Source organism: Neopsephotus bourkii, unplaced genomic scaffold (assembly GCF_033783945.1).
Source record: "Neopsephotus bourkii isolate Nb327-2 ecotype Australia unplaced genomic scaffold, CSIRO-AGI_Nbou_v1 NB_923, whole genome shotgun sequence".
In the NCBI taxonomy this organism is placed as follows: Eukaryota; Metazoa; Chordata; class Aves; order Psittaciformes; family Psittacidae; genus Neopsephotus; species Neopsephotus bourkii.
This window is the reverse complement of record NW_026901417.1, coordinates 827,493-899,581: the sequence shown is the minus strand read 5'-3', so window position 1 is coordinate 899,581 and position 72,089 is coordinate 827,493. Positions and strand designations below refer to the sequence as shown.

At 39.7% G+C, this 72,089-nt stretch overlaps 1 long non-coding RNA gene across 2 annotated transcripts; it reads left to right on the top strand.

Moving 5' to 3' along the window:
* The first annotated feature begins 35,328 nt into the window (after window positions 1-35,328).
* On the top strand, window positions 35,329-71,787 carry LOC133214720 (uncharacterized). Of its 2 annotated transcripts, none has more exons than XR_009726208.1 (3): window positions 35,329-35,426; window positions 71,152-71,264; window positions 71,531-71,787. It is a non-coding gene; the product is annotated as an uncharacterized LOC133214720 (long non-coding RNA). The 2 variants fall into 2 exon arrangements; XR_009726207.1 differs by lacking the exon at window positions 35,329-35,426 and adding an exon at window positions 49,706-49,789.
* The last annotated feature ends 302 nt before the right edge of the window (window positions 71,788-72,089 follow it).

The window sequence follows — 72,089 nt, the reverse complement described above, 5'->3', positions numbered from 1 at the left end:
CCAAGAAACCTTTGTTCCAAATAATCCAACTGTTTCAGGAGCACTCGAACAAGAAGAAAAACACAACAGTCAATTAAAAACCAATCTTTCTTGCTTTGGTATCATTAATCAAATGCACAAGCAGTCCCAGCACTGACAACTGGCAAGGTTAATGTTTAAGACCTGTGGCAACTCTAGCTCCCCCGAAAACCACTTGGCCAGCAAGTCACATAAAAGCCTGTGATTATGAAGGAAATGGGAATTAGCAGGAAAAAAAAGTTAGGGAAACCAGTTGAAATACATTGGTAGCAAGGAAGGCAGAGAAAAATCTGACTGATTGGAGCTCCCCTGGGGAGAAGAAACAGGGTCTAGGGGTCACTCCTTCACTGAATTAGTGGTGTCTGTCATATGAAACCAAAATAAAGCAGGAACAGAAGTAAAAGATTTTCTGCAGAGAAATTGGACTCTGTTCCCTTGCACCTATGTCTCAGGGAGGCCAAGTGCAATTAGTGGGCTGATTTTGTACTGATCCTAATTCAGCAGTAATTCTTTTATCTCAAATATGTATTTCTCGGTAAAGAATAGGGTGCCCAGAGGTTTGACACACTGGTATTTTTAGCAATGAACAGTTCACAGATTACACACAGTCATTGTTTCCATTAGCTCCTTGTGTAGTACGCCCTCTGTTTTGTGTCTTTACACTACCTAAAACTTACTCAGCTGAAGTAAAGACAGCTTCAAAGAAAACTAAGACTCTTGTGGTTAGAGCAGACTGTAGCGCATGTGCTTTCCAAAGCTGGAAAACATTGGCTGGATGCTTTTTGTGCCAGATGCATCGGTACCTGCAGAAAACCTGCAGGTAAATGGTAGTTTAAACAGAGAACAATGACTATTTGAAGTGACTTTTTTACTATCATAAAATCAACCAGGTTGAGATCAGTTGCTAAAAAAGCATTAGTTTGGAGCTACTGAAAAATCTCTCCATACCAGGCATGGTGCCATAATCTTAGTTTTATGAGTTTAAGTTAGTGTTAGGAAATAAAGGGAGATAGTGAGTGGCCTTGCTTCCTGCTTGGCCTACGAACTGTTTCACCTGAAGTTACTTTTGTGCTGCAGCAACTTGTTCACTTGATCCATGAAATGGATGATGTGCCACATGCTCTGTTGCACTTTGGCTATCTCACAGAGCTGGAAAATATTTAAAAAATATTTTAAAGTATTTAAAAATATTTAAAAAATTGGTCTGCCTGTACATTCCACCAATATTTATGACTTACTTATAAAAGTTAATGGTTGTTTTTTTTCTTAAGTCTTCTACAAATCAATCTTTGTAGAGTACAACAGGGCAATAATAATAATGCTTGTTAACATTCTCTAACACCATCCATCAATGTTCTCGCAGCTTAACAGCATGCTAGATGTGTTCGAACACAGCTGCTAATCATCATTTAGTAATTCTTCTAAATTGTTAGTTAAACTACCTGCAAATATTGGTAATCTTACTTCTTATTACCATGTCTCCAAAATAAGCCGAAACATGCTCAGTCTGAAATCTTCATCACTGACAATGAATCTTTTGGTTCCAGGTTTTGTCAATACCTGTGTTGGTTGAAATGAAATGTTCTAAGTGTGCCAGTTGCTGCAAATGATCAGAATTTTGAGGTGGAAGCAAACAGTTTAATAATAAGGCAGCTATTTCATATCAGCATTTTCCAGTACATACTTTAAACTTCAATACCCTTGAAAGAAAGTGATTATGCAAGAAATGCTTTGCCTCAACTACATGTAATACACAACAAAAATGAGGGTGAAAAGAAAAAATGGTCACACAGTCTAAGTGAAAAAACATTCAAGATTTTCTGTTTCTCAAATGAAAATAATAATTATTATTTGTAGAAACTAAAATAGAATCTACTTTGTTTCACTGCAAAATTAGTTTTCATAAAGCTCAGAATCCCTGAGACGAGAGAGGAGGGAGCATGCGTACAGGTAGAATATTCATGTAGGGAAGAGGAGGTGACCGTGATGGCCAGTCCTGTTTTTCTGGTCTCTCCCTGCTCTGCACAATGAGGAAAAGGGAGAGTCTTTATGACATTACCGTGAGGTCCCAATTCTACAACACTCTCAGTTCATGCTCAGCATTGTTTTTTGAGGTCAGTGGGATTGCTGGCTTGATCAAGGTAATCTTATTCTTTATAACCATATAAAGTTACTTTTCAGTGATCAAGGAGAAAAGTGCTAGAATTTCAAGTAACGGAATGGAAGAGGTGGTAAGAAGCATCTTCTCTGTGGCTTTAAAAATGCCTGTGAATAGATACTGCTTTCAAAACAAGTAATAAAGGGAAAAGGCAATGAGGAAGAAGGTCTGTCTGTATATACGTGACAGGCTTTGTTGAGTCCTGAGTGAAGAAGGACAGCCTGACCTCAAAAGGAAAGAGTCTCTCCCCTCAGGGTGAGGAACTGGACGAGGAACAGACCCTGCAGCAACTGTGGCAATCAAGGGAGGAAGAAGTCAAGAAGTTACTGAGAAATGTGTCTGGGAAGCAGTGGCGGTGTAAGGGGATTTTCTGGCTTCTCAGAGTGGTTAATAGATTTAAAAGAGTGCCCTGGTAATGCAATTGGTACTAAAATCCTCATCTTCCAACTGTAGAATTATATGGATGTTTATATACTAAGAAAATACATTGTATAATGCATTATGAAAAATATGGATCAATGTAAAAAGGCATTTAAATTAACCCCAAACTGGCTATTTTCTTATATATTTAAAACATCTGGTGTATAACAATGTCATATTCTGTATTTTCTGTCTCTTGAAATGTAGTCTGGTTTTCATATTTCAGCTGAATATCTTTCCAGTAAGTAGAGTTTGTTCTGGAAAGGGGGCTGTTTGGGGTTTCTTTTCCCCATTTATGCTATTGCTAAAATGACATATGTAGACTTAGATAATTGGTAACAATATTGACAAAACATAAAAAAGTAAAGTAGTTTAATCAAGATCTTTCTCAGTCTTCTTTTTTTCGGTACTGTGTCAATTGATCACTTTGTTAGATATAATAGGTATAGCTAACTGATAATGACAATGAAATAAATATAACAAATCCTTTCTATTAACTGAATTGAGAGCTCCATGATTCAGAATTAAAGTATTGCTTCCAGTATTTTATTTCCATGATATTTCTGCTGGAATCTTGTTTGCTCTTCAAATGCATTGTTGAGCTTTATGTTGATATCTATTCCAGATGTTTTCGAGTTCTGCTAATTTGTTTTCCATATGATACCTACTTACAGAACCATTTCACTTGTAGTTTTTGCAATTGTATCTGCTAGCTACATTCCCTTTTGGATGTAACATTTTTCTTCCAGCTGGATAGGTTTTCCCACCGCTTCTGCTATTTATTTCTCTATTTCCATAGTAGCGTCCAGGTGCATTTAAAGTCTGGTTCATGTGCCTGAAAGAGTTCACAGGTTGAGATTTGGAACTTGCAAGGAGGCGTGTGCATTAGTCCATACAAACAGTCTGTTAATTTTAGAAAACTAAATCAAAATTAGATCTGCGTTTGAGAAATAGAATAACACAGGATTCGGTTGTAGTAATCATGCCTAATCTCAGCCGTAATGCAACAAATGATTTTAATATCTTTGTAAAATCCTGCAACTGTGCGGGATTTAAAAATGCTCTTACACACACGTTTTGCTGTATTCTACTCACGGTATTTTATGCTGTTGTACAAAATATCTGATCCTTTTCTGTTGCATTATAAAATAGAAAATAGGAAAACAGAATTACGTGTCCAGATCCAAGCACTTCTGTATTCTGCAGTTTTTTAACATCCAAATGTGGGTCCGAGTTCCAGTTTTGCACTATTGGAACATTAGTGTCTGCTCATGCATTATTCTTGCTTTCTGGGTTGACCCCATCTAATGGGGCTAATTGCCACATCTTCAGTTTCTTCTTTTGGTCTCTTTTTGCTCTCAGCTTTGCTTTTCTTGTTTTGCATGCTGCTGTATTATTAGAGCTTCAGTTGCCAGAAAAAAATAATTAAAGCACTCAGTTGAGCCTGATCTTTCTTGGCTGTTCATCAGCTTAATTGACGATCTCTACCTGAAAATCTTGGAATAGGTTTTGCATGTGATAAATCATGGATTCTGCAGTCCTAGGGCTTGGTGCTCAGCTCCTTGCAGAGCTGCTTCTGGTTTTACAGGACACTTAACCCAGGCCAGAGTAACTGGAGTAACCAGTTTAAGAGCAAGCCTAGTGACAACAATGAACAATACAGACGCTTTGTAAGATCAGGAGCTCCCAGAATTCCTAAGGGTCTACTGATAAAGTGGATGTGACTTATTCTATTAATTCTTAACTTGCAAACTTCTTTTAATTGCTATTGGTTTTTTATTTGATAGCAACTGTTTTTTGAGAACATGATGTAAGATTCAGAGTAATACCTCGAAATGTGACACCTTTGATGTTCCTGTTAATGACCAGAGCTTTCAACAGCAATAAATGGTCCATTGTGAAAATTCAGGAAGGAGGCACTTGTAATCCAGTCCCTTCCTTTCAGTGATTTCTTGAATTCTAATCATGTGACAAGATAGAAAAATGTGTTTCTGATTTTTGGATGCAGTAGTGCAGTAACAAAGAGATCAAGTTAAAAAAATGTGAGAAATCATGTAAAATCTGAGCAGCGAAGGCTCTAGTGAGGGGAAGGAAAGGAGAGGAATTAATTTGGTCGCCATGGATGTGTGGATTGTGACATTTTACATCATTCATTATGTTAGAATATAGCAAAATTACCACATGTGAATCATGAACATAAAATGGTGTGTCTGATTCAGTCTTCTATGTCGAAGTTGGAGTTAGTAGTGAAATGCTTGGTCCAGTTGAATTCTCAGTCCTTGACAGCTCTGAGGAACCAGACCAATTTATGATGTTATGAAAATACTCGTGTGTCTGGGTTTTTTTAGCTGATGTACTCTCATTTTCCCCACCCATTTTAAAAGGGGTTTTACTTTACTTTTTTAATGCGTAGATGAACTGAATATGTGGGGAGGGTTTTGAAGCTTCCTTTAGGGTGGCCTACAGTGACTTATGTTGTGCAAAGTATCACCCTTTGATTTTATATCAAGTTTTCCTGGGATTTTTTGTATCATATATGGAAATAATGTAGGCCGTCTCTGACTCTAAAATGCACAGTAAATAAATAGGTAGTCAATGGGGTTGGAATTGTTCAGCTGTTGTTAACAGAGAGAATGAAACTACATTTTCTAACAAATTGGGATACTACCTTCAGCATTTATGGAGAAATTTAAAATATACTTTAAAATTGGTCATGTCCCACTCAGTGCCAGTATCATACTCCAAACATCAAACCTGCCGTGAATCTGCAATAATCTGCTCAACCTCCAGTACACAGAGTCATAGAATCATAGAATAGTTAGAGTTAGAAAGGACCTTAAGATCACCCAGTTCCAACCCCCCTGCCATGGGCAGGGACACCTCACACTAAACCATGCCACCCAAGGCTCTGTCCAACCTGGCCTTGAACACCCCCAGGGATGGAGCATTCACAGCTTCCTTGGGCAACCCATTCCAGTGCCTCACCAAACTTACAGTAAAGAACTTCTTCCTTATATCCAATCTAAACTTCCCCTGTTTAAGTTTTAACCCATTACCCCTTGTCCTACCACTACAGTCCCCAATGAAGAGTCCCTCCCCAGCATCCTTATAAGCCCCCTTCAGATACTGAAAGGCTGCTCTGAGGTCTCCAAGCAGCTTTTTTTTTCTCCAGGCTGAACAGCCCTAACTTTCTCAGCCTAGAAATTGTATTCAGTTGGCTTTCAGGCTTTGTGAGGAAGGACCTATGAGTCAGTAATGCTGGACTAAGCAAGTCAGAAATGACAAAACTTCTGCTTTTACCTCCCTTGTGCATGTCCTTGTCTGTTAGGGCATGTATCAGGATGGTAACACAGGAAATGTATCAGAAAACAAACAAGTTGCTAATGTGAAAATTGTTCTTAAAGATAAAATTGTGTCAGTGAAACACATTTAGTAATTAACTGGAGCAGTGAGCAGTTTTCTTGGCACAACTCAGTGTGGTTTCCTCTTGCTGTGGTCTCTGCTAAAGAAAACTACTCTGTAATTACAGGTTAAACCAGTATGCAATGTAAATAACACAAATAGATAGAGCTTTTTTTATAGTCCCGAACTCTGTTAGGTCCTGTTATCTGGTCTGCAAACTAATCCTAAATCTATTGACATTCTTCTTCAGGACGTGAGTATAGTTAGGGAATATAAAACTAGAGGTTAAGGGAATATTGGTTTTCTAACAGAACAGTATTAATATTTAGTTGTGGATACATCTTTAAATTACATTTTGTGTGGCTTTCTAAAACAGAGATTGCGAATAGAAATAACAGTAATGAAGTCCCTCCTAGATATATGAAATTTAATGAACTCCCTCTCTATGGTAACTCCTTTAAGGAAGGTTTCCTAAAGAAAATAGTTTGTTTCTTATTTTTTGAACACTGTTCTTCATGTCACTGTTTCATATGAATGGCATCTCCAGGTTAAAAACGTTGATTTGGAAAAAAAATATTTTCAAAGGGCTGTGCTATAGCTGGGTTTTGTCCCTCCAACTCCTTCAATGGCCTTTAACCTGCCAGAGGGGAGGCTGAGATGAGCTCTTAGGCAGAAGCTCTTCCCTGAGGGTGCTGAGGAGCTGGCACAGGGTGCCCAGAGAAGCTGTGGCTGCCCCATCCCTGGCAGTGCTCAAGGCCAGGTTGGACACAGGGTCTTGGAGCAACCTGCTCCAGTGGAAGGTGTCCCTGCCCGTGGCAGGGGTTGGAACTGGATGGGCTTTAAGGGCCCTACCAACCTAAACCTGTCTGGGATTCTGTGATCCTATGAAACCAGTGTTTGTAATTGTCTGATAATTGTATTAGTGATCGTCCTTGGTATTTGTGCACTTCTATGTTTGAATAATCCAATAATAATGAAATTATCAAACTGCACTTGTAGCTCTGCCACAGGTAAGTGATTGTCGTAATCGACTGGCTTTGTATTCAGGTTCAGGAACTGAGGAGAAAGTCTATTGAAGAACCTCAAGGTTAGTTTGGAAGGCTTTGTGGCTTTGGTCCAGTTTGGGAGAAAAAAATGTTTTAACCAAACATATTGATGTTAACCACTTTTAATAAAACTAATTGATTATCCAGCAAAGATACACACAGATCATTACTTTTAAGATTTTAACAGGCTCCAAGTTAGGTTTTTTTAGTAAATGCTTTCTTCATCCATCCAATTCTTCATAAAGCACTAACAAAATGAAGTACTATAAATATTTTCAAGTATTAAGAATAAGAGCAAAATCTTATTTCATGTATAATTTTTTCAGTTATATACTAATATTTTTTCTATATGTAAATAATTGTACAGTATTTATAGAAAAAACAAGGTTCTGAGAACTGATCAGGTTTTGTAACTACTAAAGCAAACATTTCATTTCAGGGATTGCAAAACATCCATAAATGGGCTGGACATAGTCACAAATTGCTTTTCAGTTGTGATCAGCCTTCCCTAATGAATTTGGACTTCCTAAAACTCCTCAAATTGAATTTGTATGCATAATGTTTCTATGAACTTCTCAAATGCTCACAAATAATTGCACTTGGCAATGGATCCTTTGAAAAAGGATTGTATTACCTTTTAGAAAAACTTGGCTTGAACTATGCAAACTTCTTGGTGAAATAAGTAACAGTTCTACAGAATATCCTTTTTCATGGGAATCTTGGCCTTTTCCTCTTAAAAATTGTGATGTAGGTTTTTACTTTGGGTACCTATTTAGCCTTTGTGAATTAATGGTGTATTTTTTATTTTAAGAAGTTTATAAATCAGAAAAAGTTCTATCACTGCCTGTCACATTCTTTATTCTATACTACTCTTTGGTGAGCTGTACTATATGGAACTACAAAAAAAAACCAAACTCTTTATCAGCCTTTTCTATTTATATAGAAAATATATTCTTGTTTCATATTTACCCTACTATTCTCAAAATAATATTTTCATCTACTGTGATGTTTCAGATTACTCCACTCTGGTTTTCTCCTTTTTGTAACTCATTTTGTGAATAAAACTAAAAGCAGCAAAATAACAGAATGGAATAAATACGCCCTCTGTTACTGTGCCATCTTTTAGGAGAGGACAGTCTGGTCATGGAGGGTTTGAGAAGACTGTCTTTCTTACTGACCACCAGTCAGGCTGAAAACTATCTATGAGGCATATTCCTCTAATAGATTGGCTTAAAATATACTAGATTAAGTGTTAAATAGGTTGGTATTAAATCTTTCAGTATATTTGCCATATTGAAGACTGTATCCTCATCTCTGGGGATTAACAAATTCAGTGGCTTAAGCTAAAGATGTTTTGTGAATACACCCCATAAATTACACATGGGCTTTTGAGAATAATCCAGACTGCACTGTGGGATCCACAGCCAGTCAGGGATGGCCAGCATGTGGCTTTTCCATTGCCTGTGGATCTTGGGAATGCTCTCAGGTATGTGTCTGAGGCCAGGGCTCCAGTGGGCCATATGCTGGCCTGGGGGCCATCCTAAGTTCTTGTTCTTCTGATTTTTCAGTCTTTACAGCTTTCTTTTCACCACCATACTATTGCAAAGGTTCAATATCCCTTTCTTACCATGAATCTCGAGTGTGCATTTCTTCGTATGGACCGCCTTGATTCTCTTCTGCCAATAGCTTGATCTGCCTTGTCCACGCTGAGTTGCACCATCAAGCACTGGTCCCCTACAAAGTGCATTCAGGAATTGAGAAACAATTTTTAATATTAAATTGGGAAAGCTTGTATTAATAAAGCAGCAGGTCGTTTTTTCCCCTCTCCTATCTAATTTAACTAAATTCAAATTAATGCTCTCAACTTACTATATGTTGGCATAACTTACATCATGGATAAATCTCCTATTTCATTCAGTGTTGTGATCTGATACACATTGCCACATGCATGTGCTACACATTATGAATAAAGCTTTAAAAAGCCTCCTTTTATAGCTGTTTATGTTATGTGATTGAGTTCTTGCAGAGAGAAAATTTGCCAGGACTAAAGGCTATTACTGGCTGTTCTGCAAATAATATTGCCTAGAACTAAAGCAATTAGGCTTGACAAAATATGAGCTGCTTAAAAAAATGTGCTTTTGAAAGCTGGGCTTGTAATGGAACTTGATTTAATACATGCTACTGACATGGAGATTTTAATTAAAGGAAAGAGAAAAATAGCTGCTCTGCTAAGATGGGAAGCAAAGAGAGATTGTTCTGAAGGTGACCAGAATGGAGGTTGCTTGGTAGTGAAACTCAAGATAAAACCCGAGGGGATGGATGGTAGAGGATGGATGCATTCTGAACTGAACAGTAATGATTAACATAAAATTATGAGGAATAACCTGGTTTGTCATTGTATTGTTTCTCCTAGGATACCAGAAATGTGTTTCTTTTTTCAGTGGATTACCTTTACTATGTATAGCAAACCCTAGAGGGTTTGGTCATGAAGCTTGCCATGCATCAAGAAGCACTAATTTCTATGCTTTATTACATGGTTGTCAAAAAGAAGTTAAAAAAAAATGCTGTAGGATCCTCACTCATCATTCTATGAGTGAGCCTTAACTCAGACTTTCTATTTTACTCCAGGTGTATCTAAAATAGAGATGCATGAATACTTCATTTGTTTAATTTCTCTGGCCAAGCCCAAACATTTTGGCCTGAGTTGGATCATCATGAATTCCTCTAAAATGGAACCTATTTGGTTTTCTCAGCAAAATGAAAATCAAAACCCAAAAAACCTGAAACAAATTAATCCAGAATGCTTGGTTAAAGAAATAAATACACTTAATCTGAGTCTTTTAAAATATTTTATTTTTAATCTCAAATGAAATAAGATTCATCTTGAGATGTTGTATTGAAATAAAAATACTATTCGAGTAAGAATGATTGCCCGCCCCCCCCCCCCCCCCCGGAATTCTGGAGGTCTCTAATTTCATTTTTGGCACAAACTCTTACTTGAAATTGGTAATCCTTGTATCTGCCTTAAGTTTGGAAAGGTTTTGCCACCTCCACTGACAAAACCGGGAGAACATTTCCCCATTAAGGTGTTCCACATTGGTGTTAAAATTAGATTTTACCAGTGCTGTTAATTCATGTGATTCTCCCCGTCCTCTGGGGTTTAGTTTTCAATCATGAGTCACTAATAAACTGGGGAAGACGCAGTATTCTAATTCACTTGGGGTTTTTTTCTATACTATGCACAACCAAATGTTGTCTTAGAAACAAATATTAGGCTTAGTGCTTTGGGTTCTACATTATCCATGAGGTGGTAATTTAGCACAGCCAGATTAAATACAATTGCCAAAGAGTTGTATTATGTAGAAGTCTATTAATTAACCGATGAAAGGTTTTGTGTGGAATGGGATTTTTATATGTCCAGTGAGAAACAAAACTCTGAGCATTCACATCCCAGAAAAAAAACTCAGATATTGAATATTTGTAATTAGTCCGTAAAGAAATATACGGTTGGGTTGATCTTTTTCCATGCATCTTTGAGTTTCTATTGGAAAAAAAAAGTCATTCAGCTTAATGATATAAGGCTAGCCTAATGGTTAAAAAAAGTTAATACAGCTATACATGCATACAGTAATATACATTAATAAACACTGACCTGGGGGTGATAGCAATGGACCAAAAGCAACTAAAAATACATGTGGAAGTGATTAAAATGTACAAGAGTGGCAAAAGCCACAAGGGTCATGTAGCCAAGAGAAACTGTAAGATATCAGTGAGTCTTGTAGATGCTTCTCAAAATTTTCTTCTGTGATGCATTTTATTTTTAATTCCGGCCTTTCAGTCACATACCGCTATTTCACAAGACCACCAAAGATATTTCTACATATGCTGTTAAATAATATTACCATGAGATGTTGCTAATAAAACCTTTATTTACAATCCCTGTCACAATTGTCCATGGAGGTTGCCCATATTATGAGGAGAAAAAATCTAGTTTACTGAAACTGTTTTAAAGTGTTTGACAGACACTTCCAACAAGTTGGAGGACAGAAAAGAATGTGAATTACTTCACAGGAGGAAGGGCCATGGAAAGCTTCAGGTTTTTTTTTTTGATTTAGAATTCTAGTGAAGCATAAAGAGTAGGATTATTTTGATCTTGCTGCGTTTTCTAAACTGCATAATACAGTCATTCTTCCAGATCTTAAAGTTGTCATTTTACAGGTCAGGACTGCAGTGGTAACATATTTTCCAAAGGTCAGTTTTCCAATTATAATCCAAAATTTGACATTAATATTTTTTTTATATACCCATGTTGTAACCGCATTCTGTTAATTTCATAAAGATACCATTTAGCTGAGGTAGGTGGTATTCTGGGCATAGGAACAGTCACCTAATGTCAACAGTAAGCAGTAACCGTAACTACTGACTTCCCAACAGTTACAAAAAAATATTTTCTCCCAAATTACAGCATGTGGAACGAGGCAGCATCCAAGTCTCTCCCTGGGAAATGACAGAGATCTTCTTAAAGCTTTATATACTCGATTACTTTTATGTCTCAGCAGATTTTGCAGGCAACCTTACATGCTCTTCAGTTAATATCTGAGAGAAACTTGTTAGCCAAGTCCTAAAAACTGAAGCTAGCAGCAATGGTTTAGTATTTTAATCTATTTACCTGACATCTTCCTCAACTAAAACATACCTTCAGAGAGAGTCCAAATAGCTCATAAAAACATTAGAATTGGAATCAAATCTAGGATTTCACTTCTTCACTTAGGGCTGTTTTTCAGGTTCTTTGAATTATTTGCAATAAACTCATTACTTATACACTTTGGCATATTTAAATGTAAGTTTCCATGCTAAATGCTCGACACCACCAAGATGCAACCTCATAGCAAATTCCATAATTGGCTTTGGGATAAGGAAAGATACCAAAAGCTTTCTTATTCTCCTTGGTTTATATTTGGTTTTAAAGTACAAGCTGTAAGATCCTGCTCTTTTACCTTCCCATAAAGCCAGTGCCCATAAAATGAAGAAACATAGGCACAGGTTTTTTGAGTGATAGAGCAGGCAAATGTTGCTGACATCTCTGTGGTCCAGGTAAGGTGAGAGTTAGCTTTACTTTAATAAAACAAGCATCATGTTTCTCTCACTATAAATAAACAGTAGTTTCTGATGGAGTTCCTTAACCACATTCCATCTGAAAGACTCACTTTCTTGCAACTTTTTGGGGAGTTAAATTCAGATGTCAAAATATTTGCAGAAGCAAATATTTAAAAGGGAAGGAGGCAGGTGAGAGTAGCCAACCATCTCCTACAGAAGTGGAAAGCATCCTGCTGTATAGGCACTCCTCATATCGGTTGTACTAGTCATTAAAAAGTATCACCAAAGAACCTTTAACTGCTTGGCTTGTTTTTCCATTTTTGAATCACTCTGATACTGGGGAGCAAGAATGAAGAATGGTGAAGGGGGGAGAAAGCCTGAAGAATTCTGTCTCTTTGGTCACTTATGCATACCTTAAACGTACCACAGGAGGCTGTATTTGTTCTTCAGGGAAGACAAATGCCTCCCTTGCCCCTCTGTGCTCTGTGTCTGAGAGCAGAGGTTTCAAGAATGAAATATTTAAGACAAACCTTGGTGTTGCTCTGTTGTTTGACATTTCCATAATTTCTTTTGATAATATCAAGAAATCACTGAATTCCAGGAGGAGGAATTACTTTCTGGTAATTTCATTTGATATCATCTGCTGGTTCAGATGTAACTAGTGTGTGACAAAGAAAAGAAATGTTTACTCTTGTGCAGTTATCCAGTACTGAAGTTGGGTATTGGGACTTTGAGAGAAATGTATTTTCAATAAGAGCATAACTTCATATTTTTACAATAATGCTTTTTTTTTTTTTAATACACTCTGCATCTGTTCCTTGAAAAAAATTTTGATGAAAAATGACTGGTTTCCTCTTCCTTTGTTATATTTTACATCAATCAGGAGTGATAAAGACTCTGCACAGAAAATGTGGCAGAATAAAATTACTCCAATGAAATTCTGAGCTCACTAAAATAAATGAAAAAGCTAAAATAAAACCTCTCCAGTCAGAACCTCACCTTCTGATTTTACATTTTTAAAATCCCTTTTCAAAGACATCCTGAAAAACCCTCACATTTCAGCTGCCCAAACATTTCCAAAATCCTCTCAAAGTCAGTGGAATACTACAAAAAGCAAGGAAACCTCTTCTGTACATTACCTGCAAAAAGGGGATTTGTTGTCTTGCTGATGAGTGGGGTAGAGAATCACGGTGCAGGGGGTGAGATGCCTGGTACCTCTGTGAGGTTTACTGGTGAAGCACTGATGTTTTCCCACGTCGTCCCATGGGCACATGGCACTGTTGACTTGCAGCATTCCATCCAGCTCCGCTCCACTCTCCAGAGCAAAAACAGTCAATGGAGCAGACGGGTGCCAAGTTACTCCGTGGTTTTGTAGCATACGGACAAATGTGTTTTGCTTCGAGACCACCAAACTCATTTTCACTTGTGACTTGAACTGAATCTGAACCCAGACCTCCTGAAGGAAAGAAGGAACGCATTAACCCCCTCAGCCCCTGCTATATTTAATGCTAATAGCAGTATGTCATCACAAACACAAAAATATTGTACATCTGCCACAAGCAATAATGTATCCAGATAATATTTTTTGTGAATATCCATGTAAAACTGTGATAAATATTAATGACAGGTCAGTTTAATGTTCATTTTATTTCTCATATAGTTTTCTGTCTCATTTTAAACCTGCAGGTAGGTACAGTTTCTTTTAAAGTAATATTTAGAGGAATAGTTGGACACTGAAGTGTTAAATTCTTGCTCTTGATGTGCACTAAAAAATCTTCTTCTTATGTGTTAACAACATCTGCATTGTATTTGGTGAACAAATATCTGGTTCAGCAGCTCAAACTCCATACTCCGTGTTTTCCTTTATCCTATAGCAAAATTAATGTAAAAAAGTAGCTAGCCTGAAATAATAATTACTGGAACCAAGTACGTCTGGTACGGAAAAGAGATGCGGGATTCTTTCATCTCTGCAGTGCATGGTAAATCATGCACATAAATGCAGAAATCAGATAGATAAATGACTCTTTTAAGAAAAGAAGATTCAAATATAGTGAGATATTGAATATTATGCTTAAAAGCATTTCAGAAAATTAAGTTTGAATCAACAAGTGACAGAGAGATTTTAAAGTCCTATAGCCTATTTTTTATCAGTTGGTCCTTCCTAACTTTACTCTCTTTTAATTTCTGCAGGATTCCAACTGTGGTTTCAAAAAACTGTTAAGAAGATTGTTTTACAAAATAAGCCCCTGACTACTTTCTGCACCATTGACTGTCAGTCCTCCATGACTGTTCAATGCAGTCTGGGCAAATAAAGGTGAGTAAAAGAGAGGTTTCTTAAGGACCTAACTTCACACTCATGATCCTGGAAGTTTTTCTGTGGGTCACAGTTGAAAAGTTGGCACCTGTATTTTAATTTCAGTTACTCTGTTCCTATGATGTTATCTCAGCTGCTATTGGCTGTTGTCAGGCAGCTGATGGCATTATAGGGGCATTCTGGAGTTAGGATTCCTAAATGCTTGCTATTGCAAGAAGTTGTGTCTAACATAGGTTTATTTGTTTATTACAAGCAGCAATGACCTTTTTATCCATTAGGACATGCCCATTGCTTGAAACAATGCGAGCAGAAGTAGTGTCTGTTGTCTTCACACAGTGAGCGTAATGGCTCAGTGCTAAAATGAGATGTACATCTTTCCTAGTATGACAAAAAAATTACCCTGGAAGATGTTTTTGTTCAATAGTTCTTTGGTTGGTTGGTTGTTGTTTCTTTTCCTTTTAGATTATAGCTACGTAACTGTGCACCTGATACCACTGCAGGTTGTTCTGTGCCCTCATTTCATACCTAGCTGGAATGAAGCACACAACTGAAGATGTCTGTAGTGGCAGTAGAGAGCCCTCCTTCACTATCAAATCAAACCTGGCAGACAATAGCAGGTCCCAACAGAAAAGCTATCTCTTTTCAACCCTCATCAATTATGCTTTGGGGTTCTTTTATTACGCATGAGTCAAATCTGTGTTTAGCTCTCTGCCTTGGCCATTAACTCTTCAGCCTTCTGATGCCCCTCAGTCTTGTGTCTGGGCACCAGCCAGCCAGAAACAGCACCTGGTGGCTCAACCTTGAGTATCCTGATGTAATGGAAGGTGTCCCTGCCCATGGCAGGGGGGTTGTAACTAGATGACCTTAGGTCCTTTCCAACTCAAACCATTCTATGAGTCTATGCTTCTCCCTGGCAGTGCCCATCTCTTGCTCAGCAACCTTGCTATCCATCTCTGCCATCTTCAAGAGCGATGAGCAGCTCCCCATGATATTGATCCTAGAAAAGTATTGTGGTATCACTGAAAGATTTGTTCTGGTGGTGCATTTTGAATTCCTGGCCTAGTGCTTTGTGGTGTCCAGCTGCAAAGCAGTTGTGGTGAAGATTGTCTGAGCATAACTAAACAAAGCAAGCTAAATATATGGATGAAAGTATCTTTTTTTTCTCCCCAAAGTTGTGGGTTTTAAAGACTTGCTCTTAGCTCAAAAAAGACCCACTGAGGTCTGCGATATTCAGTCGCTGCTGAGTGGCAGTGAACATACACAGCCTAGAAATTTCCACTGAAAAATGGTTTCTCTCTCCAGCTTCCTGAAGATGAAGAATAAGAGACATTCCTGAGGGCAACTTGGTTAGTACTGGCAAAGATAAATGTTGTCAGGAAGCTGTATTAAGCCTAAAGCCTTCAAGAGCATTTTTAGGTCTAACTGGATTTTGAACAACAGCACATAATAATACATGTAACTTGCAAAAAAAAAAAAAAAAAAAAAAAAAAAGAACAGAACCATGAGATGTGCATGCAGATGGGTTTTGTGAGAGCAAGTAATCCACCACCATCAGTAATACTTTCTAAAAAGCAAGGCTATTAATTTCTCTTCAGGTTTTACAGCAGACAAACAAAAGCAAACCCTTTCACCTTCAGGCCATATCCACGTGAAACCTCTAAAACCTCTAGCATTCCCACTGACCAGCTCAGCAGTCAGCAGTGTTGTAAAAGACAACTCAACTTTAGCTTGCACCTACTAGTTGCTAATTAATGGAGCACACAGATATCACCAATCATAGAATGATAGAATAGTTTGGGAGGGAAGGGACTTTCAAAGACCATCTAGTCCAACCCCCAACATCAAGTTGGTTTGCAACTACTCCCTGTCAAACAGGTTTGTATACATAACACATATATTGAATGATAATAAGCAGAATAATTAAGGTAGACATGTAGAAACTAAAGCAAAATTACTTGGCAAAATTGGTGGCTTTTGTGTTGTTTATTAATGCTGCCTTATTATTCATCATGTTACAAGTTATACAAGGAGACCTGTGTGTGTACCTTGGGTTTATGCCAGTACACTGGTCCCAGATAAAACAGCCGTTATACAGTTGTTAGTTCTTTAGCATTAATTTTTTTACAGACTTGGCTGTCTACTCCCCACATGTGGCAGGTAATTAGATAACCTGATAATTGCTGTCAAATAATTATGAAATCTGATATATAAAGAATATTATACCAAACAATAAAATAAATTACATATAAATATAATAACAAATAGGAATATACATTAGGTAGAGATACTTTCCATATATTTAATTATGAGAGGTAAAACAAAAAGAATCTGGGAGTCTCAAAATCTGAACTGCTAGTTTTACACTTGCACATGTTGAAAAGTAACTGTGGGTTTAGCAACTAATCTAATAAAACCAATTAAAGAAATTGGACACCTAAACTCATCCTCAGGATTTTCACTGGATTCTGTTGTAGAAAAGTAACTGCTGTCCTCCAAAGGGAAAGAAAAAACAGAACTTCTGAGCAGGCTCCATATAAGGGTAAAAGCTTGTGATGTTGTAAATGCAGGGGAAGAAATGCCAATGCAATGTTGTAAGATGGCTGAAAAGTTGACGTCTTGTTTGCAGGGTGACTTTGGCAGAGATAATGCAGCCCAAGCAGCAGATCTTTGCTTTGCTTTGTTGCTCTGACAGAGGTCCTGTTAATTGCTTTTGGACAGAGAGTAACACCCACCACAGGCTGATGGCGTCTGTCACAGGTCTGCTAAGAAACAGGAATTCGTGAGCAAACACAGGTGTAAATCTCAGATTTCTTTGGCTTATTTCTTTCATAATGGGCATTATTCTTATGAAAGCCAAATTATGTACATTCCTTTGGCATTATTTGCTAATAAATAGAATTTGGCTATTCCAAGGCAAATTATGTGTAGTTTGAGGCAAGGCTGATGATCTTTTTCTAGAAACAGCTCAAGAGAGCAGGTGTTTCTGCACATTTCAATAGATTTAAATCTTAACCTCTGATTAACAATCCTACATTTCTTCCAAGTTTTATTAAAAGTAAGCATTGCACCACATTCATCCCAAAGCATGAAAAGACATTGAACAATTTCATTTATAACCTGCACTAAATTGAGAATGCTCCATTTCCTGTGAACAGTGAAGATCCTGCTTGAAAAGCAGCATGCATAAACATGCCTGGAAAAGCACGTTTGTATTTCATTTTTAATACTAAATTGCAATGTGTTTAATGCAGTTAAATTAATTCTGAATATATAAATACATTGCAATTATTACTAATATATTAACTTAATTAGTCACATTTATGAATACAAGAAATAAATTTAATGGCCACAAGTTCTAATTGAATTTGTTCATTAGATTAAATATTTCCTGTACATTGATAGTATATGTCAGAACACGAGCACAATTTTTTGCTCTGCAGAGCATTTTTGGCTCTTTTTGTGCAAAATTGGCACCTTTGCAGCTGAATGTTCTCCAAGTGTTTCAGTGTAGTGCTAGGAACAGCAATGTAGAGGAAAGCAGCTGGGTTCTTATGCTTTTATAGATTTTGTCCACTAACATATGGCTGCAGCGATACAGATGGCATAGAAGCATCTGACATTTTCATTTCAACGCCAAAGCGCATATAAACAAATAACTGGCATTACCAAATTCAGCTGAGAGCTGCAAACATAGCCCTTGAGTGGACAAATGACAAATTTTGTGTGTTCTCTCCTCTGAATTACCTGTATTTTAGTAAATACAGAATTATAAGAAACACTAGGTAATATTGCACAACAGCTTCCCCCATATTCTGCATCAACATACATTGTTCTTATGTTTTTTTATCATCGTCATCTTGCACATTTTATCCCTTGAGTTTTCCTGTACCTGACAGGTTTCTAGATGACCAAAACTTCGTACAGTTTTTCCTTGCAGCATTTTCGGAGTCATCTGGATTTGACTGCCCAGCAATTTTCTGGCAAAGAATAGCCAAGCAAATCCCTGACACAGCTTGCTTTGTAGGACAACAGCGTGCAAAGCCACTTTCAGAGTTTTGCTAAAACATATTCTTCATCCATTGCCTTGATGCTAATAGACAGGAGAAGGTCTGTAACTAATAATTCCCTCACTTGGAAATTCATAAGATTCCACAGACATAAATCTGTGCCCATTGTGAAAGAGTAATTCATTTGGATTTCCTTCATGGCTGAAAATGAGTCTTTGATTACTGTTCTGGAAGTAACCTGGGAAGTAAAGGCTGTTCTAGCCATTACTGGAGTCATCAGCTGCAGTAATAGCATAATTGTAGCCTGCTGGTAGCATTTCAGAGGGCTTTACTCAAGCTATGTCCATCGCCATCTGTTTTCCCTGCCAGCTGAATTCCCATGAATACCATTAAGATACAAAACAGTAACCCAAACCCTGTCATTGCAGATAGCATTAATTTTATATGTCTAACAATTCCTTCACAAGATAAAATAATAATGGACCTGAGTGACTGAAATGAATGTGCATTGTTAAATATCCACCCATGCATTCAAGATGTCCAGTTCATAAAATCATAAATCATAAAATATTTTGGGTTGAAAGGGACCTTCAAAGATCATCTAGTCAAACAATGGTTTTCAGTCATTTCAGCAATGATTTTTGAAAGTCATTTCAAAAGAGTGATTTTTAGGTTTCATTGGTGTCTTGCATACTCACAGATGCCTTTAATGAAGGCAGTTGTCCATGCAGTAACAGGTTCACTAGGCCGTTTCATAGTTTGTAAAATGTCATTTCTACGTTCTCTGGGAGATCATGGAGGGGGGAACAGTGGAGTCCGTGTGGACATGTGAAATCAAGCCTGCCATATCCATCATCATGGTTTGTCAAGCCCATTTGAAGCAAGCTCAACAAACTCTGCAGAGATGCAACAACAGTAAAATATTTCATATTGGACCCTAATAATAGCATCCCACGAGAATGATGTTCTCATACTACTGGCTGCTGATTGATTTGAACTTGTGACTTAAAGATGAAAAACTCTGTATGTTATTATTACTTGGTTAAATCATTGAAACTCTAGGGTTTTGTTTGTTTGTTTTAATTGGGAGAATTATAGAGATGTTTAATTCTAGTAGCATTTAAAAAACGTTTAACACATTAAATCCAGTTTAGATCTCAATTGATTTAGTTGTAGTCCATTCCATTTATCCATAAGACTGTTGAATAGCAATGGGAATACCATGCAACACTGACTACTGTTGCAGATAAGCTCCATGGAACTCGACAGCCTGGGAGGGCTGCAACCAGCCCAAAAAGTGTAGCTGGAGCCCAGAAGGAGTTTCTATGATTCTGTGTTAGGTTCTGGGACCTAATTGCAGGTCCAGGATCAAGAAACATCATTTCCACACTCAGAGGGAAAAAGAAACAGATATACCTATATAGAAGGTTTTTGAGACAGAGGCAGGAGAGAGAAGTTGTCCCTATATTTGTTGTCAATTTTTTTTAACATACTTCCAAAATGATAGCCCAGTGTTACAGACATTGTAACAGTCTCCTCCCAGGTTAGTTGCAGTTCTCCCCAAACCCCAAGATTTCATCTAGGATAGATCAGTGAAATACCATTTAGTCAATAATGTTCCATTTTCCAACAATCTGGTCCATAAAAAAAGTCACAGAATCACAGAATCCCAAGGGTTGAGAGGGACCTCAAAGGATCATCTGGTCCAACCCCCCTGCAAGAGCAGGGTAACCTAGGGTACATCACACAGGAACTTGTCCAGGCAGACCTTGAATATCTCAATGTAGGACACTCCACAACCCCCCTGGGCAACCTGTTCCAGTGCTCTGTCACTCTCACAGTAAAGAAGTTCTTCCTGATGTTAATGTGGAACCTTCTATGCTCCAGTTTACACCCATTGCCCCTTGTCCTAGCACTGGACATCACTGAAAAAAACCTAGCTCCATCATCCTGACACTCACCCTTTACATATTTGTAAACATTGATGAGGTCACCCTTCAGTCTCCTCTTCTCCAAGCTAAAGAGACCCAGCTCCCTCAGCCTCTCCTCATAAGGGATGAGGGGTTCCACTCCCTTAATCATCTTTGTGGCTCTGCGCTGGACTCTTTCAAGCAATTCCCTGTCCTTCTTGAACTGAGGGGCCCAGAATTGGACACAATATTCCAGATGTGGCCTCACCAAGGCAGAGTAGAGGGAGGGGAGAGGAGAACCTCTCTTCACCTATTAACCACACCCTTTCTAATGCACCCTAGGATGCCATTGGCCTTCTTGGCCACAAGGGCACATTGCTGGCTCAATGGCCATCCTCCTATCCACCAGGACCCCCAGGTCTCTTTCCCCTTCACTACTGTCCAACGGGTCAACCCCCAACCTGTACTGGTACATGGGGTTGTTCTTCCCTAGATGCAAGACTTGCCCCTGTTGAATTTCATCAAGTTTCTCCTCGCCCAACTCTCCAGCCTGTCCAGGTCTCGCTGAATGGCAGCACAGCCTTCTGGTGTGTCAGCCATTCCTCCCAGTTTAGTGTCATCAGCGAACTTGCTGAGGGTACACTCAGTTCCCTCATCCGGGTGGTTGATGAAAATATTAAACAGCACTGGTCCCAGCACTGACCCCTGAGGGACTCCACTAGTCACAGACCTCCAGCTAGATTCTGCCCCACTGACCACAACTCTCTGCCTTCTTCCTTTCAACCAGTTCTTACCACCTCACTACCTGATCATCAAGCCCACACTTCCTTAGCTTATCTATGAGGATGCTGTGGGACAGGATCAAATGCTTTACTGAAATCAAGAAAAACCACATCTACCACTCTACCATCATCCATCCACCTAGTTACTTCCACATAGAAGGCTATAAGGTTGATCAAACATGACTTTCCCTTGGTAAAACTATGTTGGCTGCTCTTAATGAACCCCTCATCCTTGATATGTCTAGAGATGGTGTCAAGAATAAGTTGTTCCATCAGCTTTCCAGGGATGGAGGTAAGGCTGACCGGTCTATAATTACCCAGGTCCTCCTTCTTACCCTTCTTATAGACTGGCGTGACATTTGCCATCCTCCAATCCTCAGGCACCTCTCCTGTTTCCCACAACAAGTCTGTGAATAAATTATGCAATTCCACCAGGGAATAGGAGATGGACCCTTTACAATAGCATACCAGTATATGTCTTGGTTGGATTTGCTGCTCGTTTCACAGGAAAAATGATGATTTAAATGATTGACTTATGTTAATGCAGTCTTGGCTGTGCAACATGAGCCTAATGTAGGAAACACTGTCAAAACAGAAAGAAAAAGCTTCCTCATTGGTGGTTCTTGTTGTTCAAACAAATGAATAGTGAATCGATATTGAAATTATTGCCAGTGATTTATGTTGTTTGGGCATTAAAGCCTGACCTTGACTATGACTTAGCTGGAAAAGGCATGTTTGAAGTTTGCCTTTGAAGGGTGTCTTTCCTGTGTCTGCAGACAGGGGGGGTTTCTTTGCTTCAGTAGCTTCAGGAGGGATTTATTGCAGAGAGGTGCATGAAGGAGGGGAATGCCATGGAGATGGTTTCATGTGAAACAGTAATTGTTTGGCTTTCCTGCAGAAGCCTAAAACTGCTTCCCTGTTGGAGATAAGAAAGAGGCATGTTGGTGTGGCAAGCAGGTAGAGTGTGAAGCTCTGTTTGAAAACATGTTGTGATGGCCCCTGAACTGGTTTGTGCACTAAGGGCCATGGAAACAGGAGGCTGATCTGGGGCATGTTCTTCCTCCCCCTCTTTCTCCCACTTGTTCCATAAAAAGAAGTTAAGTGTCTTAAATGGATAGCATCGCCTATCCTGGGTGTGCAAATAATGCAAGTATGGGAAGTTTTGTCCTTGTTTCCAATAAGGTACTTGTAAATCAATGCTTTGTACCTTTTTATTAACTTGGAATGATTTTGTCAAGATTAGAAAGGATTTTGTGGACTACTTCAAATTAAACTGTTTGGTTCAGCTGGCTTTGTTAAACCTTCGCTTTAATTCCTGCATATAATACATCTGAAGTTACCACAATGTTTGCATTTGGGGTTAATATTATCTATGCCTATATTAACATTACCACAATGTTTGCATTTGGGGTTAATATTATCTATGCCTATATTAACATTATGATTTCTTTAGTTAGGCTGGTGAGATTACATATAGTAATAACGAGAGCTACAGTTTTTTGATTGCTTTTGCTAAAAATAAATAAAATTCCTTCATCGTCCCTGCAGCACTGAGAACAAAGTAAGGATTGCTTGATTTCCTTTTAGTTACCACCATATGCTTTTTTCCTTAGCAAAGGGCAGTAGGAAATTATTGCATTATACAAGTGGAATTTAGAATGTTGCTGATGTACTTAAGGATGCTCTTTCCTGAGCAGAATCATTATGTATGACCACGCTCTTTAAAAATGTGATTACAACAGCTGAGCAGATGGTAGACACTTGGGGTCAGCTCTAAGGAGATCTGTATTTACAGTGTATTAATAATGGTTTAAACTTTCTCATAAATACATGTTGATTAATTTTAAATCCATTTGTAGAGCCCTAGCATTGCCAGACTATTTCCTGAAACCACAATACAAAGTATGATAAACACCATCCGTTAATCCAGACTAATGTACTCCACACATAAAAAAAATTCACTAAAAGGATTAATGTCATTTTTCAAACATGAAAAAAACCCAGATTGTATATTTCATATGTACTTAGTGTGTTGAATTTTTGTCAACTCTTTTCGTTGATAGAAATACGTGGTTTTATTCTTTTCTGTAACATACTTTCAAATAATTTATATTTAATTTCATATTCTATTTGGGGTTTCTTTGTTGCTTGGTCACAGAGCTGTTTCATACCATAACATGGAAAATAGATTAATCCAGTCAGGTGAAACAGCAGGAGGAAGATGTAGGAAAAGACAACTTTAAAGGCTGGCTTATATAATTTTGGTGGAAGTAAATAGCATTAACCAGTGATTCTTCACTTTTGGCACATTTTGACCCTGTATTCTAGTTTTGTACCATGCAACAGAATAGAGGCTTTCTACAGTCCTGCCACCTGACAAAAGTCATTGGGCTGAAATCTTGATCAGTTCATGTCACCAGGAGTCTTGTGAGGTGTTTAAGGAAGCGAAGAGGCACTGTGTTCATAGGTATCTTAAATACGTATGTACACACATGCATACATACTTGGGTAATTTGGACATAGCATGTAAATGTACACAGAGCCATGGATATATATTCATATGTCTGTGTGCAGTGTGGAAGCAAGCCAGTGCAGGAACACATCCTCAGTGACTTCAAATAACTTTCTGAAATTTAAAAGCACTTAGATTAAAAATTCAACCAACAAAAATAAGAACCCAAAATATAGGTTCACAACAGGGTCATTTTATTTTCTTCATAAAAGATTATTTAAGAGATAATCCTCATCATAGCAACTGTTAAGCACTGGAGAATTTATAGACAGAAATTAAAAACAAGTTGATCTTCAATTGCTATCAGTCAGTTGTTACAGTCTTAAAATTTTATGAAGTGACTTGCTTTAATATTAGAGCTGGAGGATAAAGAATTGATGTTGAGCTTTCAGCTTGACTACCATGTGCATATTGTATTGCATAAAGGTGCATAATGGCAGTAACTTCTTCATAGTGTTCCTTCCCTTTTCATTGTTTATCTGTTTCAGGAAGGTAAAGCCTAGAAGTTTCCCTTCTAGAGCAGTAAATGTAGGAACTACGAATTTTGGCACCAGCTGTTTTGACAAGGACCATAGAATTGAGGAGTCCTTTCCAAGACCTTTTAAGCAGTGAGAAAATTATTCTTCATGTTTGATTGAAATCTCATTAGTTGTGGACTGCATTTAATGTTCCCTGCTCACTAAATATGTCCTTCAACTGAAACAGGTAAAACCTAAGAATGAGGGCAAGTTCAGCATGTGGGTGAATACCATGACAGAACCCAAAGAAAGCAGTGAAGAAAGGTGCCCCAAAAGTCTTAGAGAGACAGAAAGACTGAACATTTGTTAAGCTATTGCTTTTATGCTGTAAAACACATTCATCCTGATCAGTAACACATCTGAGGCACATTTTACAATCTCACTGAATCTAAGAACATGCTCACTTGAAATAGTGTGGACTTCCGGCTATGCTTGCCCAACCTGTTTTTCAGCTCAGCATGCTTCAACTTTGTAACCTGGTCTTTGTCTTCAATTTCTATATGCTTACTTATGCTCTTCTTTGGATGGCTAACTAATCAGAATTTGAATGCTTTGATGAAATTGCCATTCTGATGTCAATAATTCCCACTACTTCCCAAATTCTTTATAAATTGAACAAAGTTCTGACAATCTTGGCACATCAAAAAATAAATAGTCTATATACCACATAGTGTAGTTGTACTTCTAAAACACAATTGTACAAAAAATGCACAATACCCCTTCTAACTTAGCAGGATTTTTTACTTATGTCTTTCAGTGCCATTAATGACATTTCAGTGCCTTTACTCATGAGTTGTTAGCATAACAGCCCTTTCCCTGTCTATCTGTTCACTATCCAGTTGTCCCTTTTCAAAATGTATTCCTGCATTGTTGCCAAAAATATCCCCCTAGTTTCTGGCCATTGCTCCTTGTCTGCTTTATCTTCTGTGTCTGTAATGGAGACTCTTACAGCTAACCAGCTTCTGAGTCCATGATGCTGTACTGAAGAAAAGACTGCATCCTACATCAGTGAGAAATTTGGGACAGTCAGTAAGTACGCTTAAGGTCTTGAGGTCCTCCTATCTCATTATCATGAATCTTGTTCTTTGTATTCAGTACTTTAGAAGTTTCTCCAATTTGGGAGCCTTGTATATCCAATAAATGCCTTTTGCAATACTGGCTTTATGTATCATATATGAATTCTTTGTGATATAAGATGAGAAGGACTACTTTGGTTTCATTCCTAGTCATGTCATATGTAAATATGGAGAGTACCTATTTACCCAAGTATGCTTTTTCCCAATACTCTCAATTTCATCTTTCCCCCCCCAAGCCTGTGCTTACTTAGTAGCTCCAATTTGTACTGTTCTGTACATTACTTAACAATTTTGTACTGTACTTAGCTTATACATAGAACTCACTGACCCAGTACTTTGAGCTTATATTTGAGTAGATAAGTTGGAATTTGATTTTTTAGTCCTTAACAACCTAAATGAATCTTACACCTTGTGAGAATATTCATATCCTCTTAAATATTTTCTGAAAGTTTTACCATGGCATTGCCCATTCATTTACCATGAAATGCCACATTTTGAACACTTTTTGAACAGTTTGCTTTAAGCGATTCTCTATTTTTTTAACCCATTACTTATACCAGTGCTGGCTCTTCTGTTTGATTTTGCAACTGATGTGCTAAAACACATTCCAGTACTTTAATTTCCCCAGACTGTTTTGCTGTTCTGTACAGTATCTTTGTTACCGCTTGATATTCCGGAGTTCATTACTACATCAACCAGCTATGTTAAAACAGTGCGATTGTATTTTTGGAAGCAGAGAAAAAGTGCTTCAGGTCCATTAGTGGAATACTTCATACTGACCTCTGCTATGCTTCTTTTGGATCCATTAATGTTGTTCATGCATAGTAAGTGCCGTATTACATGCATAGTAAGTGCAGCCTGTTGTGGCCCAGTGTATGCCTGATGTTAAAGAAATTAATTTGCAGATGTGCTTGAACCCTGACGACTTATTGCTGATGGTACTAAGGAGTTGTTGACTGAAGTGTCTATCTGTTGCTCATGTCTATAATGGAACTATTTCAGCAGTGCTTAGGAGTACTTACTCTTGCTCTCTTAATATTAGATGATAGAAAGAGCGTGAGAAGTTTCAGGAGCTTGCATTTGCTGCAGTAAAAGGAAATGTTTGACTTTCTGCCCATCATTACTAAATACAGAAACTTGGAAAATAAGAATGTAAAAATACCCTTTCCCTTGAAAATGCTCTGTGGTGCTATTTCCCAGGATATATGGGTGGGTTTTTGTTTCTAATAACATGGAGATGAGATTTTTCTCCTTTCCCCCCCCCTGCCCCCCCAAAATATGTGCATTAGGATGGATTCTTTAATTTAATCAGACGTAAATTGTAACTGTGAAGTGCAAAGACTTGGGTAACTTCTTAGAGATCCAGCAGTTTGAGAATGACATATTGGTACTTTGAGCTTAGCTTCTCTTTCCTACTTTCTTACCTCACAAAAATTTGGCAAACTGGTCTTTGTAGAACTTTGAAATGCTATTATAGATAATCTAAATAATACCTTATGCTGTTTAATATAATAAGAAAATACTAAATTTCCATGGGATTAGGCCTCAGTTCAGCAAAACAATTCCTATTTAATTTGGTTCACACAGCAAAATCTTCTTTATATCAAATAAAAAGAACATGTATTGAGGGAATGCACAGTGACTGACATGTCTGATTCAACTCTGCATTTCAGCTAAAAGTCTTAAACTTCACTAAAATGTTTCAGTAAGTTACTGAATTAATTAATTTGAAACATTCATGTGTCACATTGCAATCATATGTCATAACATGTGGTGGTCTGGTGATGCCCACACCTCCCGTCACCAAGAAGGACCAGTCAATTCCCCATAAGCAAGGTGGAAATGCCAGAGTCCAGGAAAAGGACAACTGAGAATAACTTGAAGAGTCCAGAAGTGCTAAGTTCCTGCCTACACTGCAGATTGTTGTGTCTTCAGGGTTTTAATCCTTTTTGGCACTACGTCCCTATAGGTATCTGCAATTTTTTAGATGGTTAAAGCTATTTCCCATGTGGCTGAGGTGTAGGGTTTCATGCTGTGGTTGGGTTCAGGCCGTGGCACAAAGCTGGCCTTGGGGTATGCAGGTTTTTATTGTATTTATTTATTTGAGCCCCAAAACTAAATCAGAAAACTCCAGCATTGAAGTGTTTCTCATTTCTGCAGACCTGAGCTCACATTTGTCACAAACTGTTTTGATCTGGTTCCTGCTCATTGATGGTGTGTTAGAAAAACTTTGATTTAGTAGACAGGATCATCACTGCAGGGGGCATGAACTAGATGACCTTTGAAAGTCCTTTCCAACCCAAATTATTCTATGATTCTATGATCTTTATAGGGGGTGTCTGTAGGCGGCAGTAGTAATGCTTCAGGTCTGCAAAGCCTACAGAGCATGAGTAGTAGCTCTACTTGCCTGGCTGTTTGGTACTACCTTTGTTTTTTTATAGCAAATAACCTTTGGCAGAATGAAGTTAGTGGCTATGTGGTAGTATGCACATGTACTATATATAGCACAGTCCTTTTAGTTGCTTGTTAGTAATTTCCTGCATGGTGGATGCAGCATTCAGACAAAACTAAGGCACATAAATCTGACTCTGGTCACTCACTTTATTAGGATAGGAAAAATCCTGAATATGTTGCAGCAGAAATTCAGTCTAATGCAAGTAACAGCTGAAAGTGTTAAAACTCCATGGAGATTTGGTTTTTCCAACAATTTCGAGGGGATCAGAGCACTATGAAAGCAAAGGCAAAGTATATGAGTGCCTTCATTGTTGGCCCAGATGGCATGACTTAATTAAATAAAATATCTTTGCTGCTTATGTGTTGATGTCTGACACTAGCCCTGGGCTAGGCTTGCAAATAACTGTGGTTTGCTAACTTGTGGCTTTTCAAACAAATTCTATATTAGTGCTCATGAACCATGAGGAGTAATGTGGCCTGGGCTTGAGGCACAAACCAGGTACAGAGCAAGTCTTGAATAAGGAATTCAGCGGCCTTTCAGAGACGGTACATTTGGGGTGGAATGTGCTTACCTTGAAATCCTAGAAATCAGCCTGATGAAAAGAAAATTAGCATCTTTGCTAATTGTTTTTAACTTCTTTTGGGTATAGCAAGAACTTGGTTGCCAGCTCTTCTATTTCAGTGGGGAGCACAGGACATGAGGAGAAGGGTAGGAATAAGGCAACCTTGTCCTTCATCAGTCCTGGTGCCAAGGTGGCTGTGCAGGGTGCAAAGGTGGTACCAAGGCACCTTCAAGCTCTGGGATGCAGGTTTGCCCCAAACTCCTCCTTTCACTATGATACCACAGCTCCCAGCAGGACACTGCTGTCCTCAGAGAAGGCATTCCAGCCTCCCATGGTGGTGTCCATGGGCAATTGCTAGCAGCTCCTCACTGGGGGCTGCTGAGGAAATCTCTCTGCTCCACAGCAGTAAGGTATCTTCTCCCCTACAGTGGCATGCCTCAGTGGGGAATGCTGCTGTCTCTGTGGCCCCTCTTCACCACCAGAATCTGGGTAAAGAATACCCAGGGAGGCAGGGCTCCCAAAGTGGTGGTGTTTTTTACTCCATTCTCCCAATGGTAAACATCGATGTTCCATTTTCAGCTATAAAGTGTGAAGTTACTGTGAAAAGATGCTGTCTGAGGAGCAAAAACAGACAGCGCATTCATGTCTAGACTAAAGCATGTGCAAGTTTCCAGGTTGGAAAAAAGGTCCAAAAAAAGTGCTGAAAGAAGACTAAGTAAAAGTTACCCCTGGCACCTGCAGCTGACTGAAAATGTGAATCACAGAATCAGCTGGGCTGGAAAAGGCCTTTAACATTATCAGGTCCAACCATTCCCCAGCACAGCCAAAGCCACCACTAACCCATGGCATTAAGGGCAGCTAGAGCTGGGGAAGCAGGATGAAGTCCAAGGAGGGCAGCTAGAACAATGGGCAGGCGAAGTGAGTTACCACAGACACCAATGGGGATCCAGCTGTGATTGCTGGAAATGTTTGTTCTTCTGCAGAACTATCAAATCTATGTTTTTCTTAGAGCAAAGACTTTCAGGTAATAAATGGGGTTAGTAGAGATACATTGGCTGTTATCTGATTAGCCTTTGGTTTTGCAAATTAATCTTGTATCAGGCACACACCTTTGTAATCAAGACTTGTGGAAGCAAGTCCTTTATATTCAGTTTGGTTTTAACATATTTTGGTTTCCTCCATATGAACTCCAAGAAAAGCTTATCGTTCAGTTCAGTCTGCAGAACTGAAACTTGGCCTATCAGTGCTTGGAGATGTATTCTTGCAGACTGAAGTAACAAACATACTTGTGCTTCAGAATGGATCTTGTTAATGGATATGACCTAAATACTTCTGATATTTGCTAGGTGCTTTTCCATATCTCTTAGGGAATATGTGTAGGCAGATAGCAGAGCTATCCAAACGGAGTCAAAAGTCTAAACATACCTTTTCAATGAAAGTAATCTAATACAAGGTGCTTGTGTGTGCTGTTTCAATGGTATCCTTAAGGGATGTCTCTGAACAATTCCTGCCTAAAAGTTGTATATATCTTGCATTAAGCAGACATGATTGTCGTCATGCCAGCTGGAAATCACGACACTATTTTTTGTTACTCTAGCATTTATATCACTTGTAAAAGATGCTGTAAAATGTAGAACATTTCATCCTGCAGTACAGTGCTGCAGTGCAGTACTCCTTTTTAACTTTTAATGCCTTTTTATGCAGATAAATAAGTTAATATCTGGTCACATTTTGTAGTTCATACAAAACTCAAAAGCAGGTCTTCAGCTGGGAGAGAAAGCAGCATTTGTGATGGGTTTCCTTGCTTCCTCTCTTTCCAGCTTTGCCTGTGTTCACTGGGGGTGACTTGGTTTTCAATCTTTCATTCACTAAATCTTGGAAACACGCACCCAGCTTACCATGTTTGCCTAAACTGCATTTACTTAAATATAATTTAACCCTAGACTTAAGGGACTATTAAACATTGGGTTTTTTTAATCAATATACTCCTAATCTTACAATCAATTAAGGAAGAAATTGGTTATGCTTCAGTGCTCAAACTATGTGGATTAGGAAGAAGTTCTGACCTAGAGGAAAGCATGCACATGAAGGGTAGGTAGCCTGAGGCAGCCTTAATGTAAAACCTGACAAGACAATGCATACTTTCCTGCTTACTAATTTACTTTTTCTCAACAAAAAGGTGAACTGATCATGGCAACTCCCTCATCACCCAGCACACAGGGATTATCTGGTGAATGAAATAAAATATGCCCTGCCCTCCTGCACTTTATCTCAACTCTGATTCCCAAACGCATGAGTAATGAAGTACTTTCTAGCAGTGCACATGTCCTCATTGTTAATTGCAGTAAAATTAACGACTGTTTAACCATATTGAAGAGATTGTGCAAGTACCCTGTAACGCTGTGTGCTGTATGTAAGAATATCTTATGCTAAAGATATAACAGTAGCATCTCTAAAGACTAAATAAAAGACTAAATAAAGGAGAATACAGAAGTTTACCCATTTTTTCTGTGAGTGGGTTTACTTCCCTCTCTATAAACTCTGTCCCTGTCATTTTTCCTGATTGTTGTAACTAAAACATCACTGTTTCATTCTAGTCCCAGTATATTAAAAGTTGGTGAAAGAAGGAGAACACCAGTGGGTTTTTACACGGATTAGTAGCCACTTATTCTTCCTTTTAAGGATGTAGATTGTATTACTCTGATCATTCTGAAAGGTAAAGAGAAAACAAATAGCTGAAATAATAAAAGGAGGTTGTTAGTAAAAATCCCTGTGGTTTTCATTTGAAATTATTGAATTTGTAATATAATACTACAGAATTCAGCTGAGCCAGAATAATACCTTGTTTCTGCTCTGAGTCTCTGACTGTAACTGTAACACTATCATATCGCTTGCCATTTTTTCTGCCATGATGAAGCAAGATACTATGAGATGTTTGGGTCATTTTATTCAGGCCAGTACCTGCTGGCATCAGATGCAGAGCAGGAGGGTACCAGGAAGCACTTGTCTGCTTCTTCAGAAGATCACTGAATTTCCCAGACAATTCTCACCAAAGATTTTGCAGTCTGTTAACCCAGTCTCTGAACACATAAATTGGCTTTTGCTTTCTTTTTTTTGTCAGAGCTATCAAGGGAAGTGTGGTACCCTTCTTCAAGTATTGAGGGGTGGAGACTGGCTGCCAAAATCTTTAAATTTCCATTTCATGCGCAGTAATCTCCAGACTTCTGGATGATTTCATCAAAGCTTATAAAGCCTGTTGTCCATGACACTGAGTTACAAAGATCTTCAAGTATGAAATGAGGCACAGAAATAACTAGAAGTTTATTGTAGAAGAGTAGTAGTGAGCAAACAGGATCTTGCAGCATGAAAAGAATATGGCAGAGAAGAAACAGAAACACCAAACCCAGACTTAGTTTTCTTTTTTTAGACTAAAGCACTAGCTAATGAGAATATTTACAACTTGGTTAACGGTAACTTAGATTTGGAGCTGCTCCGAAGGTGTAGCTGGATTATAGCTCGTTTGTCCCAGCCTGGGCATTTATGTAGCAAGAGCAGTGCTCCTGTGGGAACGCAAGGTCTGGTGTGCACTGTAGGAGGGTCGCTGGATGACTACCTGGGGCATTCTGCTGCACACATACTGCTACGAAACAGTGAAATTAAAGCTGGTTTGTACTTGATTAAAGAGACCAGTTGCACAAGTTATTTCAGTGTGGACAGGGACATCTTTGCTTTTAAGGCTGGTTGGTTCAGACAATTTTGAGATGGATTATCAATTTGGGAGCAGCTCGTGAGGGTCTTCCATTTTATTAAACTTTAGAAAGAAACAGCTTGATTAATTTTGATGGACCTTTTTTGCCCTCTTCAGAGTAAATAAGGCTATCTCAGACCTATACTGACAGAGGTTAATAAAGCCCCTCTAAAACTTTAACAGCCCTCGTGGACTCTTCCTGTTTTCTTTTTATCTGCCAGCTTAGTCCTGGCAATGACATTTTAATCACATATACCCATCAAGGCCACCACTGTGTTTAGCTAGACCAAGAGGCTACAGCTCTGGTCATTATATTCATTGCTCTTCACAATAAAACTTTGTACTCAAGCTGTCAGTAAATGTTTCTATTTAACTAGTGATTTAGTGTCCTGAATTATGCTGACAATACTTTGAACTGATGTTTTTTTTAAAAGGCTAAACTGCTTCTTATATTGCATCCAGTATTACTTTGAATACACTGGGAAGACTTATCCAGCACTGAATGTTTCTGCAGACTTCTAATAGTATGCTGGGAACAAATTTCGAGAATGAAAAATTGCCTTGAAAGTTCTCAAAGTTCTCACATTTGATGGAAGACAAGGTAGATTTTATTATCCTTCCTTAGGATTAACAGTGCTCTTAATACCCATGGATATCCCTATATAAATGCAAGAGTCTGACCCTTCACAGGTATTTACTTGCTTAGGATACATTTTTCCAGGTGATTTGTACAGTTTTCACCACGCGCTTTCCATTAATCTGAGGATGAATGTTGTGCAAATCCCTAATTAGTGCTTGGAATATCTACCAATCATTTTTTCAAAGCACACAATTCTTCATAACTACAGCTGTACTTCTGGGTACAGAAATCACTTCGTTGTGCTAATTGTGAAGAGATGTGTTAATTATCAGAAAACAGAGCCCAAACTATTTTATACAAAACAGGATTTAATTGCCATTTACCACTGCCACCCCCGACCAGTCTCCACAACATATCATACTGGTCTTTCATTTGAGATGGCTGAAAACAAGAGCTGATTAAACAAGTGAAGTAGCTGCTGATGGTTTCTGGGCATGCGCACAATTCAAAAGCGATTGAAGTTGGGAAGTCTTTGCATTGAAGTTGCTGTGCTTTATTAGATCCACATCTTTATCTCTCCATGGAAGTACACGTTCATGTGTACATGTGTACAAAATGCTGATGCAGTTCCAAAGCTGTGTTTGAAAAGACTTTAAAATGCTGTTCTTTATTTTGTTGTTTCAAGGCTGTTCAGAAGAGTCAGATTAAGATACATGCCCTGAGGCAGTATTTTAGCTGCTAAAGAACTCCCTCAGGAAGAGATTCCTGGCACTATCTGCAAAATAAATGATAGGCAATAAAAGATATTTCAAATGCAAATGATTTCTTAAAAAAAAATCCCCTTTAGGGAGCAGTTAGTGAATGTGACATGCTGCTTTATTCCCATGAATGGTTTTAGAAATGTGGGTTTAGTTTAAAATATGTTATTTTTGACATGTTTGCATGTGTAGCTGTAATCCGAAGGAATTTTTCAACAGTAATAAAAGCAAAAATAGAACCAACCTGAGCACTAGTTCGAACTGTAAAACAGAAACTCTTACAGGTTAATTCTATAGCACAGTGTAAGCATTTTATTAGCCTTTTCTTTCTATCACTTGTTGCAAAATTCTGCATGCAAATCACCTGGTTGCTAATAGTGTAGACTGCAGTGATTAAAAAAATCACAGGATCTGGGGTTTTGATCAATGTCAAACATGTGCTGTGTGACTTACAGCCTGTTTTGTGCTTTGCAGATGCTTCTAATAATAATAACAACAGAACTGCACCGAAATAAAATAATGATTTATTTTGAGCTGTTTCATGAAAACTAAACCTATCAACTAGTTAGCAGGCTCTCTGAGCATTTTACGGCTCCTTCTGCCTCTTTACTTGCACTTAGGTAATTTATTCAGTTCCCGGACTGCAATAAATCCTTACTGCAGCATGAAAGAGTATGTGTAACTTCTTCACAAGAATCACACGGAGCGCCGCAGAAGGAACACTCGTGGTGCTGTTACAGAGAAGGCTTCACTCACGCAGCGTGCGTAAAATCCAGGTTATTTCTGTTTCACCGTGCATTGCCATCTAGTGGCGTGTGGCCCCTGCATGTCTGTGAAATGTGCTAACTTGTACTGGTCGCTTGCCCTGATTGTGTTTTTAGTATTTTCTTTACAGAGAATTGATGCCAGTCCAGTTGCGAGCATCTCTTATTTGCATTAGCCATCATGTGTATGTGTTCTAATATGTCCTTTTCCTCTATTTTGAATAAAGATTCATGGGGTAAAAAGAACCTGGGGGAGAGGCAGGGGCAAGGAATGAGCAGAGCCATTGGCTTTCACTTGCATTAAGGTAACTCAGTCAGCTCAGTCAGTAGAAACTGAAATAACTGGTGCCAGGTTTGCATGCTGGCATGATTTCCTTCTAAATATAGTAAAAGTTTATCAAGAACTAGATCATAATTCTTGGCTAAAATTCTTCCTCTTGGAAGTTCAGGTGACACCATGACTTGGTCAGTATTAGCACTGGTTGAATGATCCCTGTGAGCTGTGGAGTAGTGAAAGCAAGTTTGATTGTTTGTATTAAGGACCAAATCATGGAACTATAGGGTAGTTTGCACAAAGCAACTACACCAACCTCGGTGCACTTTTATTGATATCACCAGGAGCTGGCTATTTGTTTCATTTCCACCATACCTACTTTGTTTCCAAATACTCATACCTTCCAGTCAAGAGAAGTCAAATCAATAGCAGAGCTCTGAGAGCATGGCTGTTCATCAGAGATCAGGCAGGTGCAGTGCTGCATGCTAATTGCATGGGAATCTGGAAAGAGGTTTTCAAACCTCTCCAATAATTTCCTTCAACACAGGTCAGTAATGAAATCTGTCAGTCATTTATAAAGTCATTATTCCAATCTATTTCCCACAAAGCCGCATTTGGACTAATGGGTACAGTTAATTTTTACGCAGCTATATATTGAACAGAAAGAGCCACTAAACTTCAATTTCTCTTAAGCTCAGTAAAAACCATTACAACAGTGACTGTTCAAATACATTTCTGAAATTGGTTTGCTTAAAAACTGAGCCACACACAATGAATTGTCTGACCTTTCTAGTGTCAAAATAAAAAAAACAAACCAACAAGCTAATATTTAATTTTTTTTTGTTTTCTCATGCTGAAATAGTAGTGTCGAAACCCTCTTTGTGCTGTGCCTTTCCATCATTGTATTGCACACTACACAGCTTGCCGGCTGGCTCTTGAGAAAGAAGCTCTAATGCTGTTGCTCTTAGTATTGTTTCCTGCGTCTCCAGCAGGATTCCGGTGCAGGCGACCAACATGAGATGAAGGTAGGAAAATATGCAGCCTTACATCTAGCAGATGCTGGACGATTTTAGAGCTGCATGTTACAGTGATTTCTTGTAGTGAGCTGTGTGTACACAGAAGAATCTCAAGGAAGGTCATTGTAAAAATTTTTTTAAAAGACATTAAAAAGTAGAAATAACATTATTGGGAGGTAAAGAAAAAATACAAATTGAGTTTTCAGTTATGTTACTCAATACTAATTTCAGGTGGCTTTTGCTCTTCAGTTTTATTTCATTGTGAAGCAGGAGAAAATTAAAGGGACGAATACATACAAAAAGAGATTTGGAGAAGTCATGAATAAACTGTACCTGTCAGTACAGGATCACAGACTGCCAGTGAAAATACAGTTGTTTCAAACTGAAATTATTAGAAACCACAAAAATAGTCTTCATTGCCATCAGAACAGAACTCTTCTATCTGATTCTTAGCTGTAAACCAGCATCTGTTTGTATTAGCTGAGGATTTTACATCCTAGAGAAAACCTCCATAATGAATATTTTGCAGATTTTTATTGATAGAGGGGAGTAAACACTGAGCATTTGAAAGTATCAGAAGAAAAATCCAGGAGCTGGCGATCAGAGGTTGTCATTATCAAATAATAGATTCTCTAACTTCTCTCTGTTTTATGTGTGTGTATTTGATGTAAGCTGCTGAGCTGCTGCAGCTGTGGGCTTCATACTTTAAATCCATATTTTCAGAAATGTTATAAAGAATTGAGGTAATTTTCTGCTCATCTGAATTTGGATGGTGTGTTAGTAGCAACAGCAGGATGCTGAGTATTGAAGGTTTGAGCTAGGTTTTGGATATATAACAGTGGAAAGCTCATCAAAACATCTGTCTTTTAAAAGGCTTAAACTTGTTTTTTTTCCTGCAACTTTCTCATAGACTTGCATCAGATTTTTGTTGAAAACATCAGTGTAATTCCAGCGAAGTTACTACTTTACAGTAGAACATAGTACTTCATATAATATAGTAGTGTGTAGAATGCACTTTAAAGGAAGGCAGTTGGTAGATGAGCTTTTAAAATAGAATTACTTGCTTAACTGATCAATCACAGACAACAGCATCAGAACTTTGTCATTTAAACATACAAAGGTGACATATTTCTGGGGTTTGTGCTCATGATGTCCCATGTGTATTTGTGTTAACAGCAGCTTGTGATAATAGCTGGGGCAGTTCAAAGAGCTGACATTGTAGATCTGTTTGCACAGCAGGTTGTAAACTGGGCTAATCTTGTTTCAGATTTGTAATGTTTTGTTGCTTTTGTCCTGGGCTCTTTCAGCACTGCTCATGTATGTAAAGATCGCGGCTCCTGGAGAATAACCTTGATTGTGCTCTACACCTTCTTGCACTTAGGAAAAGAAACATTTGTCACTCTTATTTATGTAATTGCTTCAATTGCATTTTAATTTTAACAGCTTAAGTATGTTGGTGGAGAAAAATATTTTCTGAATGAAAGTTTGATCAAATGCCCAGGGAGCCAGTGCAAATCCTTCCATTGACTCCAGAGATATTGTTTCAGGCATTTTCTTTAAACAATGCTCCTCTCAGCCATAACTGAGTAAAGTTACATGCTTTTCATAAAACCCCGAACAAAAAAGTTTCAAACAGCAATATTTAATAAAATGTTTTAAGGAAAATGACATCTTTCCATTTCATATTTTTGATGCAATTTTAAAATATAAAGAAACCCACATTTAGTTCTTTAAAAAAGCAATATATCTGCTTGAGTGTTACAGAACTGAGCTGCTTCTTGCTAAAATGGAAATTGGATTAGATTCTGCTGGAGGAAACTCAACAATTTCTTAACTTCTTTTGTGTTATTCTTCATTCCCATTAATAGGAATAACATGATACCTATACTCAGCAATTCCCAACACTATGAGCTCTTAAATAAACATTAGGAAATATTAGTCTCTGAGTTAAAGACTCCATTTAGCACACTGCCCAGCTATGCATTCTATATTCAAGTAGGAATGGCAGTTTAGGGTTTTTTGACCACTCATTCCACTAATGCTCGCAGGCTTTCCTGGCAAGGCTCTTTACAGAGCTGAGCAGGTTCAAAATGTATCAGGAGGTCTTATCACTCAAAGTAAACATTCAAAGCATATTTCCCCTTTGCTGAAAGATTTACATTAGTTCCCTGTTAGACAGCATATCAATTACAGTGCTGCCTTTCCTACATGTCATAGGTATGAGCTTCCCCGTTTCTGTCACCCCAGCCAAGGTTTAAAGTATAGATGCTGTAAAGGAGGTTCTGGCTACATTTATTTAACAGAAGTCTTTTAAACTATATAGGTGACATCTTGAAGATGTTGAATCACACCTGTGTTGACAGTCTGAGATCCAGGCTTTCATGACCTCAGTTGTGCCAAACAGCACAACACTCTACAAACTTTTCCAAAGGCTTCTTCAGTGCTACTGTGTAAACAGCACTTAGCTGATCTGGTGAAGTCGATCTGCTTCATCTGTCCCTGAGATACGTGATCCTGAGCTAAGCTGAGTAATAATTTAAGCAGTATGTTTACTGATGAGCAAGCAGGAAGTTATGTTTTGGAGAGCTGATTCTTCAAAGAGCAGGATCCAGCAGCAATTCCCCTGCTGTGTGTATCAGAGGCTGAACAGCTTGTGGCACTATGCTGGGATGTAACCATGGCACAAGCAGCCAAGGCATTGCCTGCATGGCAACCTGAGGGCAGTTTCAGGGGTGGGAATGGGGACAAATGGATTTCAATCCCTCCATAGCCAGCACAAGACTCTGCTTTGCATCTGATGCAGCTTTAGATCACTGCAACATAGACTTAACATCTTTTTCTCAAATGAGTGGTGGATAAATTCACATAAGCTGAACGTGTAACATTGGTAATTTCTAGTGATAGTAGGTAAGAGACCAATTTTTGATGCATGTGACATTCGTTTTTGTTAGTTTTGTAGATTGAAAAAGAAAGGGAAAGAAAAATACAGCAACTAAACATTTAACTAAGACCAAAAAAGTTACTGTTAGCACAAAGCTGCCACAATTCTGTATTTGTACTCCATACTTCCCAGAAAAGCTTTCCCTTTTGCCATATCTATTTATAAATCATGATGCATTTTTTTTTTATTCACAGGGGTTATAACAGGAACCTTATTATACCAGATATCATAAAAAATAAAATTAGGAAGGAGAAAACACATTAGGCTAAGAAAGAGCTGCTCAGGAAATTGTCCTAGGGAAAGGAGAATTATGTACCCTGTGTAGTAAGGGGCTCTATACTTTCCATTTTATCAGACAGGGATTTCTCCAAAGTGACTGCTGGAAATATCCACTGCCCATTTATATAGTGATCTCATCCTTTGTGTCCTGGTTTCAGCTGGGATACAGTTTATTTTCTTCCTAGAAAATCCTGGAAATCCTTGCATGAAGACTATGTGGTTTTCTAAGAGATGTGCTATAGGTGAACAAAAGTTGTGTTCAGGAGGTGAAAATGTTAGCTGAAGTTCTATATGAGAAACATGTTCTATGTAACAAGTTCTAGATAAGAAGTAAGAATGAAGTTAAAAGAACCATAGTGCTCCTTGTGTCAGTGTCTGTGGTTCTGTTAAAGTTTAGTTTCTTCTTATAATTTGTTTCAGGCATTCTAAAATAGTTTTTATTACTACATATATTGAAAGAAGTGGAACTTAGTTATATAGAAATATATATATGTGTGTGTGTGTATTTTTATATATATATTCCACAAGACCCAGTGCACATGGCTTTTTACATGTTTTGCAGAGATGAAAACAAAGGAACAAACCTAAAAGGATAAAGCGACTGCTAGCAGCTCACGTGAACCTCTCTCCTGGCACTGAAGGAGGCACAAGTGTATAACTGGATTTAAAAATGAGAGAGTTAAAGGTTTAGAGTAGCTACTTTATTGAGAGGTCCTTTATTTTTTTATCCCTCAGAGCTGTTTCCAAGTCATGAAAAAAACCTGAACAGTTTCTTTCAGTGTAAAATCAGAAATAGCTTTGAAGGCCCACCCTTTAGTGACTATAGGGTTCCTGAGTTCTTACAGATATCAGAATCTCACCCAACTGTGCAATCAAGTATGTAATTTTATTTTTTGCTAACATTGTATGATCAGCATTTTTCTTATTAGAGACTAAAAAGTGTGCATGTACAATAAGACATTTCTACACAGATATCTGTGCTCTTTAAGCCTTTTATAAAATGGAGACTCATAGGGAGAAGCAGGGTAAAACCTATCAAAAGAAATTTCTCTCTATAGCAGGATGTAATTTGCCACCAAATAAAATGTGTTGTGGGCAGGATGAGGGTGAGGAAATATGGACCAGTCCCCAGGACAAGGCTGTGATGAAAAGAGGAGACCTAACACCCCAGCTGGTCCTGGTAGACAGAAAGTATCTCAGGCCAGACTGGGACTGTATTGTCCGAAGTCCAGTTCCACATGGATTGACTTTTTCCTGATTTCAAACGTGCTCCAACTACAAACAAAGTCCTTTAACTATTCAGTGAATTGAAAGTTTCTATATTCTGTGCTTTGGAGATTCCTGTTTTCATGGCTTTTTTAAATTCTCCTTCTCTGTACTAAGCAAAACTCTGTCATATTCTAAACAGCTGCTGTTTAAAATTACTGTCAGTTGGCTTTTGACATGGTATTTTTGCTATGAAATTCCAGAATATAACTGCTAACTGCACTTTATCAAGTAAATGCTCACTTGGCACTTCAAAATTAATCATTCTGACCTACCTTCATCAAAATTTCTGTTTAATCTGTCCAGTTCTTTGGCAAATGCTGCAGCCAGCTATACTAATATGTTAATGTATATAGCACTGCTGCATGTGACACTGCCGTAGTTTAGGATCATCATGAAAAATGGAGGAAATAAACTGTATGGGTTGACTTTTGTCTGTATTTTAAATCTGTTGGATTCATTTTGGTTCTTAGGCCAGAGCAGAGTAACAGAATATGTGCAAAGGTGAGGGGTGGCATAATACACAATTTGACTTGTAAAAAATCAATGACTGATAGAATGCTCCCCTGTGAAGCATTCATATGGAGAAGAAATATGCCTGATTCGCACCCTTTTTTGTTTAGAAAGACCTCAGAAAAGTCAATTTTGTAGGGATTTTGCCATATTTACAAAGTTTAGAGGTATCTCAGAAACAGCATATAAGAAATGACCAAATGCACAAGGGAATGGTATGCTTACATAGCAGGAAACACATCCAGTTTTGACACAGCTCATCATAGAAAACACTGTGGATACAGGTGCTCTATATACTTACCAGAAGTAACGTTGTTTTTTATAATGTAACTCTCAACTATGGCTGGTTTATTAACTATACACATAACAGTAAAATATCCCACTGGGGGGGTTTAGGTGAGTTTCTGTTTGTTGTTCGGCTTTTCTTTGATTTCTCTCCCCCCTCACCCACCATCTGAGAGCAGGTGCTTCTATTTGAAAATCTGACTTAAATGTGAATCTTAGTTCAGTGTTCTCCAGTCTGTCAAATAATGATGTGTATTATCTGCAGTAACCAATGTCAGGTGTCAACGGAACAGTCCTGGAGTCAACCCCCTTTGGGGGCTGAATTTATTTCACATGTTGATAACTATCTGCTACTTGAAAATATTTGTGGTGCAATAATATGGCTTTAGCAAAAGGTGAGTTAATAAAACTACACCACAACCAATACAAGAATGGTTGTGAAAAATACTTATTTTCTATGCATCTCTTATGACATCAGCACCCTGGGCTTCACAGCAAAACATCTAATTGATCTTAACAGGAGCATGATTTTACCCCTGCAAATTCACTCAGTCTTGCAACAAGCACATTTTGGAGGTAACCTCTTCTTGTTGCTGTCATTTCTAGTATTGATGATTTTGCTGTGGCTGGTGAGCCATTTGGCCTGCTCTCTCAGAAGGCACTGCAGAAATGGAAAATGCTGTCTTCCAGTGGAGGTAGTTAGGTAGTTTCTTGCAAAATATCATTTAATTCATGGCAGGCTGATTTATGATTAAAAGAAATGATACATCACTGTATGTTGTAGCTGTGTTGTTTTTACTGGGACCCATATCTGCAATTATTTCCTGTAACTCTTTGTACTTGCCTTTTGCTTTACTGCTATTTTTCTTGTACAGCAGCAGAGACTTTTAAGTTGCAGCTGACAGGGCAGATATTTTTATAAGAGTAACATAATCAGTGTTCAAAGCACATATGAGTACTTCTGTCAGGTGACACATGGTTAAAATTTCATTTGCAAAAGCCAGATTATATGGTAGTGGTCATTCCTATACTATAAACATGCTTCTTACAGGCAATAGGAGATAGAATGTGTTGCCTGCTTGTACTCAATGTAATTGTGAGCTAAGGCCTTCGGATCTCTGAGCAGCAGCTTTGCCAGCACTGCTTAGAAAAATATGCCAGTCTATAATGAGAATATTGGAGTTTTCAGCTTCCTGGTTGCACACACTCTCAAAGTAAAAAGCCAGCTGTTAGAAACATGGTGTGAGAGGTACTTCATGGGTGTGAGGCAGAACTCCTGCTAAATACAGTCTCTATTCACTTGTAAACCACTGAGTACGCTGGTTTAGTTAGGAACTGCTCTGCAAGACTGCTTTTGCCTCACTGTTGAGGAGTGAGTGGGAATGATTCCATGAGACATGAAAAAATGTTATTTATTTTTTTTATTTATTGTCCTATACATACATATACCTGTATAAATGCTTTTGCATACTTGTTCAAGGAATCAGTCTGCATGAAACAGTTATACTTCTGGAAGTTCATGCCTACATAGAAATGCAGCCTCACAGGAGATGGTGCATTTTGTCACGTAATAAACCACTCTCTTATTTCCAGCTCTGCTGTTTTTCCCCAAGTGTGGTTATGTGCAGCTTGTGTTTGCAATACAAAAGTCCATGTCCAATAATGGCAAAGTTGCTCATGCATTTCCAGAGTCTGAAAGCTTTTCCCATTAGCAGCAAAAAAAAGAACAATGCTGATACTTTCTTCACAATGAGTGCTGGGAGAGACTTCAACATGTAAATCTAGTTTAAACAATCAAAACTTGTATAACTTGCTTATGTTTTCTGTCATAGAATAAAGACCAAATATATCTGTGCTTTAATGGCTCTGAATGTGTCTGCTTGGAACCAGGGATATATTTGGTCCGGTGACTACATAAATGAAAAATCATGGATATGACTTTTCCTTTAATTCCTCATGCAAATTTTCCTCAGACTTTTTATAGCACATGTCAGCTTTTAAAGCAGTAATGTAATACATTAGAGTAAAAGAATCTAGTCAGTACTTTGGGCTTGAACTGGCTTGTGTTAGATTTCACAGGGTTTGGAGAGCTTGCATTTATATTGCTGAAGATTTTGCATGTGATAAGCCAAATTTTGCTTGTCTTAATTAGGTAATCATCCGTCAGGTTTCAGTTAGTCAGCTCTCCTGATGAAGTCTAGCTAGTTTTTGGCACATGGAGGACTTTTCTGGTTATCAAAAGCAGCAGCCTTAATATGACAGAGCATTGGATTCCAGTTCACAGAGGAGAGGAAGAAATGGATGCAATAATACTTGAGTGTCTCAGCAATGCTATTAATAAGTGGTTTAAAATGTGAAAGTGGGAACCTGGAAACCAGGCCACCACATACGCATATATAGACACAGATTTAATACAGCTCATTTATAACTGGTGATTGCTTGGAGGCATCATGAACAAAATCCTTAATGTAAGAGGAAAAAGTGTAGGCTGTCACTTTCTGTTCCAGACTTTAATTTCAGTTGTATGAGCAGGAGCAGCTGCCTGTTGCTATCAGGCATATGAAGTTTTTAGTGCTAAAAAGACAGCTGGACTGGAAATACCCCAGAACTACATATCCATTTGTCTGGTTAACTTCAGCACTTAGACCATCAATCAGTTCAGTCTAAAGAAAAATGAATGACATCAGTCAAAACAATAGGATATCTCTGTGCAGTGATTAGCTCCGTGTAGTACAAAAACTTAAATAATTTGTTCTTTGAAAACTTGATGATTGATTGGCTTCCATTAGGCTTGGATTTTAAAACATTCCATGAACTCTCAGATAAAATGGCACTAAAATGTTATTGCAATAACCAAATAAATCATATTAGACTATAGTGTATATAAGCACTTTAAAACATTATAGGTACTAGAATTCTGTGTATAATAAAAAGGTGAAGAATGTGATCCGTGGTGGGTTTTTTTTATGCTCTCATCTCACACCAGCATTATCCTGGCTGTTTTCAAGGATAATGTTCCTATGGATATGAATTTTTGGTTTTGTTTTAATATATTATATACACACATAAATGTTGCACAGTTCTGCATATGTTTGGTCACAGGGAGGTATTTTAAAGTTACCACAGTGCAGAATTCATCTGAGCTTTTTATACTGATGCTGGCTATTTTAATCTGATCTCAGCCTTGTGATCAGCTTGCAACTGAGAAATCGGATGTTACCATTTAAACATGGTGCATTTTTCAGCATCAGGTTTGTGGCTCACTTCATTGTCCTGTAGCTCTGGCCAGAGAATACAGTGTTTAGCCTTGAATTTCATGTAGAGGAGTAAGACAAAATCTTGCCCTGACAGCAATATAGTAATCCTTGTAATTTATGATTGTTCTCCTAACACTTCACTTTTGCCTAATGACCCAGATTCTGCAGGCACATAATTCTGTGAATCATCTCTTACTTCAAAACAAACTGTATGTCAAATGCATGCAAGATTGACTAAATATTATTAGCCATATGGATCATAAATCAGAAGGCAAAGAAAATAATGTTGCATCAATGTTTTATTTCACTATTTTAAAATTTTACTCATGCAGTTTAAGCACTGGTGTTTTGCTTAAGTCATTGGTGACACTGTAAATCTTCAGAGAATCAAAGGCAAACAGCACACATGGAGCACGCATGTAATTGTCTTTGAAGTCAGTTCACAGTGCTTGGCTTTACTGTAACCAATGCTATTCTGTAATTTGTTTTGTAAATGAGAGAAAATTGAGTGTACAGAGAAGTTCCAGATTCCTTCAAAAGAGTGTTTGGAGGGTTGATATGTTTGATTGCATTGACTGTTATCTAAACAGTAATATCTGTGATCTAGGATACTTCATACTGGAAGTACTAATGTCAATTTATCATATTTCTCCAATGAATGACAAATCTTAGTGAAAGCATCACATTTGAGACCTTGTCTCACACTACAGAGCTAATGAAAGCTTTAGGCAGATAGTGAGATAGCTATAGGTAAGGTCCCAGGTCCATCTAGATGTATTTATAAAATCACTGCTACTAAATAAGCAGGTCAGTTCAGTTCCAGTTTCTACATCTTGAGAAGGGAAGGCTTAAGGCTTAGCAGTGTGCGTGAACACCTGAAGGGACAGAGTACAAAAATATGGAGCCAGAATATTCTCAGTAGTGCCTTGTGACAGGATGAGAGGTGATGGGCACAATCCAAAATTCAGGAGATTTACAGGGAGGGTAGTCAGAACTGAAGCAGCCTGCCCAGAGGGGTCATGGGGTCCCATCCTTGGAGATAATGTAACCCTGACCTGACACAACCCTGAGCAACTCACCTGGTTTGGGCTGGATGATCTCCAGAGGTGAAATGCAGCCTCAACAACTCTGTGATCATAATTCAGAAATTCCACTGAAATTATTTCTTCAACACAAGTTGACTAATTACTAGTGACTAATGGCTATATACTTTTCCTGATTTAGACATATATGATGTGTAGCATCAACAGAAATGGGTATTTCTCTCTTTGCATCATAAAACTATTGATTGATAAACTAATCTTCCTTATTGATTATTCACTGATATTTATAATCTGTATTCCTAAATTAGTTTGTCTCTCAGGCTTGGATTGTCACCTGGGCATCAGGGTTAGACTTGGTACTAATGTGAGGAGCAAGCACAAAGGCTGTAGAGTCAAATGAGGTTTAAGTGGGATGTAAGTGATGCATAGCCTCAGAATTACACAGTAAAGTACTGTATTTTGAATTCATATTGTTTATTGAAAGGAGCAGATGAAATGTTAGCTCCTATTTTAGAGCACCAGTTTGGAGGCAAATCCACATGTTATAAAAGCTAATGAGTTTGGGAGGTGTGGGGGGTGTTAGTCTTTGTGAAATAGTGTATTTGGAAAAACATTTAAATTCCTACAAGTTGGTAAGATCAAAGCTAGAGCTGGGCTGTGTTGAATTTCCTGATGATATCTGTTGATAATATTGATTACTCTTGGCTAAAATCTAAAAAGATTTTTTTCTTGCTTAGATTACTTGGAATTGGGTGTTTTGAAGAGAAACAAGGAATTTGCTTGTGTATTTATCCAGTGCACCACTCAATGAGACAGCTGTGTCACCAACAGGATTCCAGAACACTGGCTGGCAGCTTCTACCGATGGATCTCACTGCAGCTTAAGCAAAGCTAAACTTCAGCTCCTGCCTGGCATAAATGAGCTATTTCCAATGCCTTGATAATTGGGCTGTATCCCACCTTTCACAACATATTCTCAACTCCTCTTAATTTACAGCAAACTTCCACTCTGCATATCTTACTTATGGCATAGTCTGGAATACATTTCTAAAGCACTACTTATTCTTCAAGGATTCAATAAAAACAATGTATTTACACTTAAACATATTTGTATGTATAATTCTTCCTAGATGAATTAGCATCATTATTTATGCCTCAGTCTAAAGTTTAGTATCAGGCCTACTGTATATCTTGTTATTTAGTTGTACACTGCATCTAAGCATTTGGGCTGGGGGCTGGAGAGCTATCACCCATGGAGATGGTACATCTGTGGGAGCAGTTGTTGCATGTCTTTTACTGCTTCTCCACATTTAGATTTAATCCATTTCAGTGCAAAGCAAGCAGGCTTGTGTTAAGTGCTGACTTCCTGGTGATATGCTTTATTTTGCAAACACCTGTACAGAGTTGAGAGGCAGATGAAGAACCTACCCTCTGTCAGGTGGGAGTTATTTCCCTTCTGCTGTGGCAAATGATAAGCCCCTTTCATGCTAAGGTGGCACTGACGCTATTTAGCTCATTATGTTTGACTGTGCCTTGTAATAGAGGAAGGTTGTTTATCTTAGCGTTACTGTGCATCTGCAAAGTGTGACTAGGTAGTATCAGTCAGTCTCAGTTCTGTGCCTGCAGGATAACAGAGCAGATTCTCTTGGAAACCATGCTAAAGCACATGGAAAATGATGACGTGGTTGGTGACCTCCAACACGACTTCTCTAAGGGGAAATCCTGCCTGGTCAATTTGCTGGGCTTCTATGAGGGGGCTACAGAGCTAATAAATAGAGGCAAAGCAGTTGAAGTGGTAAATGCTTCATCCCTGGTGGTGTTCAAGGTCAGGTTGGACAGAGCCTTGGGTGACATGGTCAGACGTGAGGCATCCGTGCCTGTGGCAGGGGTTGGAACTGGATGATCTTCAGGTCCTTTCCAACCCAAACTATTCTAGGATTCTATAATATCTTGAAGCAAAGAATAGCCTAAACCTCTTTTACACAGCTGAGCTTGCTGAGGCATAACCCTGACAAATTCTTTGCTGAGAGCTGCTGCTAGAGTATGTACCTGGTGGCTCCTCAGCTGAGCTCCAACCCCATGGACCACTGTGCTGCCAGGTAGGATCAGTTGCTGCACCAGGGGATAGCAGAGCTGCTTCACACGGGCCAGAAGCTACAAGGGAACTGTTGAATCTTTCCCATCTTGCTGGTGATTCAGGAGCACCTTCAAAGGGCTCTGAGCATTGTTTTTTTTTTTTTGTGAGGGTAACTGGAGGGGGCTCTGTGCAGGGGACAGGATGCCAGACAATTTTTTGGAGCATACGTAGGACTAGTCTTGTCAAAGCTTGGTTATTGAATGCGCAAAATAAGTATTTCAAGCAGTTTGCAAGAAATTGTGATTACAGCCTGTTGATATCTAATATATATAACAGAAAAGCACCAAAACCTAAAATTTATTGTAAAATATGCACTAAATCATTACTTGTGAGTCTTGCTGGTGACATCTTTGTAGCTCAGTGCATTTCTAATGAGTGAGACTCTTGGGTTGGTCACATAATTATCATTGCTTATCCAGGAGAGATGCTGGTTATGCATCTGTAATGCAAGAAATAAATATCATGTGAGATATAATTACTGAATTATAAAGTAAGTCGGGTGATTTTTTCCTGTGTGGAAAGTATTTTTAACTGTAAAACCTGTACTAATTTAAAACTGAGGACCTGGTGTTCAGATTCTATTCCTACCTTACTTGTTATCTCAATAATCACTCTACATAATTGTAGTTTGCTAAATGGCTTAAGTTCAGACAAGGTTATACTTGGATTTTCATTATTATCTTCCATTTTCTCATGCTTCATCTTTCTTCAAACACATAACTCCTTTGGGATGAAAACTTACACGCCTGTTCACAACACTGAATGTTCGTAGGAGAGGTTGAAGGAGTAGGGCTGCTTGTTCTAGCAACCCCCAAATGTGAAGGCTTTCTTATAGAAAACATCTTCCTTATCATAGCATTTTACTTTTTCTAAAAACTATTTCCCTACTAAATTGATTTATACAATTTATGCCTTTACTTGGTGGCTTTAAAAATCACTTTAAATATCCTCCTTTAATGATTAGGTAGATATTCAGTCTATTCATAACTCCAAACTAACAAATTTGGTTTTACTGAAATTGATCGAACCTTTTTAATCTTTTTTTTTTTTGTCTTCCTGTTTATGTTCCACCATTCTTTTCTATCCTAAATTTGTAACTGAAAATAGGTATATTCCTCTGCCCCACTTCTGGCCATTCTTTTAACTTTCACTTTTCATTTTATGTTACAGAAAGTTAGTTATACTGAGTGAAGTATATTGGGCTAAACAGAAATACGATTCTGACTCTTTCTTATTAATCAATCTTTTTAGTTCTGAACCTATACCAATGCATAAACTGTGGCCAGCAGGTTTGTAGCAAGTTAGAAGAACAAAAAATAATAATAATAAACAAATAATCTATTCTTCTTCTTTCTGCTCAGTGTGTTTTCTGCTTGTCTTTCCCAGTGTTGGCTTCAGCCATATGCTTTAATAGAAAGCATTTTGGTGGGGCTGTCTTCTTGAACTAAATCTAGTGTGACTTAAACAGGTGATTTCTTCTTTCATTCCTCCTCTGGTACTGATTTGTTCAATATCAGGCCTACAAATATCCTTTCTAAGGTTTTTTTTCCACTAGAGGCAACTTCGCCAAACAACTTGGCTTTACTGTGTATCTTCTCATGCTGGGGGGGGGGGGGGGAGGAAAGGAAGTGGTCCAGTTATTAAACTGAAAAGCACATCAACTTCATCACAGCCTTGGGAAGAGTGTTATTTGGGAGTATGTAGCACAAATAGTTCATGAAACATGTTACAAACAGTAATATAAATCAGTAATATAAGGCAGACAGTTATGTGAAATGCATTATTACTTGAAAGTAAGCACCCTCTATGCATTTCTGTTTTAAATGGTATGTGAATACTCTCTGTTGCTCTCTACCTACTGGAGGCTGTCTCTTGAAACTAAGTAATACACCACTTCTGCTTGAAATTAGCCAAATCTGTTCACAACAGATTACCATCAATAGCTTTTATAGGGGTGATTATCAATTCCAATTCTCTGCCAAGTGGCATTAGGTTTAGTGTTTCCATGCACCTAGTCATTAAGCACATGTCAAACTCAAAGTAACTGGTAATTTCTGCAATTAAGGCCACCATTATTGTTTCCTTTACTTAAAGAGGGAATCCAAATTACATGGTTAAATATAACCATCCGTTATTCCCACACACACTTGGGGTCTGTGTTGCAGAACAGTGTTAATCCTATAAGAAAACACAATTAATATGATAACCATAGATTAAGTTTGCTACTGTGAGCTCAAACCTTGGAAGATCACACCCTCTTGAAGGAATCCAATTTGAGAAAAATCTCAGAGATCAGTCAAAAAAATGTCCTGGAATTTTTAGGACAGAAAAATATAAGTTTAAAGCTGTTGCTTAAGGTCATGTGTGTGCTCAAGGATATGGAAATATGATGAAATAGTTATATATGGCCATATCAACTCCTTTTCTCTCTGGCTATTGATATTAGGAATTCAATTTACAGAAGAAGGATTCACGATCACCTGCAGATGAGAATTTACTTCAGAGCTGGTAACTGCTTAGTATCTTCTAAAATGAGTTTCTTTCTTGTTTCCCATCTCCAGGCGTGGAAGTTTAATACAATCAACAACTGAGTGGTACTCAGAGCCCAAGCGTTAGAAATGCAAAGCCACAGAGACTCCCAAAGTAAAGCTGGTAAATTGTTTCTGTTTAACAGTGGTGCCCTTTTTTTATATAACAGGAGCAGGGAGGAAGTTGGTATTACTCTGTCGTGGTTTAACCCACAGCCAGACAGCTTGTTACCCACTCCCCCCCTACTTGCCCTTCCTCTACTCCTGGGGGAACGGAGAGGAGAATCAAAAAGAATGTAACTCCCACGGGTTGAGATAAGAACAGTTTAGTAACTAAGGTATAACACAAATCACTAATGCAAACACCAATAATAGTAATGATAAAGGAAATAACAAGGGAAGAGAATACAACACCCCATCACCAGGTGACCGATAACTTGCCCCTCCCAGCCCAATCAAGCACCAACCCATACCTCCTCCAACCCTGCAGTCCACCCAGTCCTTCCGGCTAACTCCCAGTTCCCCCCTGGGCATGACGTGCTGTGGTATGGAATACCTCTTTGGTGGTCAGTTTGGGTCAGGTGTCCTGTCCCTGCTTCCTCCCGGCTCCCCTCCTCCCTGGCAGAGCATGAGGCCCACAGAGTCCTTGGCCAAACCAAAACATCATTGTCTTTCAGCTCTGTTCCCAGCTGAAAGTCAAAACACAGCCCTGCACCAGCTACCAAGAAAGAGAAAAATGACTGCCACTGCTTAACCCAGGACATACTCCCAATACTGCAACCTTTTCTGCTTGTTGGTTTAAGCCCAGCTGTAATGTTGGGCTGTTAATGTTAACCAACATTAAATAAATGTTGGTTTCTGGAGTTGATTGAATGTGCCTTTATTGAGAGAAGCACTGCTCTTACATGAATGTGACACAGTTTTGTGTTTTTTTGGTGGTGTTGTGTTTTTTTTTTTTTGTTTGGTTTTGGGGTTCTTTTTCCAAGGGAAAACAAGCCTATTCAAGTCACTTAAAGAAATGTGTAAAAGCTACAGTGAATTTAATTTAATCTGAGTGTATATTTAATCACCTTTAAGGGACTTAAGGGATTTTCTTGATTTATAGGGGTTCTTTTAGATCCTGCTTCATGAATATACAGCCTCTTCAAATTAAGAGTAATGTTTTAGGTTTATTCTCCTCTCCTTTGGCCGTATCTTGTAATTCCTGGAAGGGGCCATACAGCGTACGTAAACTGCTGAAGGCCCCATGTCCTGCAGAGCTAGAAAACCACCAGGTAGGTAAAAATGGGACACAATGAAAAAGGGGAGGTGAAGTGTTTTCACTGGCTAGAGCAGAGCCATTTGAGTGGCTTATCCTCATTAGCCCCTGTCAGTTTATCTATCTGATGCACTCTTTCCTTCCTTCCTGAAGCATCTCTTTTTCCCCCAAGAGCACTTGTCGTTCCTTCTTCCTTGCAATGTGCTGGAGTTATAAATTTGCCTTAAACTGTGTGGACATTTCTTAGAAGGGTATAGATCATGTTTTCAGCTGAATCTAGGCAATGTTGGTTTCTTTGTTCAGACATGGATACATACACTTCAGCTTCCATTCATGAGGAGAAAACCCTAAATCCCTTAAAATGTTGAAAATACATATTGATCATGTCTCTGTACCATGGCTGTCCGAACGATGTATGTTTCAAGGTAGTTCAAAGATTTTTCCCAACCTTATCTCTTAAAGTTGCTCTAAAGCAAAAGAAATGTATGAGTGAACAAGTGTGCACGCACCCACTAACACATACACAACACCGTGCGCACAGCCGTCATTAATGGATGCTATGGGCCTGAGGTGGTCCTGCAAATGCCCAGCATCTCCACTCCTATGGAGGTTTAAACAATTTCAGCTATTTTATCTTTTAATTTGATTTTAGCAGTAACCTTCCCTGCTCCCCTGCATGCATCAGCACTGTCAAGACATGAAAGACGCTCTTGGACTCCAGCTGAAGTGTACATGGACCTCCCTAAAGTGCTTGTGTTCCACCTGTGGTGGATAGAGTGAAGCTGTTCCCACCAAAATGGGAAACTTCTTCCAGTGAATTCTGCAGAAACCGAGAAAAGTCCTGGTGCAGAGGAGGGATGAATAGCATTCCCATTGCCTTGGTAAAACATCCCTCTCAGAGGCAGGGCCTTGTCTGATGGGGTCAGAGGAGAAATCAGCCCCTGTGAGAGTGAACTCCAGGCCTGGGGTGCCTCCATGGGAGGGAACCAAGCTTTACCAAGGCAAGGGCTAAGAAACGCTCCCCTCCTTCCCACCACATTGTCTAATTTGTCCCTGAAAGCACTGTCACATCTCTTTATCTCAAGGATAAATACTGATAGAGTTGCTGTGTCAAGCAGAGCCCTGTAAGGCTTCAGGAGGGGCTGTGGTAGAGCAGAGCAGACCCCTGACAAACCCCAGGCATGGCGGCCACTCAGGCACTTGTTACAAGCACATAAACACTTGCTGTTTCAAGATACAGGAGAAGGGCGGCAGCTGCAAACAAGCTGAACCAGAGGGGCTGCATGACTCTGCTATTTATCAACTCCTAATTAACTGTTAATTTGCTGGTCTTTCAGTTCAAGCACAGCCCTAATTCATCACAGGCAGCAATGACAGTGTCAGGGCGGGGGGAAGGTGCTCTCAGCACTTCAGCACTTCTCTCATTAACAAAACACCATGATGTGAAGCAATTCATATTGCTGTCCCCAGCCGAGATAAGGCTGGCTGGGAAGCAGGACTGCTCTGAGGCAGCCTACAGAGCACTGCAGAGAGCCCAAGATGGCCATCACCAGTGGGGCTGCCACTGCAGGAAGAAGAACAGGTTGGGAGGTCTCCTTCTAACCTTAAACTGCCATTTCTGGTTATACCAGGGACTAGGAACTGAAAGAGTCGATTAGAATTGCTATAAAATAGCTATCCCAGGCAGAGTAATTGTGATTTTATTGTTCTTTGACCATGCATAGGAAATGGTAGAGCCAACTCCTAAATGCCTATGACATTATCACATAGAATCATATAATAGTTAGGGTTGGAAAGGACCTTAAGAACATCCAGTTCCAACCCCCCCTGCCATGGGCAGGGATACCTCACACTAAACCATGGCACCCAAGGCTCTGTCTAACCTGGCCTTGAACACTGCCAGGGATGGAGCATTCACAACCTCCCTGGGCAACCTATTCCCGTGACTCACCACCCTAACAGGAAAGAATTTCCCTCTTATATCCAATCTAAACTTCCCCTGTTTAAGTTTTAACCCATTGCCCCTTGTCCTGTCACTACAGTCCCTAATGAAGAGACCCTCCCCAGCATCCCTATAGGCCCCCTTCAGATAATGGAAGGCTGCTATGAGGTCTCCACGCAGCCTTCTCTTCTCCAGGCTGAACAGCCCCAACTTTCTCAGCCGATCTTCATATGGGAGGTGCTCCATTCCCCTGATCATCCTCGTGGCCTCCTCTGGACTTGTTCCAACAGTTCCATGTCCTTTTTATGTTGAGAACACCAGACTGCACACAATACTCCAGGTGAGGTCCCACAAGAGCATCATCTTTAACATGTTACCTCTCAAACAAAAAAAAAAAGAGAAAAAAAAAGAAAGAAAAGAAAGAAAAGAAAAAAAGAACCTGCCCTTTTGAGCTTTTCCAACAAGAAATGTTTTTCCTGTGATCTAATACAATCTTGTGCAACTCCATTTCAGGGCTCTCTCCATCCGTACCTGCCTAACTAAGTGTTTAGTACAGCGATTAGCTCCATTTGGGTGATGGGTTCAAGACTTGCTGGATTGGGTTTACAGGACCCCAGCCCTACAGGCATTAATCCATAGGTCTAGTCCAATGGATTTACCAAGTGCATAAAGTTAAGAACATGCCTAGACATGAGGCCGTAAATACTAATGGTAGGAAGCAGGGTTTATGCTGTATTTGAAATACTTGCAGCACTCCGTAAACAGCTTTTAATAGTAATACATGTTTGCTTTTTGTTATCTGGCTATGCACTCCCTGTTCCTCCTCAGTGCTGTGACCCTGTGCTGCCATCCTCACAAAGCTGCCAGCATACACATTGTTGAAATTATCATTTTCACTCCCATTGTCAAAATATTTTAAAAGGAGCTGCAGCAGAAGGAAAATACTTTACCCAGAGGGGCTAAGATGGGGAAGATTTTTAACACAAAGGCCTTGTAGAGAGCTCCCGATATTTACACAGTTTGTGACACTTCATATCCCCTTGTTATAACACCCAGTTAAGGTTTTCCCTTTATGGTCTTTCAGGCATGGAGCACCTCATTAATGTCAGGCCTCCAGCTCTCCCCAGCCAGGCTTGGCTGCTGTCTGCTTAAATGAGCCCTGCCTTCCAGGGGATAATGATTTTGGGGTGCCCTGAATTCAAGTGAAGTTACAGTAGTTAGGAGTGCTTTTCATGCTCTGATAACAGAAAATGCTTTCTTGTTAGCACTGCAATTTGGCAGGATGCTCAAGTATTTATTACAATCTTGGGAGCTGGGGTGTTGCTTGGCAAAGCTGGCTGCTTTATTAACACTTGAAAATCAGCTACTTGCACAACAGTAGCTTTTCACCGGGTTTTCAATAAACTCATCTGCATTGAGAGGTGACCTGCAAATCCAACACCTCCCTTTTCTCTCCATTGAGTCTTAGATTTGGGGGAAATGGCTCCAAGTCCAAATAGCGTAGCTCATGCTCATATTTGCAGTGGGAATGGTTGAGCCCAAATGGCTAGGTCAAAAAGGATGTTACTTCTATATATCCTTCTATGATGGGGCTATGGAACTGATGGACAAGGGTAAAACAGTTGACGTCATCTACCTGGACTTGTGCAAAGCACTCGACATTGTCCCACATGATATCCTTGTCTCTAAATTGGAGAGACATCAGTTCGATGGATGGACCACTCGGTGGATAAAGAACTGGCTGGATGGCTGCACACAAAGAGTTGTGGTCAATGGCTCAATGTCCGTCCGGAGACCAGTAACGAGTGGTGTCCCTCAGGGATCGGTGTTGGCACTGGTCTTGTTTAACATCTTCGTCGCTGACATGGACAGTGGGATTGAGTGCGCCCTCAGCAAGTTTGCCGGTGACACCAAGCTGTGTGGTTCGGTTGATAGGCTGGAGGGAAGGAATGCCATCCAGAGGGACCTTGACACGCTTGTGAGGTGGGCTGATGCCAACCTCATGAAGTTTAACCATGCCAAGTGCAAGGTCCTACACCTGGGTCAGAGCAATCCCAGACACAGCCACAGGCTGGGCAGAGAAGAGATTCAGAGCAGCCCTGCAGAGAAGGACTTGGGGGTGCTGCTTGATGAGAAAATGAACATGAGCCGGCTTCAGTGTGCGCTTGCAGCCCAGAAAGCAACCGTATCCTGGGCTGCATCAAAAGGAGTGTGACCAGCAGGTTGAAGGAGGTGATCCTGCCCCTTTACTCTGCTCTCATGAGACCTCATGAGACCTCACCTGGAGTATTGTGTGCAGTTCTGGTGTCCTCAACATAAAAAGGACATGGAACTGTTGGAACAAGTCCAGAGGAGGCCACGAGGATGATCAGGAACTGGAGCACCTCCCATATGAAGATCGGCTGAGAAAGTTGGGGCTGTTCAGCCTGGAGAAGAGAAGGCTGCGTGGAGACCTCATAGCAGCCTTCCATTATCTGAAGGGGGCCTATAGGGATGCTGGGGAGGGTCTCTTCATTAGGGACTGTAGTGATAGGACAAGGGGTAACGGGTTAAAACTTAAACAGGGGAAGTTTAGATTGGATATGAAGAAGAAGTTCTTTACTGTAAGGGTGGAGGCACTGGAATGCCACTGGAGGCCCAAGGAAGCTGTGAATGCTCCATCCCTGGCCAGTGTTCAAGGCCAGGTTAGACAGAGCCTTGGGTGCCATGGTTTAGTGTGAGGTATCCCTGCCCATGGCAGGAGGGTTGGAACTTGATGATCTTAAGGTCCTTTCTAACCCTAAGTATTCTGTGATTCTACGATTCTACTTCTGGATCGAGAGACTCAAAGGCAAAGTGGCTTGTTTCATTGTAGGATTGATGGGTCAGTTCAGGAAGAAGGAGACTCAAGGGTGTTGCTTTACAGCTGCAAATATTCAAATTTAGGATGATTTTATCATTTACTGAATTGTGTGGAATTATCGACCTCATCCCTTTACTAGAGTTCTTGCTTCTGAAGAATGAATTGCGAGGATGGAATCCAGAGGTGCTCAAGGTTTACAGCCTTGCGTATATAGCCTGTTATTGATTACGTGCAGGGAATGATAAGCATGGTAAAAAATAGTCATTACATTTACCAACTTCCTTAGAATTCTGTTAAATTATTGTTTTTACATGTCATGTTTTTTCCTCTAGACCAGGGTAATTTTATAGGCTTAGTACTCTGCATTCATTTTGCAACCGAAAGTGCGAAATTAATTTCATATATTCTGTATTCAGGAACTACAGCAGGTCTGAAGGCTGCAGAACACTGGTGCAAGGCTTCAGTATTTTTCTGCTATGTTCTACAGCATCCACATTGTAGCGCTTAACTGTCCTGAGCTCTGTGAAAGATGAGGTGGCAATGGCAGAGCACTGAGCTCTTGTCACTGCATTATGCAGTGACTTAGGTGTAATAGATGAGGAAGGGCTATAGGACTGTGACGGAGAAAAATCCTGTCCTCTTGGGTTTCCATACAGTGATGTTGGTGAGCTCAGCCACAGGTTACTGAACAAGCAATGAAACTGTGCCAAAACATGAACCCATTTAGTAAGAAAAATGAGGAGGGCAGTGTTGGCTCGTTTTTGTTACAGCAAAAGAGCTGCTTCTACCCAAGTCATGTAATAGCTTTGTCTTCAAATCTCTGAAGAGGAGGTCTGAATGGCTGAGCTGAACCACCCCATTTCCTATACAGGGAATTTGCATTGTCAACACACAGCTTTGTTTTATTAAGAAAGGTATGTAGGTGTTTTTCATGCATTCACAAACATGATGAACGGCTTTGCACCTTCACAGGAGGGAAATGGATTGCCTTTGTGGATCACAGTCCTACAGCAAATTGCCAATGAGCTGTAAAGGTGAATACTTGTCCCCAGAGTCTGCAGACAGCACACAGGCTGCTCCTTGCCAGTTCCAGGTACTGTGATATTTTAGTCTGCCATAGTCAGTGAATCTCAGCATTCTGGGACCAAAATGAGCAAGGATACATATTCACCTAATAGCTACTTCTTCCTTTTGCTCCCCTACTGCCTCTTTCATGCTGGTAAAATATGTGTGCTACTGTTTCTTGACTCAGAAAACTGGATATACCTGCAAAAAATAAATGCCCTCATGTATAAACCCTATTTTCTCTGCTACATTCTAAAATACTCATTATTCAAGCTTTTAAAAATAAGTTTCAAGTAGGACTTAAGTTCTTCTAAGTAGGCACCTTTTGTGTGCTGCTTCTGGGTACTTGAGCATCTAGAGGCCAAATTCAAGCCAGCACAGGACAGCTGTCTACGTTGTTCCTGGTAAACAAGGGAAACGTTTGGACAGTTTCCTCGGTTTCAGTTCCTCACAGGAGGCATGTAGCAGATGTCAATGTAGTGTAGAAGCAGTGGAGGGGAGGAGAACACCTGGCCCCCAGGCAACCCTTCCCCTTTTTTGCAGGTTCCTGTGTGAGCAACATGTGCCATCACTATCACGTATCTCCCTTGCTGGCAGTCTTGCTAAAAGCAGCAAGGCTTTCTTGTGCTAATGAGTGCTAAGAAGGTCCCTTGTCAGTGTTTCGCCAGTGAACCATGGAATGTGGGTGATTTTCCACACTGCTCCCAGCTACAGTACTGGGAGGTGGGGGGTAGACAAAAATATGATTTACTTCTCCTTATTTTTTCCTCCAGAACCAGTGTGTAAAGGATCAGGTCAGTTCATATTTGAGCTTTATTATGCCCATGTATTGGTGTTTTAGGTGAATTAGGATTTGTGTCTCTTCTGAAGTTTAAAGCAAAGGCACATTTGTTTACAGTCACTAGTGCATCAGTTATTAATTATCTAACTTGGTGGATGTGGCAGTATCTCACAGCCATTAACTGTGCTTTCCAAATAATCTTTAGTTAAGATTTAGGATGACAACTGCTCTTTTGTAGTGGGTTACATATATATAAAAAGGAAAAGAATCTCTTTAAATGACTGTAAAACCCCATGGTATTCCATTATGAAAGGAAAAAAATAACCTACATACTTTGTGTTCTTATGCACTACTGCCCTCTTCTCCCAGCCTACTTTTCATTAGCTTGCCAGACAGACAGTAAATTGCCAGCAGAATATAAAATGCAACTGTGGCCAAATAAGCCTCTAATTCATTTTGATGACAGCTTCCATCCCTGTAACGGGTTCAGCACACTTAATGCAGCCATTGACAGGCAACCATTACGAGAATCATAGGAACAACATGACTTCTGTATCTTCTCAAGTTCTATGAGATAAATCCTTTATTCCCTCTCTCCCCTTTCAGATGATGTATAGGCAGATATCCTTCCCTGAAATAAATATTTCCATGAAGGCAAAAGATGTTGATTCCTAATTAATGAATTCCAAGTGAAATGGTATGGGTGTTTTCTATACAGGAGTACGCCAACAATATGCATATATTCTGAGGAGTACTCACTTCAGAAGAACAGGAGTTTTTCTTCCCCTATGTTTCCCTGAGTCTTGTATCTCTGTGATTTATGTCAGAAGATGTGAAATTCAAACCTAAAATAGAAGAGTGTCATGCGTTGTATTTGTTGCCCTCATTTCAGTGATGAGAGGTGGAGACTGACCCAGAAAAAGGATTCTGGAGACTGGATTCGGCTCTGGCACAGGACTGTTTCGACCCCTGCAGCATTCCAGATGAATCTCTTGTTCCTAAATCGCACTGTGCTGACTTCAAAGGAGTGTCTCTGCTCTCCTTCTGCCCGCACAGATTCAGCTGCCTGCCTGGCAATCCCGTAAGTGTATCAGACACAAATCACACACCACTTACCTAGAATGTCAGTGTGTTTAATGCCCACCATACCACAACTGGGAACTTTGAGCGCCACCATAATGTTGACTCCAGTGTTACTGTTGTAACTGTATTGAATTATGATGCTGGAGTTCACTAATGTCAAGCTCTGTTCTATGGTAGAGACCTCAGAGAGGACTTTGCTTCCCTTGGTTCGGCCACCAGCTGTAGTTTCCTGGCCAAGCAGCACATAACCTTCTATACCCCCATGACTTTGTTTTCCCTGTAGAAAATAAAATATTTTTATGAGACTCCAGTGTGAGAGAAATTAAATAGTAAAACTGAATAAAAAACTTGATTAAAGAAAAGCTGACACTTAAATGAACAATATAGAAAAGACCCTTTGAAAGTGACGAAAAATTTGTGCTGAAAAAAGCTATGTAACCAACCAACCAATTCAAATTTGCTTGATTATGTTGACTGATACTTTGTTTTCTCTCTGCATTACTAGATCTTCTTTACAGTGACACTTAAGCGCACCAAAATGATTTAAGACCTGCTTCATCACCGCATTATCCCTTCTCTTTGACAAGAGCTGGAGCCTTTACTGCTCATTGGTCAGCTGCAGGAGAGGAAGAGTCCTCTTAAGCTTTCTTATCTTTCAAGTTGTCCTGAGACTAATCTGGACTTCCCAAAGGCCCTCTGTAAATATGTAGTCTATCTGGCTCTGTGATGTTGTGAGCTGCTGAACACTGTAATTAGCAGACTCAGTTAGCAGTGGCTTGAAGATGATAAGCATCTTACAGGATTGGTCACCAATATTGGGAGAGGGAAGGTGGCTTCTCCTAAATCACAAAACGCCTGTTTCCTTTAACTGTAGATAATTTTATCTTTAACTGTACGTAATTTTATCTGTCTTTTGAACAGCAAGCACTTCAGTCTTTTAGAGGCTCTTAGTTAAGCCATGAGGTATACTTGCATGACCTAAGCTAGCTTGCTCTTCTTCCCTATTTCTTTTCATGACTGATTTCTTTCTGTGTCAGAATTAGAAGTCTTTGCTTTCTTTATCAAAATATACTCTGTATTGCTGACAGGTAGGAAAACTGATAGGATGCGATCACTTGATTATCTTGGAATTTGAACCAATATGGGAACCAGTGTGTTCTAAATCCAAGCAAGGCTTGTGCCCCCTTGACATTCAAGAGCTAGGGAGCAAATACTGGTATATGTGGATCGGGAGGGACACCACATTTATTTGCTAGTTTTTATAAGCAAGTGTGGGAAACAAAATGGTAGCAAGGTCTTCATCAATATCTCCCTGAGCACAGGCCTCATTTTCAGGCAGACGAGTACAAGTGATGTTGCTGCCCATTTCATGTGCCATCCAAAACAGCTCGTGTAAAGGTAGCCTGGGAAACCTGGGCTTCTTTTTGCTTTGTGGATGGGCTCTGAGGGTTGGTTGTAAGGAGGGAAGGAGCGACACTTACACAGCTTTGGTTAGTACTTGTGAACCTTTTCCTGGTGGGTTTATGTGAAAGAAAGACTGAGGAACCTGTAAGAGGATGACCTTTTATGTGTGTCCTGAAGGGACTTCAGCTGCAAAACACCCAATGTTCTGACCAACAGGGAAAACATCATTCATCTCTTTGTCTTCTTTTCTCCTGTTTCTGTAGACTTTTGACAAGAAAAAGACTAGGAAATGTTATATAAAACTCCTGAACCAAGATGTTACGACAAATCTTGCTTGATTCAGGGGGCATTAGTTTGACTGATTGGTTTGATGTCTGGACTACATGAAGTCCAGATAAGAGAGAAGGAGCGAGAGACTTCTTATTTTAATTGCCTACTCATCACCCAAGAAAGGCCTTTCTAATCTGTACCTCATGGGTAAACTCTAGGAGAAAACAGAATTTTCACCTCCCCCAAAGCCAGCAAATTTTCAGTGGGAAGGTACCTCACAATGCATCTGCAGCACTGCTCTTCCACCTCTGCACCATGGCAACTGTGAGCATGGGACTCTGCTGCATAGCTCCAAACTTGAATAAGGGCATCATGTCTGCATCTGTGAAGTGTATTTAAAAGCTATTGTTAGTAGGATCAGATTAGCAGTAATTTAATTTTAATGGGGATGTTTACGCTGAAACATCCACAAGCAAAGAGCTACAAATCATAGCTGCCTTTAATTAATTCTCTTGATAAATCAGTTTCTCAGGCTGCACCAAATTACCTTAATGAGGAAAAATCCTTGTTTATATCAACAACATTTAGCCAAATGTGGAATGTTTATAGCAATAATTCAACAATGTCCTTCGAGGAGCACAAACAATAATGATGAATGTTCAGGTTGTGCTGCTCCTTTCTGTTCTCTACATTCCCATCAAATAAATAATATGTTTGGTTTAAAAATAAATGGAGATGTTTTGGGTAAGCAGTAGTAAAGGGGAAATGGGCTAAATTATAGCACTAAATTACTTGCTTAGGTAGGTCCCATCTAGTTTGAAACAGACTGTGCACAGACCCTTTATAAATTAGACTCGCCATGAGGTTTGGCTTTATTTTGGGGACAATTTAGTAAGTTTGTTACTTTAAAAACAAAGTAAACTTTAGGCAAAGCACAAGGGGTCTGAGAAATTCCTTCTGTGTTCCAGAAGCACTTAGGTGACCTGTTCCCCCCCTGGATACACCTGCTGGAATCACAAAGCTCGCACTCCCCATGGGTTTCTGGCACAGGCTCCTCTTAGCTACACGGGATCCCATGACTTGCCACAAGGCTGCGTAGGGATTCAGAAACATCTGGAAGATTTAACTTGAGTTTTAGCCTTTCCTTTCATGTTCTCAGTGCTGCTGTCTTTCTTTGCAAGGTTTAAAGTATGTGCTGGGGCTATGACGGCAGCACCCAGGAAGGTCAGTGGCTGCCATGTGAGATGGGTGCATGGCAGTGGGCACCCTGCGATGGAACACAGCAGCTCTGCTGCCATGCTGTTGCTGGTGTGGTGCTGGTATTCTGGCTTATCTGAGCACTAAGACTGAAGACAGGCTGAGAGAGCTGGGCTGGGTCAGCCTGGAGAAGAGAAGGCTCCTCAAGGGGAGACCTTAGAGCAGCTCCAGTGCCTAAAGGGGCTGCAGGAAACCTGGAGAGGGGCTTGGGACAAGGGCCTGTAGGGACAGGCCAAGGGGAATGGCTTGAACCTGCCTGAGGGGAGACTGAGCTGAGCTCTTAGGCAGAAGCTCTTCCCTGTGAGGGTGCTGAGGCGCTGGCACAGGGTGCCCAGAGAAGCTGTGGCTGCCCCATCCCTGGCAGTGCTCAAGGCCAGGTTGGACACAGGGGCTTGGAGCAAGCTGCTCCAGTGGAAGGTGTCCCTGCCCGTGGCAGGGGTTGGAGCTGGATGAGATTTAAGGGCTCTACCAATTCAGACCACTCTGATTCTACGATAAATATGCTTTCAAGTGTGTATCAGGACTGTTGGTTGAGATGTAGCATTTCTGATGTTGAGCACTATGTTTTGCCCATGTATAGGCACAGAATTTGCTTATAATTTGATGACAATTCAGGATAGGAACTAAGGAGGTGGAAGAAGATGCTTATGAAGAAGCTATGAAGAAATTGATGTGAAAGAGACTTGTTCAGCTTTTAGGGTTTTTTTGCAAGGAGAGCCTAGTCCGTCCTTGACAGTGTACGTTTGGGGCCACAGGGTTAATCCTTGTGGAGATTTTTACTGCTTTTTTACTCTCTCATTCTGCTTTTTAGTTAGAACAAGGAAGCTGTCCATGGATCTGTGCATGATGAGGGCTAAACAAGATGTTCTAGCAAACAGGTTTTTTCTAATGAATTTTGTGGTTTTCTCTGAATTTTTGAAATAGCTCTTTCCAACCTTATTGTGGTTGGAAAGAACTTCCTTCAGCTCTGAATTTGTGAGCACACTTTTATAACGAGTTCACAGTTTTTTTCTTTAATTGGAAACCAGACATTTGTGGTTTATACACAAGTTATGTCTTTTTTTCCCCACTTGTTTGAGTTAGCATCCTGCTGAAAAGGCTTTGTGAGTGTTTGCTTATAGTTATGAATTCCGTAATAGCTTCCTGCAAAGCTTTTCCCAGGATTTGCTGTCAGGACAATTCTTGACTATCATGGGCTTTACCCCAACACTTTCTGGAGAATGCAAATGTAAAAAGGATGCAAATGTGTATTAGATAAATAGGTTTAAAAACATTGTAATGGATGTATGAAATAAGTGTATTTTGGCCCTTTCCATCATATTTAGTAACACTGACTGTAATTCTCAGAATGAAAATGGGACTCTTTCAGCTCTCTTTCTGTCCTTTCAGTTGTACAGCAGTTTATTTGGCTTAGATTTGCGTGTATTTCTGCATAGATGTGAAGAAAAATAATATTAATCCAAGCGAACCATAGATATTTCACAGCAAAAAGTCCACACTTGAAATAAACATCAGAATCTTTTATGCTCCTGTTACAATATTGAATGTTGTAGAAGGACAAAATGCTCCTTTAAGAGCAGTGCCTCCACTGAGGAGAATGATCTTTTCTCCTTTCTATTTGCCATCCCTTTCCCTTTCCAAAGCAACTCAAATAATTCCTGCAGAGAGAAAAAAAACCCAAGAAACAAACAAAAAAAAAGGTGACTTTTTCATTTAATAAATCAAAATGGAGTCCAAATAACACTTTGCAATTATGAGTGTTTAAATTCCAAATTTTTGAGGCTAATCACTTTCAGAAACAAACAAGAGATTGAATTTATATCGCCTGCAGTTGTTATTGGAAAGGTATGCCTCGAGATTGGTAAATGAAGTCAGTCCCAGCGCAATTATGATCACTCAAGCATGCTTTCAGAGTATCGTGCCAAATGAGGGAGATTTGAGCAATTTGACTTCCTGTAACAAATCTCGAGGGCACTTTTGAGAAAGCACAGACTGTTTACAAACACTCTCGGGTTTCAGGAGGACCCGGAGCAGCAGCGGCCCTACCAGTGCACAGGCACACACCTGTCAAACCCTGACAGGGCAGCTTGCCGCGCCACATGTGCTGCACAAGGGCCTCACTCCCCAGGTTCTGCTATCCTTTAGCTGCAGTTTAAAAGCTGAAAAGGCCACCAAAGTTTTAATTACCTTGGGCTCAGCCCTTTGAAAAGCAAAAGGTACAATCTGTGAAATGTAAATATTGTCAGCTTTCCCTATTATGTTTTATTCTTAGAGTTATTTTCTTGTTGCCAGAGTTGAACTTTTTTCCTTCCTCTAAGACAGTCTCTGCTCTTTTCTTGTGCATCTGGACTATAAACGGTGGAGGTATAATGGTTTAGCTAATTCATCTAAAGAACTGCTGTTGCCCTGTTCCTCCAATATACAAGGGTCAGCACATCTGAAAGTACAGGTTTCAGATCCTTTAGCTGGCAGCAGAGGTCTCATAACCAGCACAGCCATTTTAAGACCCATTATTTCCCACTGAAAACAGACAAAACTTCCTAAAAAGATAAAACTGAATCTTGCAGAATGTACTAAAATTGCTCAAATTATGAGCTTTGAGAGCACTGATCTTCTTGAGACAGGGACTGGGTTGCTGTTAGTGAGCAGCACAATTTTTTCCTGTTCCATGACAACAACATAATGAAAATAATTGTAATTAATTAACAGTGATGACAATGGTTTCTGAGTTAGGGTCTTGGGCCCAATTCTGTACCCATGCTCAAGTCGTGTTTACTACAGCAGTAAGTGTTTGTGGGAATGAGGGCTTGAAGGCATAGGGTTGCTCTCTAGGTAGGCATGTGTTGAAGTGCTTGCCTTGGTCACGGCCAGTGTGCCCAGCACCATGAAGCACTGAGCTCTAAAAAGGTGTTAACATGTTTCCTAAGCACTAATGCTTAGTGCTTACTAAGCATTTTGATTGCAAAAAGTAAGCTTTTTTTACCAATTCTGGTGTTCAACATAGCACTACTGCAGCTCCCCCATGCTGAACTTCTGCTACTGTCCTCTTCATCACTGGGTTGCAGTAAAATTCCTTAGGTAACAGTTTTGCATAAATGCAGTTAAAATGCAGTGCTTTGGAAAGCGCATCTTTTGTGGGGGAGAGAGGGAGAGGGTGGGCAGATGGGTTAAGAGCAGCCAAAACGTGAAATGTTTTTAATCATAGAATCCCAGACTGGTTTGTGTTGGAAGGGACTTTAAAGATCCTCCAGTTCCAGCCCCTTGCCATGGGCAGGGACACCTTCCACTAGAACAGCTTGCTCCAAGCCCCTGTGTTCCTTGAACACTGCCAGGGATGGGGCAGCCACAGCTTCTCTGGGCACCCTGTGCCAGCGCCTCAGCACCCTCACAGGGAAGAGCTTCTGCCTAAGAGCTCAGCTCAGTCTCCCCTCAGGCAGGTTCAAGCCATTCCCCTTGGCCTGTCCCTACAGGCCCTTGTCCCAAGCCTCTCTCCAGGTTTCCTGCAGCCCCTTTAGGCACTGGAGCTGCTCTAAGGTCTCCCCTTCAGGAGCCTTCTCTTCTCCAGGCTGCCCCAGCCCAGCTCTCTCAGCCTGGCTCCAGAGCAGAGTTGCTCCAGCCCTCGCAGCATCTCCATGGCCTCCTCTGGCCTCGCTCCAACAGCTCCAGGTCCCTCTTGTGCTGCTGCCCCAGAGCTGGATCAGGGCTGCAGGGGGGGTCTCTCCAGAGCACAGCAGAGGGGAAGAATCCCCTCCCTCGACCTGCTGTTCAAGCTGAGCCCATCCAGACTCACAGGGCTCTGCTGTAGGAGCAGAATCCCATTAGAATTTAGCACTTTGCAATAGATGCTTTTCTGCGGGTCACTGTAAAAAATGAACACCAGCCCTGCTTGTAATATTAGAGGCTCGAAGCAGCACTGTGCAGCAGTGCTGGCATTTTCCTGCAACACCAGCCCCCCTGCTACAGCAAGGTCTTCTGCACCTCTCCTGTGATTCTCATGGCATACATCAAGAAAAGGAGAGAACTTCCACAGTTATCCCATCACAGAAACTCATTAATCCTCAGTTTATAATACCTCTCCTTTCCCACTTCAAGGCACACAATCAGCTGTTCCTCAGGAAAATGTAAACTAAATAGAACAGCCTTGGCCTACACTCTGTGGTGTAGATGTGCCGTATGTGGTGGTGTTGTGGTGGACCCTGGAGACTGAATGTATGGAGCTAAAGAAATACTGAAGAAATGCTCACACCCTGGAAAAGGATTCATGTCCCAATTTGCAGTCTGACACTGTCCTTATAAGGTCAGAAGCACACATATTTTTTAATTGTCTTGTTGAAAATCTATGGTCATTTGAGGTGTGCAGGGGGGTGTTGTACTCTGAAGCTGTATTGTAATGTGTTTCCCCCTCTGTGACCCACTTAACCAGTGTGCAGCATCTTCACCCTGTGGGAATGGGCACCTGGGTCTTCACTGGGCTATTGCATTAATTAAGTCTCTCCTGCCTAACAAGGATGCAGTTCTGAGCAAGCAGGAGTACAGATCTGAGTTTATTAAAGGTTATTTGTCCAACTGAAGGTTTTTCATACTGAAAGAATGCTGAGGCTAGTTTAATGGCTAACATTTTAGAGATGCAGACCAGAATGATCTACCCTGACATGGCTTCAAAGGGAAAGTTGGTCAAGTACGGACAAACCAGCACATCCCACCAACTTCAGCTGGAAATCTAAACTTTGGTGTAATTACATGAACATGGGGGAGAATAGTCAGAATAGGTTATTTGTGGGTGTAGCAGTAGCTGCATCTCCTAACCGTGTGTCCATTGGCTTAAATGTATTTGCTGTATATTAACATCAGTGGTTGGTACCAGGAGTGGGTGGCAGTGTGGGTGCTCCTCTCATCACTGCAGCCCTGGTGTGCAGCACTTTAGTTTAAGCTTTGCAGCAAATTGGCAATAAACAAACTTTATAGTAATCTTAAATATACATACAGGTGGCTGGTCTCTTCTCTCAAGTAACAGGGGATAGGACAAGAGGAAACAGACTCAAGTAGCACCAGAGGAAGTTTAGACTGGAGATGAGGAACAATTCCTCCCCCAGAGGGTGCTCAGGCATTGGAACAGGCTGCCCAGGGAAGGGCTGCAGTCACCGTCCCTGTAAGCGTTCACACACCTTGCAGACGAGGCCCTTAGTGACATGGGTTAGGGGTGGCCTTGGCAGCGCTGGGGAACGGTTGGATTGGGTGAGCTTAAGGGGCTTTTCCAACCTGGTTGATTCTACGTGATTTCAGCTCCTGTGCTGTGCAAAAGGGTGATGAGGACACCAAAGAGAAAGGGACCATAAACCAAGGGATATGCCAAGGTGATTTTTCACATGTGGGTGACTGCTCATTTCATTGCAGTGCCAGAACAGGCACGTAGAACTGTCTTGTCCCTGTTGAAGTGCAAAACCACTATGCAAAACTGCTTTATTGTTTAGATCTCTAATTTTTTATGTTCATTGATTTCTTCATTATAAGAATCATACAACTTAGTGTGTTATGAAAATATATTCATTGTGCATAAACTAATGTTTTGCAAGACAATTGCTATGCACTGTGCTTTTTCATGTACTGTATAAACATTTAATTTACAGTGTCATTGCACTGTTTGGTCCTATGATGGGAAACATGTTCTAACAACAACAGTTTTCTGCAAGAGCTGGCAACATATCATGGCTTTTTCCCTTCTCTTTTTTGTTTTAATTTGAGGTTTTTGTGAGAGTCACCACCTGAAGAGTAGCCTGACTGTCCTTAGTAATGATCACAGTATCACTGTGATGCTAATACCTACTGGTAGCTGGGCTGATTTGCCCCTCACATCTTGTATGTCTCTGGGGCTCCTAAGCTTCAGCTCAAGTTTAGCATGCCGTGTATGGCAAATAAGCATTAACAGACAACATCTAGAGTTATTTCCAACTTTGAACATTTTTCCAAGAAATACAAAGGTCAAGTGGAGTGAAATTGTTTTTGAAAACAAGCAGGCCAACAAGGAAAAGAATTAATTGAAGGTTTGAAATAGCATAATAACGTTGGGAAATAGCAAAGTGGATTTGTAGCTTGAAATCTTATTTCAAATGATTTATGTTCATCATATTTCTGCTTGTAAACAGAGATTAGAGAATAAACTTCATAAATCTCCCACTAAGGCATAGAAAAGTACATGTGCATTGCTAATGTTCTAAAGGTTCCCGTTAAAGCTCTAGGTTCCACTAACAAGCAGACACATTTTTTGTAATGAAAGATGAGTAGAAAATACTTTCCTGTGAATTAATGAGCTAATTTTTGGATTACACTCCCAGCTGTTACTACATGGGCTGGCTTTGGTCATTATAATATGATCTGATAGTCCCCCTAGTAACAAGTAAAGCAGTCTCACAAGCTAGGAGCAGTTCAAAGCTTTTGATTACAGGCTGGTCCTTGAAGCTCTCCGTCACCCACGCTCTATGATGCATGCTCTCCATCTGCAAGAGCATCCACATGACAGAAGCTTGTAAGAGGGCCTGCTTGAGCAATGCTTTCAAGATGTCAGTAATCAGCTAACAGCAGACATTAAGAGCAACTATTACAGCCCTTGCCATCCAGGTTTGGGGATTTCTGTGTTCCTTCAGGAATGATCAAACTTAATCTCAAGTAATACAGAGCACAGCCTCTCCAAAAGAGATCCAGGCTTGTCATGTGTCACACTGTTTTCTCAAGCCAAAAAGAAATGCATTTTTTTCCCTTTCAACTTCTACATTTCATCTGATGAAGCATTTGAAATACAACACACGCCAGTGAATCTAACCTTAGTGCCTCTGAACAGACAAGGCTTTAAATGGCAGTTGTCTTCAAGAAAGGCCTGGAACACTGACCTGTTGTTACATTAACTTTGTGAACGGTCAGAATTTGTCTTTCTGTTCTAAACTTTACTTCTATGAGCCCCCAGGTCCCCCTCATGCCTTGTTCATTATACACTTTCCATTAACAGATGACACATGTTAACAGCTTTAATAGAACTTATTAGGTTTAATGGGGTGGTGGTAGGGAAGTAGCAAGCAGAATGATGGATAGTTGCAATTCATCCATTAAGAAAGCTTACTTTAAAAGCCTTACCTGTGTTTAAAGCATCTCTAAAGTGATCAATTAGCCAAGAACTTTTAAACAACATTTAAACCTCAGAGCTGACTTGTAGCCTAACAGGAAGTATGAAAGGTAAATGACTTTTGTAGCACCCCAGCATTTAAACTAATGAATGTGTGGAGGGTAATTGCATCAGTTTATAGGTTCTCATTTACATAAAAAGGAAATCAGTGCTTGACATGGAGCAAAGTTCTGTGAGAAATAACCACAATTTCCTGTACTGCACACTAATAAAATTCTGCTTGTTAAAAATGGATTGTTCATGAGACAGTTGTTTTCACAAACTGATAGTATAAGCAAAGGAAAATACTTTATCATCTGTTTTCTTTTCTTGTTCACTCCAAATGCTGTGTATGTTGCACATATATTTTATATGCTAAAATGCTCTGGGCTGATATAAAGTGGGTAGTAATCTACTTTGCAACTAACTTTCTCCACTGTGAAATTACAGGCAAAAAGATCTTGTTATTGTATTTGAATGCAAAGCAACCTATATTTTTTGGAACAATGCAGCTTATTAACTTGGTTATTAAGTTGAACTTTTTCTTTCTATTTCAGGTTTCTAAAATGATGTTTTAAACCTTTGCCTGGGTTCTTTATGGTGTTAAGTGAAGGTACCATCAGAGATGTGCAAATGTGCAATAATTCAGCTGTCTGTTGTCTAGTGAACTTGAATAGTCATGAGCTACTTTGATTACTGGCTGTAACCCAAGAGGCAAAGCAAAACACATTCTCACTGCTGCCGTATTGTGTCCCATTGCCAATAGGCAGGTTCTGTATGAAGATTATCCATGTTCATCTCCTTGGAATTTTAGCTAAGTTGTTATTTTGGGCAAATATTTGCAACCAAGTTCCATGTACTGCAAACTGCTTGCATTCTGCAAAAGGAAAAGCTGGGCTTAGTAGGAGGCAACACGTGATTTGGCCACATTGTGGATACAGTACCTTTAGGTAGAACAGCAAAAGTATGAATAGGCCTTAGCTTGAATTTCAGTCATCCGAGTAATTCTTCTCCTAAAATTTTGGGGATGTTCAGAGGAAGAGGTTTTAGTTGCATTTCAGTTATGTGGTTTCAATACACGGACAGCAAACGCACTGGTGCACAAGAGTTTAATTCCTCAGATTTCTTCTTGAGAGCAAATTTTATGTCTTATTTTTATGAAAGGTGCAATTGTTACTCTGGAGAAAAACGATTCTGTGATTTAAATCACAGAATATGAGTAAGGGTTTATTTATATCCAGGCAGTTCCTTACATGGGAAACAATGCACTGGCGTTTGTTCTAATGCATTATTAATTTCAGTCTGCTGGATATCTGTTCTTCTACAGTATGAAGCTATTGTCAAGAAACAGCAGAATTTTGTATATGTTTAAATATATACAGATTCCCAAAGTTTGAAATGCTATGATTTGTGCTCTTTGCAATATATTTACCCAGAAAGGTTTGGCTCAGATGGAGCATCTGGTCCTCAGGGCGTTCCTAGTTTTAAACTCGGTTTTGGTTTTGATGTAAGAAGACCAAGTGACAGAAGGTCACATATTGAGCCTCTGACTCAGCTGGAATGGAGAACGAAGATCTTTCTGCCTGCACGCTCAACATGCTACAGAGCAGCTTGAGTGCCCACAGAAGAGAGGGTGCTTGTGCAGGTCACCCATGGAGATCAGCACAGGAGCATATGAAGTGAGTGGTGGAGACACGGTGGTCTTTGTGATCCTTCTTGTATAGAAATGGCCATATATTAATAGACAGAAAAAGCATTGGGAGCCTTTAGGAGTTCTGTAGAGTGAATTTTTGTGTGTATATATCTATGGGTATCGTGCAGGGAAAGGAAAGACTCGTGTACAGGTCTAGTATGTTATCTGTAGACTAGATCTGAAGAGCTACCCATGTGCTTGTAATGCACATAAATCTAGGTCCAAGTGATTGAATCAAATGCAGTAACTACTGTTTTATTTCAGTTTTAAAGGGACAGGTCTTCATCTTTGTAAGTGCAGCTTTCCTTCATGTGAATGCAAATGTATAGATTTAAGCAAGCCTGGGCTCTGAGCATTCATTTTTTAGCTATGTTTCAGGTAGAATTCTGTATAGGAAAATCCTACTACTTTCCTCAAACAAGTCATATTGCTTCTATGCCATTTCTGCAAACAATTAGTCAAAAATCATACTTATTTGAACTGTAGTCGTCTTAATCTTCCTAGGCTAGAAAATTCTCGAGCCTTGAGCCAATATTGCGACAGTTAGTTTATTATTTGATAACACAGGCATTCTGTATAATAACATCACTCTGGATGCAGAGTGTCTTTTAATTAAGTGCAGGGCTGGAAACAGAAATTGTAGCTGTGTCAGTCTTACAAGTGATAGGAAGTCATCAACACTGATTTGCTCCACGGGAAGAACCCAGTCAATCAAAAGTGTCTCTTTTTTGCCTCTAGACACTACCTAGGATGCTCATACCAGCACTCAAAGGAGCTTGCCCTGGCCCTGCCACTTTCTCCCCTTCTTTCCCTGCCTGAATGGGAGCAGATTTCCACAGTGCCTGATTAAGGTAAGGTTTACAATTGCACCTGGAATCGCTAGAAACAGAGGTGGTCCTTTAGGAAATACATATACATATGTTGATCTGAGTTAATTTTTGGTGCAGACCGTGAAGTAAATCTGGAATGACTGTAAAATAAAGCCCAACCGTTGGATTGAATAGCTGCTTCTCCACTATTTTGTCTTCCCTAAAGTTTGCTCTAACTTCCCAGCCGCTGAGGAGTTTTAGGCAGATGCTGTTTCTTGCCTCTGGTACTGATGATGCTCATTTCTCAGCTCACAGCTTTGCTCTGCCTGAAGGGTTTAAACCTTGCAACACTGATGACCTGTTGTTCTTCTGCAGAAAATGAGATCCTTGCATACCACAGAGCCCAACCATCTGAGCCAAAAAGTGGTTGCAGTGTGAATGATGTCCAGGTTTTGCAGCCATTAACAGCTTTCTAAGTTGGCTGGAATTGTAGCTTTGCTTTTCTTCTTTTAAAAACCCAGGAAGTATTTCAAATTAATGCACAATATTGTTGATGTAAATTCTAGCAAGGGCATATCACACACAGAATACTGTCTTCTAATGATGCCTCATGGTGTGTGATGTGCTTGACACTTATTGGGAATGGCTTCCTTGAGTTTATCAACAACACATCTCCAGGCTTCGCAGTGAGGGGTGCAGGAGCTCTGATGATCACTCTCAGGGAAAAAGAAACCTGGTTTTCTGCAGGACTCTGCCCTGTTACTGACAGGTTCTCGGCTTCTCACAAGGAACCTGAGGTACTCTGACTGGTGTTTCTCAGCAGCAGCGATGCCAAGTGTGTCCATACTTCTGCTGTATTCTTCCTTT